This window comes from Mugil cephalus, chromosome 20 (assembly GCF_022458985.1).
Source record: "Mugil cephalus isolate CIBA_MC_2020 chromosome 20, CIBA_Mcephalus_1.1, whole genome shotgun sequence".
Taxonomy (NCBI): domain Eukaryota; kingdom Metazoa; phylum Chordata; class Actinopteri; order Mugiliformes; family Mugilidae; genus Mugil; species Mugil cephalus.
Window position 1 is genome coordinate 9,839,454 of NC_061789.1, and position 72,089 is coordinate 9,911,542.

Sequence of the window (72,089 nt, forward strand, 5' to 3'; positions counted from 1 at the left end):
ATGATATTCAAATATATCTTCATGATATTAAACTGATCTTCCACTCTATCCTTGCATCATATTTTTGGCAACAAACTCTGAATCTCTATCTGTTGGTAGAGTGCAGACATTCCCTGAAAGAAGAGGGGTCATTTTATAAAAACGGAAATTAACTACTCCACTCCGACTCTCAGTGTGCTGTGTTATATCTTAATTACCTTACTTCACTGCCACATGTCCATTGAAGTGAATGACGGTCTCATTACAATGCAACTTTCTTCTGGGACTTTGGTTCTTTGTGGATATTACACAAGCCAACGACCTTAACATTAGTACAGACCAAGCAAACCCCTTCATGCCCTTCACTCCCCAGCAGCAGCACCTCCCATCAGGACAATGTGCCCTGCCACCCCAAGTTGAGGCCCAGCTTCCCAACTTACCAAAGGTCAAATAACCCCCAACCAGTACCCCAGAACCGGAGGTTGCGCACACCACAGGATGTCCCCATAGGTGCTATGCCCATTCACTGACAGGCAGATAATTTGGCCGCACAAGGGGGAGCTGCACAGTATTAGACATGTGCATTTAATGATGGCTGACGGCAGTGAAGAAATGCCAAAAGAAAATGTCCCAGCAATACTTCAAACTTGAGTGCATATTTTTAATCAAACCCCTTTTGGTTTGTAGTTGAACTGGTACTGACACAAAACACACGCAGATATCATTATCCTGAACAAAGACATCCCTACAAATGTGACTTCTTTTAAACTGACAGTCAATAGCCATTTGATAAAAAGGAACACAGTGAATCCATCTTTTCCCCTGGCAGAGAGAACAATCTGTATCCCCTCCACTCACCTCCCTCTTGTTTGTCTCTCACTCAAACTCCCCGTCTCTGCCTTACCGTGGTTTTGATTTCTCTTGTATGTTTTGTTTGACCCATCTCCCTCTCAATCAGGCTTTTCCCCCTCTCTGCAATCCATTCTTCCTACACCCTTCCACCTGCTCGTCCACTTGTGTCTCTCCATCTCACTGAAGGAGTGCATGTGTGCCGCTGATTAAGTTTGGATTAGATAGGCCAGAGAATAGGTGGCTTACATCTGAAGCTTCGGGGAAGGGTGGTGGGAGAATAATGATGAGACTGGAGAGACGGGGGACAAGAGTGGGAGGAAAAGAGGATGAAGTACAGAAATGAGGGGAGCCATCTCGGTTCAGTGCATATTTAAAAAGTACAAAACATCTACGACGCATACCGGGAAGGAGTAGGGAAGTCACATACTTTCAAAATACTGCAAAGAACATACAATAGGGGTACAACACTAGTAACTATACTGAAATGACAGCATTCATAGTATAAACAGTCTGGACAAAATCATTCAAGGCCGGTAAATTTAAGTTTTCTTACAGTATACTGTATGTTATAGACCCCTTCACAGCTTGTAAACAGCGTGACATATTTTGAGGGGCGGGGCTTAGCTGGAAGCAAAACATAGCCTGTTAATGCCGGTTACCATATTTCAACAAACTGTTTTGGCTGGAATGGATGAAGAAACGTTATATTTTAGAGAGTAGACTAATATGCCAACTCCCCGAGACCATGAGTGTTATTTTAAAAAGTTGACTCTGACTGATGGGACTATATTCACCGACCCCTTACACTCTCACTCACCGAATGGACGATTTGACCAAAGGAGGACACAGAAGGGACAAAGTCTGGGCTGTCTTTATCAAATGACGCCTCTTCTACAAAGATATTACAAGTAGTAAGTGGAACCACCAGGGAAGGTAATATAGTAAATGCAACTTCTGTTTGGCCTCCCCTGAAACATACAACTAGCATTGTGTTACCTAGTGGTTAGCATTCGCATGTAATAAGAATTCCCCCAAATAATGATTAATTTAACATTATTTCAGTCACAGTTTTGCCTAACTCATAACGTTATCCAGGCTGAAAATGATATGTATTAGATATTATTCTTACCTGATATGAAGGGGCACTACAGTTAGTGTTTTCGATTTTGGCACATAAAAATACAGCAAGACAACATTTTCATGGTTGACAATGACCGTTATCGCCTCATGCTTCCCTCCGTTTTGCCTCCAGCTAACGTCACAGTGACGTAGACCATGAAGGGATCTATAAAGTACCAGGGTTATGGTTAACTAAACATGGTCAAAGGTGTGGACACACTCAAGTGATTTCCCATTTCCTAGAATGCAGAAAATAACTTGGTTATTAGTGATTTATAGATAACAGACAAGCCTTGTCAAAAGTTAAACTATCCCTCTTAATGTCTGTGAAGTGTCTCAGTCATCCTGGTAATGGTAATTCAAAAGGCGTTTAAAAAAGCAACTGGACTTGTAGAGTTTCTTCAAGAAAGTTTTTGATCATGTGAGTAGCACTGCTTAACTGTGTAAAAATAAACTGACTCAGTTTGGAAAATTTAAAGAGACACTTAAAGTTTGTCAAACATTGATCTCACGAGGATGGTCACAAGAAAGGAACGCAGAGAAGAATGTTTTCACCAGCAACAAAGGGATGGAAACTTGGATCAAAGCTCACTTCAAGTCTTCCTGGAGTTCAAGTAGGTCATATTTCACCATCAACTGGTTCTGAGATGGTTTAGCACAAGCTGGACGGCAGAGTGAAGGGAAAGCATCCAACAAGTGTTCAGCAGTGGTGGGCGTTGAGTTAGTCATCTCACACTTAGTACTTGGACATACTGTATCAGTCATACTGTACCAGTTTGGATGTTCCTAGCCTTTTGAGGACTTTTTCATAATTTTAGAGCATTTTCTACAGTGTGGAACAAAATCTTTTGTATTCATGTAATAAATATTGTATTTGAAATGTTAGCTTCTTAATAGTTGTTTTTTTACTGGCATGAGGTGGCCCCCTCTAGCTATTCTCAGTGCGACACCTGCCACTAGGATGTCGGCATCAGGAGACAGGTTTCAGGCACAATCCAGGCATTTTTAAGATTCTGATCAGGCTTAAGCCAAGCTCAATGTTTTGTAGTTATTGTAAAGGACAACCAAGTCCCTGTAGCGTTAAAACGTCTGCTTCCTCTTCTGGTTAATGGCAGTTGGCTAGCATCAAAGCTGCTAAAAAAAACAAAAAAAACAACAAAGACGAGTACTTTGTCTTCTTTGACTCAGTCAAAGTCCGCATCAGAACACTGAATGCTGTGTTTAATAGAAGAGAAAGGTTTCCTGGAGATGTCGTCAAGGTGAAAGATATTACTTAGAGACTTACAGAGTTTATGGCGTTGGGTGACCAGCTCATTTCTGTAGCAGAGAACATATGTTTTCACCATCTGTTGGAGGTTCTGGAGCCATGGTGTGAGCTACCCTCTTGACATTACATTAACTTTGAAAGCCCTATTTATTGTACTAATGCAGTCACAGGGTGCACACGTGATCTGGGACAATTCAAGGAAGAAAAGACAAGCTTTTATGAATCTCCAAGGGAGGAAACGTTGCCTATTTAAGACCTGACTGGGACTCTGATAGTCCAGTACTTATTATATCATTATTGTTATTATAATACTTAATCTTCATATTAATATGAAGTTTGGTATTGAATCGGGGCAGCAAAAAAAAAAAAAAAAACATACCCAGAACATGCCTACAGGCAACTCCAGTTTTGAGCCACTTCAGTCCAGCTCGAATAACTTCACACGTTCTTTGCATAGCACAGACATACCAAATGTTTGTTCAGGGAACACAAGACAGGAAAATTCTCTCACAGTACTGGCAGTAATGTACTGAAAAAAAAATCAGATTGTATTTGTACCAAATAACATAAGACAGCAAAAGTTAAATAATACATGAAACTGGAGGTAGGCCTTTATGTAAAAAATTACACAACCCTCTTCGACTCAATATAAAGATTGCATAATAATCAACATATTTTATACAGCCCCTTAGTGCTTTGGAATACTTGTTTTTAAAAGGGATGTACTTTACATAGAAATCCTTGACCCTTCACTTTTGCCCCATTCTGCTTCCGCTGACTATTTATATTCTTGTACGACACCTCTGTACTGGCCTCTCCTTTACCTCCCTAGATTTTTCTCTATCTTTTGATGTCTCCTACTCGCTTTCCCTCGTGTTCCAGTCCAATTTGAATATCAAATACGCCGTCATATCTCTCCTCTCTATTATTGTGTCAGGTAGACTGCAAGTGACTCTTGATGTCGCCAACAAACAGCTCTTCGCTTTTGAGTATAAATACCACTGTGGCATCAACGCAGACCACCGGTGGAGACGCCTGTAATTAGAAGGCCTCTGGGGTATTTGGTGACAGTCTGGACGGAAAACCGGGCGATTGTGATGAAAAATGAGATGATGATTTAGGCGACACAAGCATTACTGATCATTACCGTAGACAATTTTTCACAGATGAGATCTCTTTCGAGTACTTCGGTTTTATTGCGGCGCCCAATTTCGCTGCAGAATGACCGTCGTGGTCTTCCCAATTCCTTTCTAATTTGGTCCAAAGGGTGGCAGATTTCGCCTGCCCACGTTGGCAAAGGCAACGCATGAAATAACAACTCCCCACTGTGCTCAGAACACTAACAGGCAGCGTTTTCGTGATCGTGGAGGAGCGACTTATTCCCAAGACTGCACACACTGAACAAATTTTCTGTGTTCTAACAGGGTTAATGCGTGGTTAAAAATAAAATCCATGTTTATTTTTTAATAGCTACAGCATGTGCAGGCTACAAAACATGTCAAAATATTTCTACGGCCTTACGCAAAACCAACGGGTGGTGTAGTTTTCTAAGGTTATTGTTGGCCGAGTCTATACTAGAAGATACTACACAAGGCGTAATTCTTGTCAGAAAATTAAGTTTGAAAAAGTAAGCCCTTATATTTGTGGACTTGCCAATTAAACACGTGCCAGTATCAGATTGTTGTACTGTTTTTAGACCATTTACATTGAGTCTTTCAGAATCAGTGAGCCCTTAAACTGTTGGGTTAGTCCAGTTTAACTTGGAGTCGTTTCTGAAAAAGAAGGAAACTGGGAAAAAATGTGTCAAAAAAACAAAAATTAAGCTCAGACGATGAGCTCAAAAATGCAGTTTTACTTGTAAAATGTGCCCTGTAAGTAGCAGAGCATTAGCAACTTCCAGTTGAGGGATACGCAGACAATAATCACCGGATTAATGTCGACACTGAGGAAAAGATCAGGCAAACCGGCACAAAACTGAATCATCAGTCAGTCAGATCAGTCCCAATTAGACACCGTGTCTATACGACGCCACGTAGGCGAAAACACAGACATGAAATAGCAGCGGCAGCAGACGACTTCTCCTCTAGCCTCGTATCCAGGCGGCTGCTTCATGCTGCAAGAGTTTGTTTGGGAGCGTGTATGCTACCTGGTCATTTCTTCAGATGGGAAACAGCACCCTGCGACTGTGCCCATCTATCAGGCCCAAATGAGATGTCAAGGGTCAACTGCAACGCAGCGCATCGGCCTTTCTCCACAGGCTGCCTATTTGTCACCACAAATGAGGAAAACAACGTTCTCTGGGGGGGTTTGACACACACACTAATTAGGCAGCCCACACGTTGCGGAGTGTCTGCTGTGGAGGCTGAGACACACACACACACACACACACCTAGGTCTTTAGATGGAACGTGTGGAAGACAGGATACACATTACTGTGTTGTTTTATTTGTTTTCAACTCCCAGCTCTCCCTGCTACAAGTGTTACTGTATGAAACTGCCATTAATAAATGTTCACATGCTCATTAGCAAATTTTGTCAATCCACGATGCCGTTACCCGGTCATGCTTCCGGGCTCACACCAGCACGGCGAGGTCTAGCTGTCGCAGCAGTCGTTTATCCACGTTATTCTTTACGCCATGACACTTTGCATCGACCGTCGGGAGCAGTTGTGGTTTCGCCCGTCAATGCACGGGCATTTCGAATAGTTTCTTGGAGATTCTGGGGAAACAAATGAGTTGGCATTCTGTAATCACACATCCGCCTCCCAATAACGAGTGGCGGAAGGATGACCTGGAGAGGTGGCCTCCGATAACAGATGGTACCAGACACGCTGATGAGCGAAAACATTATGAGGAAGCGCACTCAGAGTTAGATGAGAAGATTTACACCTCCAGCAGCCGACTAATAGCTTAGCTCATTGAGTGGAAATGGGGAAAGAGCGAGCGGGGCTCCGCGAATGTGACAGAAATCGGTTAGTCCAGCACACCTGATGTGTATCATTAACTCTCATAGATGCTATTTCTGGGAAAGGGGGGATAACTGCACACTTGGGTGGATCGGTATTGGGCGGATGGATTAAAAAGTGAAACCGTTATAACCGCTTAAAGTGCAGGAGTCTCAAATAAAATTACAAAGGAGAGGTGGACATACCCAGGCTGTAATTGCTCGCTGGTAAATGTAGCAGATTGGACATTTTCAGCTCGGTTAAGCCAGATTCATGTGAATTTTAATGTGAAACAATTGGTGAAATATAATGATGAATGCGCCGCAAAATATTTGCTGACGTCCCATTTCCATAATAACATTTCTACATAACTAACTTTTGTTATGTTATTAACGGCAGCCAATATTTCTTTTCTAACCATGACAGGTTGCTTCTATGAAGAAAGTGGGGGTGAAGACTTGGAGAAGGCTGACATGCAGAGCAATTATCCCCGAACAAAACGTGGCTCTGAAAACGGAACGGGAGCAAAGATTTGGGAGCAGAGATGTGAGAATGTGGGAAGCAGGAGACAGCCAAGCTCGGGGCGACAGATGTGAAAGCTGCTTTTCCTCATTCGACAGTGAAGTGAATGGCTGCGTGCGGCAATAAGCTTCTGGCTCATACTTGGTAAAGATAAACACAAGCAGTCCAGGGCACTAAGTAGTAATAGTAAGCCACCGAGCACGAACGCGCCACATATGAGTGCAGCCGGTGAAAGCTCGCATCGCCACGGTCCAAAATGACTCACAGTTTAGTCACCCAGTTTAGCACCAATTGCTAATTGGTTGCCACAACAGTGATTATGTCAGCGCAGCTCATGTTTGGCCTTTTATGCACAGCAGTCAAGAATGAAAAAAAAAACAAGAAAAAAAAAACAGTCCATTTGCCACACGGACACAGCGGAGATTTCACACAATGCCTCAGTCATGATTTGTGTGCGCCGACTAACCCGCACATTTACGGCAGTAAATATTCCGTTATTAAAGGACTCAGCTAAAACATTTTCGATCAATATTATTTGGCAGCGTGCAGATGTCGATTTGTACAAGCAAAAATTAGATTTGTGAGAGCGGGGACATCTGGACGTGGAAAACAAGTGCTCAGCTCTGTATTATCAGTTATGAATGCCCAAAGTTGACAGTCCATAATTTGCGCTTGGTGACCTACATACATTCCAGATAATTCGCTTCGCATGAAGATGATTGGAAAAGTTTCCTCAGTTCTGCGAGCAGTTTGGGCAGAACTGTGTAAGTCTTGGTTGCTTCGAAAAGGCTGCAGATTGTCAAACTGAAAGCAGTCAGTCAGCAATTTCTTTTGACCACATATTGCAGTATACAGCATCATTAACTCTGGGCCAAATAATTTACTCAAAATCAACCTCTGAGTTACTGCTGAAAGCCGTGAAAGTCTAACACGCTCAATCAAAATCTTTGATTGATTAGACAATTATATATATTTAAATTTCTTTAAATACACATTAACATGACTCCAACATATTTTAGTAAAGGGATAAGAGATGATAACAAAATGATAATGATAATAATAATGTATATATATAAATAGCACTAGGCCAAGTTTAATACAGTCCCTACTTAGTCCATCACTTTGAGGGTCCTTGGCCTGAAAAACACCTGTAGTAAGTTATTGATACTGATACTGAGGACTGTTGGGGATACTTTGCAAAATGCCACAAAGAGAAAAACAAATCTCACTTTCTGCATCCATTTCAGTTCGGCCAGAGGTCTCCAATATGGATTTGTATGGAGCTCAGATTTTACTCACAGAGTCCAGATTTTGAGCCCCATCCAACATTCAACATCTCGTAAACATTCAAGTCCAAGGTGAGATCCGTTGGGATCAGGTTCCTTCTGGACCACTATATACCTGGCATGTAACTCCTGCCATGAGATGACAGAAAAGGGGGAATTTTAGATGTTTTAGGTGAGATTAAGGTCGGATTAAGGAGGCGTAAACAGAGGAGTAAACAGCTGGGGATGGCTGCTGCCAACAAGGAGTACTCTTGCTACGGGGTGGGGGTGCCTGGTCTGGTCTAGGTGGGTGGCTAAGGAACATCCACATGAATGCCAGGTCCAAAAGTTTCCCTGCAGAGCACCTTATCCTCACAAGACTTCTCCTGTCAGTGGTCATAATGTTGTGGTTGATCGGTATATGTGCACCGTGTGGGAAATGCGCATTCCAAAGTTACGTGCGCCCCAACATTACTACAGTGCGTGCCATGACGCAGATGCGGTTAAAACTAAACAATTCAGTGTCAAGCTGCAATTGTTTAATTAAATCCCCCGAAAAATCTGCCGGCGAGAGCACGCCACTCAACAGTTATGCTAAGAATACTCACTAAAAACAGAATAAAAACACTGCAACTCCATAGGGGCTGGGCTAGGCCCATAAAGATGTGTGCATGCAAAATAAAAGAAAGGTGTCCCAGAGGACGCTCTCTCTGCTAAACACTGGCAGTCTTGTAGAAAACCATGATTGGTCGGCTAATTATGCCTGTTCACCACCACAGCTGTGTCATACGCGTCCCGCGTCACGTCGGCAGACCCAGGAGGCAAGAAACAGAAAGAGTGCAGGTGATTAAGGCAAGCTGTACCAAATTGAAGCATTATACTAAAATTAGACACCATCCCGATTTAACCCGTACGCCACATTCTCAAAAATATGTTTAGTGAAATGTAAGTGAAAATAAAGTGCCCCGGGAAAAAAAAAAAAAAAAAAAAAAGGACTTTAAAGCTTTAAAGTGGATTTGCCCACTTTAGTTCAGGTTTATGCCTGGCAAATGTCCAAGTTTCACAACAGCACCGTCATAGCATAAACCCGTATCACACCCAACATGATTCCAACAATAGTTCCCCAACATGACAGAAGGCCCATTTACACGTAAACTCACACATTACACGCAAAAACCGTAAACATGTTTTCATTGTTTTGGTAACTTGAGTGATAAAATGCTTTCTTTTAGCACATTACCCTGCCAAATCGACAAAAATGTTCATTGCGCATTTGTCTCACCAGACAGATGGTCATACAAACACACACACACAAAAAAGTCACAGACACACATCCACACACACCTGAGGTACGGGGACACAATTTGTACAGTAGGAGCAAAGTGTGACACTAAACAAGCTGTGCTCCGGATGTTGGTTAACCAGCTAAATAAAACATAATTAGTTATCACAGTGTTGTGCTGTTAGCTTCCCAACTGGTACACAGTGCGTGGTGTCCCCTGTATATGATCCCCTAGGATGAATTTACCGAGTTCATCTCAAGCCCACGGAGTCGGCCGGTGTGTCAAAATAATTACTACATAGAACATCTACAGCGTCTGCTTGACTTAAAATGCTTCCCAGCATGTTTCGGATGCAGTTGGCCTGCTTCAAAGAGCCCGTTGGATTGTCAGACTAGGTCTGAAAATATTTCTCAACCCCCTTCCAACAGCGGAAATGAGAAACTTCTCTTTGAAGTCATCAGTTTTTATTCTTCAAACAACTAACTGAAGACGTCTTGAGCGCAAGATCACACCGAGGACAACTTGGACAAATTGTAACGGACTGACACTCGGGGAAAATAACGCCGTTGTGAGATTACTGCACCGTGTCTGCCCAATTCTATGCGGTTCTCTAATTTGTGAAAGCCTAACATTGCAAGCACTTGCTCCATATGGCAGCAAGTGTTGAAAAATTACTTGGGCAACATTTATGGAAGTGACTGCGCATTCCTACATCAATAATACATTTTTTTTGCTCAGTTCCCACACTAACTAATCTGCTCAGATCTTTTATCATACGTCACTCTTTCTTATTAGCAAAGTACAAAACATTCTGGAAGCAGCTTCTTATTTTTAGCCAGCGCCGACTGTCACTTTCACCAGATAAATCGACTAAGAGCTCAGTTATGCCCAGTGTCACATCACAAAGCTCTCCGTAAAAGAGAGTGGATTTTGGCTTAAAGTGTGGTATTCATGCATAGCTTTTCCCTTCAGATAAGGCTGGATAACACATTGTGCAAACAACTTTAATTATACAATGGCCCTTGTGATCTGTAAACATCAATTTGAAACACATTTTGGGTAATTAATGTGCAAAACAAACACAAGAGCCTAAACAAAGACCAGAGATAACACACCACACATGAACAGATTCTTGTCGTTGGTGGTTGGAATACAGCTGACCTGAGTAACTCCAAGATGGGCCAATTTGTTTTCTTTAGACGTGTGGTCACAGTGGACCAGAAATTGGAGTATAAGGGGATAAGTCTGAGGCCACGGTGCTCTGTCAGAAAACAGTGTTCCCACTGGGTTGGGGCCCAGTTCCTGCCCCAAGCAATGGAGTTCAAGTATTTCTAATGAGAGAGCGCTGTATTACATTGTCGTGGTGAAGAAGCAGCTTTATCAGTAAGGCAAAACTACAGATTTTCCAGTTGATCTTTATTCCAACTGTGGTCAAATTTTGGGTCGTTGGATTGAGGTTCCTCCATAGGGTGACTGGGCTCAGCCTTAGAGACAGGGAAAGGAGTTTGGACATTCAGAGAGAGCTCTTAGTGGAGCTCCTGCTCTTTTGCGTCAAAAGGGTCCAGCTGACATAGTTTGGGCATCTGAGATGGATGTCTCCTGGGCCTGGCCAGCTGGGAAGAGACCCCTAGGGTAGGACTAAAAATCACTGGAGGGATTACATATCTCGTCTGGCCTCGGATCCCCCGGGAAGAGCTGGAATGTGTTGATGGGGAGAGGGACATCTGGAATTCCTCACATAGCTTGTTCAGTCAACTTGTCAATGGACAATGAGTATATACTGGAAAAAAAATCTCTATGATAGAGGCAACTCCCAAATTGAAGGATCTGCCACTCATGTCTTTGTTACAAGATACCAATGAGTCTATGCCTTGGCAGGTCAAAGCTGTTTTGATGGCACATCAAAACTAACCAACATTGGTAGTTGGTAATGTTTTGTTCAGTTGATGCAGAGGTCATCGATCATTAGCTGCCTATACCCGCAGGATGACAGCTGATGTGTCACCTACATTTCAGAGTACAAATATAGCTCATTTCAGCATGTTTAAGAAAATATTTTTGTCTCTTTTTAGGAATCTCTGCTGAACTTTCCCTAACAAACTTGCATCATTGACCAAAGTGAGTGCCCCAGCTGACTTCCTGCCAACTCCCTGCACACATGAAAGGCAATCAAAGTAATTTACTGCCTTTTCAGTTCATTTCAACCTAAAAGAAACTCTGCAAGTGACAGCTGATGCTTCAGAGTGTGCTGCATGGCCTGCATAACACACCATGTTTGTTTACAAGTCCGTCAGCTCCACTTGCCTCATTTGCAAATGTAGATGCCTGTGATCAGATGTCTGATAGAGCTCACCGTTTAATACCCGCTGGAAATTGGGTCCATTATTCGCGTGAGAGCGAGCTCTCTTCACCACCGCTCTGATGTGTACATGTGTTGTGTCCGACTGGCATTTCAGTTTTCTTTGTATTACGTCTTAATGTGTTTGGACTCAAACACAAATGCTTAAATCCTTGGTGGTTTCCACACTGACTTGTTTCAGTTTTGAAAAGGCATCAAATTCTGGGTTGGCTTTATCATTTAAAATTTGTGATCTGGTACAAGTGTATAACTAAGTGTAGAAAATTCTTCCCCCTCCATGATGCAGTTTTTGTGAGTCCTGCTTGTTCCCATGGTTACTATGAATTCCTCCTCCCTCCTCCGTTTATAAGGCTTTCCTTTACACTACATAAAATCCAGTTCTGATTTCATTTTCATTCCAGGTGTAGGGGTGGTTCCGTACTGGATTATCTTCAAAGTGATTTTTAACCAGAACACATCCGTCTTTATGCAGCATCATTTCCCGTGTCCAGGGTGGCTGCAAGTAAACCCGTCCTCACACAGATCGAAGAATGTGAGTGTGTGTACAGTGCAGTAGCCATCCTTCCGTGGAAATATAGCCGGCACTGACAGCTGTGGCAGTTACAGTTATTGAGTCGATGGGTAATTGGTCTCACAGGAGATAAATGAGGTAGCTTGTGTGTGTGTGTGGGTGTGCACTCGTGTGCCTATGTGTATCTCGCATGTCTACATGAATGTACCGTGCATCTGTCAGCACCAGGAGGAAGACGATGCACCATCCTGAAGATTACCCAAGAGGAGACAATCACAACTGAACACTTGGATGCTTGAGCACAGTTTGTCATCCGTTTAGGAAACACATAATGTGGGCACTCTTCCTTACATGCCATGAAAGATTCTCACTGCTTAGTTATCCTTTTCTGTGAAAAGGTAGAGTCACGTTGAGAGCCAAACCTGACTTGCAATATACTGCAGAAATGACTAAAAACGCAGTGCTTCATGATGAATGTTCAGGGGCATAACACCATGAACCTTTGGAATCAAGTGTCCAAGGTTAGTTCGTGTGTGGCTAATGGGAGCAGGACAATACAGCACTGTTATTTTTAGCCATAGTTAGTAATATCAGGATGGAGCTTTTCATTTTTCAAAGACACCACAACACAGGGGCGGCACAGCGGCTCGGTGGTTTGCGTTGCGAGAATGTCCGGATTCGAGTCCAGCTCAGGCCTTTCTGGGTGGAGTTTGCATGTTCTCCCTGACCCTAAGTGTGAGTGCGAATGGTTGTTTGCCTCGGTTAGCCCTGCGATAGGCGTGCGACCTGTCCAAGGTGTACCCCAGTTGGGATAGGCTCCAGCAAAACTGGGCTAAATGGATTTTTTTGGCACCACAATTACTATGACCAAGAGTTTCTTCAAGATAGGAGTCGACCCAGCGAAGGCCCATTGTGTAGTGCCATCTGTAACCGGACGGAAGATGCTACAATCAACAGGTGGCTGGCATACAGGATTTCTCTTTGTAACAGTAGGGATGATTACCAATACTTGGTACCATAATGGCATCAATGCTGATGCAAATGATAGTAACCAGACCGAAAAGCAACACAGATTTCAGTGCTTCATTTCAGTGCCACAGAATTTTTAATTACGGCTCCCTTTTTCAAACCTAAACGATACCCATCCCTAGGTTGCAGTAGTTAGCATTCCTTATACAAAATGGGAAACGTGAAGAAATGGATTAGATGGGATGCTCGGAAGCTACGTCCAGCTGACCTTTCCTGAAACATGCTGTTTTGTTAGTCTATCTTAGTTTCATTCCAGATGACCATGTACTGGAATCTCCAGATGAGATTTGGATCAAAAATGAGAACAGCCTTCTCTTTGCACTTTGATGTTTTGTTTCATTTAGTCACTTCTCTTCTCGTTTTCCACCAATTAAAGTGAGCTCTCTCACAGCTGCCAATTCAACACGCCCAACTGACAGAAAAGCATACAACAGGGATCCGACTATTGGCCAGTGACACCACAACCTGGGGTGACTCACCAACGGCCGACTGTCGGCTTGGTTTGTTAGAAGCCTTATCAGCTTGGAAGGAAGATTGGGAGAGGCGGCACTTAAAGGCACCCAGAGTTCTGTAGATGTCTCAAGGACTTAGGACTTAGCACCAACCATTCCAAAACTGGATGGAGCATCAAATTCGTACCAGTCAAGTTATTAAAAAATGGTTGTGCAGGGTTGCACCTGAGACTAAAAGTACAATATTCAGTTTTACAGGTGCTGTTTAATTTGATTCTAAATGATCAATCTCTAGACTTCATGAATGCAAATATCCATGCTGGGTAATACAACTGGGTTGACATAGCCAAGCAGGAACAGGTATTCTATTCTTAACTTCCAGACAGAAGCATGGCACTGATACTTAAGGGCTCTGTACATTCCATGCGAGTGTTTAAGCATGCACAGTAGTGTATGAATTCTGGGCGTATCACATGGATGAACTAACTAAACAGTTGTCTGCTTGAAGATGGCTCAGTTATTTACTGGGTGGATTTCAAGGTGTCAGCCTTCAGGCTCACTGAGAAAGAATCTTAGGGAGATCAGGCACTCAAATGCACACATATGCACACACACATACAGAGTCTTGTATTATCAGTGGTCTCTGCTGGCAGAGACACAGAGCTTCTGTTTGTATCACAGCCGAGCCTTTTTGATGTGCAGGACCATTTTGCATGCTGCTGTTACTTTTCCCCTTTCTCCCTTCTCTCCTCGCATACACAGTGCCAGTTTAGGGAAACGTCCAAGTTATCTAATGTGTTCAGTGCATGTTGTGCTGCCAGACTCCATCTGGACAGAACCAATCCCTATCCGGGGACCAGCCAGGATGCAACATCAAACGGCATATAAAACCCTCTTACTGGATGCCTGGGAGTGTGTGTGTGTGTGTATGTGCACATGCAGAGATTCAAGTCATGTTGGGCAGTTATTTCCAGAAAGCATTTATATTGTCTGCATCGCTATGACAGCTCATCGGCCTCCACTGTATTTTGAGGTCGTAAAAATCACCTTGTATTAATTTAACTGGCAGTGCCCCCTGAATAGTGTGTTAAATTAAAGCCAAAAAGACTAAAGACCTGCTGGCAGGTGTACTGGGATTTTGGGAACGAAATCAGACATTGATGTGTAATGAACACTTTTTTAACCAACAGACCTTAAGACGAATTGACTGGATGATAGTTTCATATGGTTTATTAGCCAAACAAGAGAGCCTTCAGCTTGGTTATGGAAAAAGCTGATCCACTCAGGATCCAGTCCAACAACAGTGGAGTAGCGTCTGATTGTCCTTCAGTCATAAAGACTGAGGAGTCCTGCAGCAGATGGTCTGGCCACAGAGACCATCTGCCCTGAGCCGTCCACTGATAATTGGAATAATGGCCCAAACAGAACAGAAACTGACCCAATCCGACTTAATACGAAGCATTTTTTTCTGCACATCCTTGTTCAACATTGGGCAAGCGTTGGGCCATGGGACAAGATGTAGTTCAAAGAAACGTTTGAAAGAATGGGCAAAGCCAGAAACACCATTGACAGAACTGTGGAAAAGTCTGTTGTCCTTTTCTTGTCAATACATTCAGTGTTGTCTTCTTTTTCTGTTATCTTCTGTTCCAGTAGATTTAATACTCCATCACAGGTAGAACCATTTTGCGCAACACTGAGGAAATTCTTGTTTGGGTGTTTGGAACAACCTACCTGCTGAATACCTTTAATAAAAATTTAAAAAAATGACTGGCAATGGACGCATTAAAGGCACGGTTTTAATTTTCTTGTCTTTACTTCAATGCTTGCCTACTGATGAATACCCACCCATGAACTCACCCCCTGGAGACCTCTTTTTCACTCTTCCCATGTGTCAATAAAGGCTAATAGGACTACAAATGTGATGTGTCCTCAACATCAATCACACCTCTTTTTTTTAAAAAAAAAACAACCGGGACGGTTTGGCTCCAAACAAAGAGGCCGAGGTGCTAACGCCTGCCCATTTCTCCGACATCCAACAGCTTGACTATGAAAAATGACTGTTCATTTACTTTCTAATATACACCGATTAGTCTTAATATTATGACCACTGACAGGAGAAGTAAATAACACTGACCATCTTGTGACAATTCAATGTTCTGCTGGGACCTGGCATTCATGTGGATGTTACTGTTCCACCCACCTAGACCCACCATGCACCCCCACCACATATGTGTATTCAATACGTGCTGTATGCACAATAATCAGCATTCCACTCATGAATCGTCTTAATGGTTGGTTGAATCAAAAGGTCAACTGATTGTCAGCTACTGTCATTCAGTTAGATGTTCACTATCTTACCACTGTAGGACATTAAACTTGGCCTACAAATCACTTTTTGCAGAGTACACATCCCTTCCTGCAAAGTCCACTGCATTCCAAAAATGCATCCACCTACTCACGTTTCGTTGCTGGTGTGCTTTTACATTTCCCCCCTCTTAAAGCTCTTACTTTAAGATGGAACTATTGAGGGTGCCGTGCAATATTCACTCAGCTCCAGTGCGCCCCCCCACCTCCAACAACAGCGCATGCATCAGAATGAAGGATGCACCAAAGCTGCACCTGAGCATCTGGTAATCCTGCCGGGGGAGACGGTGCCACTTTTACGTGATGAAACAGGCGGATGTTTAAAAATGCACTTTTTTTTTTTCTCCCCAAGCCTCCTTTACTCAGGAAGACTAATGTTTCCTTTCAAATGCATTAGCATTTTGATAAGCCCAGCTGAAGACCTCTCGCCGTCTTCCCTCTCCTGCCAGAGCGATAAGGAGATGCGGTCCGGCTTTATGACAGTGTGAAGTAATTGGAACGCAGCGTGGAAGAAGTCAGCTTTTAGAGGGAAGGAGGGAGGGTGGGCCTCTTTCAGGTGGATAAAGTTTGCTGATTCAGTAAGTGAGGAAATTAAGAGACTGAATGAAAAGAGTCAGACAGTTTCTGTATGAAACTGTAGGCAAAAGAGTGGCAGGATGAGAGGTGTATAAGTAAAGGTGGTGATTCAGTCACCGGCTGATGTAGAGAGTTCACTGAAGGTAGCATTCGAGCCCTCGGGCTACGTTTGTCTGCAGAGAGCTTTCCGCCCATTGGAGGTGGCTCTGCACTAATTATGCAAAGATGCGTGAAAGGTGAGCAGCAGCTCATCTTTTTTTTTTCCCTCCACCCCTCTGGTGTTAGGTCTTGATACCTGCAATCCCCCACACACCTAACCTCTGTTTTACCCTCAAGCTTGTGTTTATGCAGCGTGAGAGCGTGTAACACAAGGTGCACCTGCCCAGACTGCACGGCTCAGTGACCTAGATGGAAAAATGGAAAATGAAATACGGATGCGTCATTCCTCAAATGTCACTGATAGATTATTAACTTTTCTACAGAGCTCACATGGCTAAATGCTATTGATCATTTTGCACGTTCTTTCATTTTGGTACCCCCCAACATCTGACAAAAATGTCCATCACAAATGGCAATGTTCTTAATTTAAATCAGGGGTCTTCAAAGTTTTTCAGATAAAGGACCCCCAAACTGATGAGGGACCCCCTACCTACTATGTGTGTTGTATATTAAATGTGGCCTAATGCCATTTATATATACATCATTATTATCATCATTGCATTAAATTTTAAGCTATTCCATAAAAACACAGGCTAAACATTTTTTTTTTTTCATTTCAAACATGTGCAACAGTAGGGTGGCCAACTGCCGTAAATCCAAACATACCTGACATAAACGTTGCAGCTGCGTCTGGGATTTCACCTGGGGACTGAATAGGATCTCGGCCAATTGCGGGGAAGCTGGCAGAGTCAACGTGTTATATGGGAAATTTTGATTTGTGGGGGAAAATTAAATAAATAAATAAATAAATAAATGTCTAATCAATCAAGATTTTGCGACCCCCTTGCAGTACCCCACAGACCCCCTAGGGGTCATGAACCCCCTGTTGAGGCCCCGTGATTTAAATGGCCATCAAAGAATATCTTTTAGTGTTTTGGATGGTCAACATTCAAGTCAACATTTATTGCAGAGATGTTGCATACATAATCTATGCCAAATTTTCCATAGATTGTACACACAACCAAATTAGAAAATGTTTAAAAATGACTTTAGTGGTCCTATGGTGTCACACTGATGTCGCTATTTGACAATGAATCCACCCTAAATGTAATTTATGATTAGTTCACTTGATTGACGCAATTCATTCAACAAATTAAACAGCCATGGATTGTTTGCAGCAGGGGCGTCACTAGATTTTAAGGGCAGGGGAGGCTTAGCCCCCAGGACATCCACAGGATGTGAGCAAACATAGTGCATGAGCACAAAATTTCACAAACAGCTAACAAAGACTGAGAATTTATTCACTGTTATTATCTCAGTCTGTTTTTTTAAACACATTGCAGCAACAAACACAAGTTCCAACAGTAACTATTATTAACTGATCAACATAGAGGCATGAGGCGCAAAGATTACATATGTGAATAAAATGGTTCCAATTTCAAGCCCTGAAAAATGTTACTTAACAACACCAGTGGTTTGCAGAGTGTAGAGATTTCCAGAATTTAATCAACACATTTAATCCTCCATTACTGTTGTAACTTGATGAGATTTCTTGACACCTTTCAAACCCTTCTCTGGCTTTTAAGGAAACAGCGATCCACATTTTAATCCTATTAGACAACTGCCCCAACCACCTGCTTCAACACAGAGAAAAACTAAAATAACAAATGGTTCATGAATATTTACATGCACTAAGAAAATGACCCCAAAATGACAAAAAAAAAAAAAAAAAAAAAATCATTGTCAGCCACGGAGATAGACTATGGTGATGGCTGCACGCTGCATTCATCATAAGGTGATGGCTGCGTTAGATGCTGCTTTTTCCAGTGCTGTGAAACCCATGAAGATTAGTCTAATGCCTGTTTATCAATGCAAACCTTGTCTGGATTCAAAAGCCCAGATCTGAGAGCAAATCCATCATCACATGAAAGGTTGCTACACCTCTGCTGGAGATACTGATACCAGCGCACAGCTCTCTCTCACTCACGCTCACTCACACATTCTTGTTAGCATTCTCTTCTGTTTCCCACCTACTGACATTGCTATTGATTACAGTGGGGGACCTTAATGACCCTGCACAATGAGAAACCACCATAAATGCACAATTTCTTCTTCCCTAACCACGGGGTAGACTATCTGGCCCTGTGGGAGAGTGTCAGAGGCTTATCGAGCTGGAGAATGCAATTTTTCAAGGTTTGACACGCAGATATTTTGCATTTCTCTTCCTGCAGGGTTTACGCGACATGGGAACTATACAAGAGCAGAAATAAAGATAAATGCAAAGCAGGCTTGTATCGATCGGTGATCGGATCGGACTATTGGTGACTGAAGATGAGACGAACAATAGTTTTTTCCTGGCAAGTGTTGAGGAATGGGGACGATGATTAGCTTAAAAAAAAAAAAAAAAAAAACAGCTCTGCTCTCGATGTCTTCACACTCGAGCTGATTCGGGACCCGACACAGGACCCAAGTTGGACGACGTCCCAATTTTTCCTCAGGCTACTCCGCTCCAATAGGATCTTGTTTTACAGTCCCTGGTCTATGTGTCAATACATCCAATACTTGAGAGAGATCCGAACGGACCGGGATGCTATGATCCTCCTGTAATACGACACAATCGCTTCAGGAAGGAACGGCGTGTATCGAGTCGAAACAGGACGTGTCTTTGAAGCACACAGACAAATTGTTTCAATGACTCGTCTTATATTGCTGCTCTTTGCCACCGCAGCTGCTTGTTAACTTAAGAAATTACCTGATTTGCATCACGCTGCCGGCTTCACGTTCACTCTCTTTTTAATCCGGATGAATCCTATTTGGTTTTGTCTATTGTGTTCAGGACCATGCTCAGTTTCCCCTCTTACAGGGTCCCCAAAATTGCAAGATGTCTGCAGTCCCTGTTGCTGTACACCTGCTCATCATGACAAATGCATTGTGAATACTTTCCATGTACCTGTTCTCATGTGGATGTTACTTAGACATGTAGCACCCACCTAGACCAGACTAGGTACCCCCACCCCATAGCAATGACACTCCTTGAAGGTAGCAATCATGCCCCGGAGGATGCAGCCTTACCTGGCCTCCAAATTCACTAGATCCCAAACTGATCAAGTATCTGTGGGATGATCCACAGAGGCATCTCCCCTCAACCCATAGGACCTAAAGCCCCACCCCACTAACAACATTCTGTTGCCAGACACCACAGGACCACCTCAGAAGACCCATGTCCATTCTCTGATGAGAACCGTTTTGGAAGCACAAGGGAGACCTACACAACATTAGGAAGATGGTCATAGTGTTATCCCAGGATGATGTATTTGTGGAATTCATTGTTTCTCGTCACCGTGCTTTAGGTTCGTTTGCACAAAATACGCACAGCCACTTTCAAAATTTGACCTTCCTTTCTAGCGCACCAAGCTCTTCACAGCCAAGCAGACAGATTTCTTCAGCATTGTTCTCCTGAAAAGACGCCTGTCTCTGGCAAATAGAAAGTTACTTAACTAAATGTTTATGCAGGCTGACCCTTCTCTACACGCAATGGTTTGCTGAAAAGGGAAGTACAACATGGTTACCTAGAGTTTCCAACGTTTTTAATCCATATTCAGCTCATCAGCATGTAACAAAGGTCTTCATCTTCTGGGCTCAGCTGCTGCCGTCTCTGCCAGTGGGTTCCTCTGTGGCAGCGGCAGGCACATTTTAATCACTTGCTGGCAGACAAAAAAAAAAAAAAAAAGAAGAAGAGGGGTGGGGTGCGGTGGAGGTGCAGGGGGGGGATTAGGTGGGAAAGAAGATGAGAAATATCTGCGGCTTCCTGAGAGAGTGACAAAGAGGGGAGAAAGCCCCTTTAGGCTGAGTGGAGAGAGGAGAGCGGACCGAGTGTGTGCTCTTGTTGACTCTCCAGCAACAAATATTGAGATGAAAGATATTATTCACCCTGTCGAGCGAGGAGTGGGGGCCACTGGACATTTATTGCCTCTGCCAAACATAGTGGCATGTGAGAGAGGCTTCGTGTTGAGGCGACACCTTTGACTCCACGTTGCAGAGGCTTATTCAAAATATTAACGGACCTTCGAACGACTCGCAATTTAACAGTTGCAAACAATATGGATGCAATATTTCTGAACCACAAATTACAATAAACAGGATTAATCAGGCTCTGCATCAGCATGCAGCCTTGTCTGGAACTGTAACAACACGCTAGCGTAGGTGTAAATGCTCTCGGTTCGGAGAAGCCAGATTAAATTTAAAGGTCTGGGTCAGGCTTGCGCAGTGGTCGGATCTCAGTCAGGTGTGAAAAAACAATTTGAGCCTCATTCTCGAAGAAAAAGTAAGAATTCCAGCAACGTGACACTGACCAAAATGTGCTTGGCTCTAACTCTGTAGAGCAGTAGAGGGTACCGGAAGACAGCTTAACAACATCATTGTAGTACAAGTTCAGCAGTTTACATGTCTTGGCTAAACAATTTAAGATACAGAAGGTTCCCAGTTCAGTTCAGTAGATAGTCTTTCTACATGCGGCTTAGCCAGCTCGTATCATTTATGAGTCCAACAGCAAGGCGGCCAGCTTGGCAATAGATCTCGCAACAAGTTATTTTGCAAATAACTAACTAAAAGATGTACTTGTCCTTGCTCACTCCATCTTTTACTAATTTCAGCTTCCTTCATAAATGTCCTAGTCCGTCCTTCTGCCTCTGATTATGATGTCCAAACAGAGAATACTCGCTCAGCTTCATCTTACAGCTAACTGAAAGGCAGTATTTGGTGCTGTGGCAGTGTACTTTATTACCGGGTCGCTGTATCTGCTCAGACAAAGAATGGGGCTGGGATATGGAGGCGTGGCCGGAACAAACGAGGTACCGCTGCATCATAAGTCAGCATCCCGTCAAAACGATATGAAAGAAGCAATCTTGAAGACATCATCATACTGAAGCAGGAGAAAAAATATTATAGAGGGGGTTACAGAGTTTATGGCTTCGGGTGACCATTCCATTTTTGACGCTACAGAGGCATGATTTGGTTTACACCAGACCTAAAAGAAATGACAAACACAAATAAGCCTTTTCGAACATTTTAAAAATGCCTGAATTGGCACAGATACCGATCGGGACATCCCTAGGTTTTCACCATCTGTTGGAGCTACTACCAGCTTTGACAGCCCTATTTATTGCACTTAATAGAGTCACGCAGTGCAGACATGATGCAGGAGAATATAAGTCGGATAAGAAAGGCCTCTAGAAATCTCCAGGGGAGGACATTTTGGATGGGGACTTGGATCGGATCAGGGAGCAAAAACTTTATTAGGACATTGCTACTTGGTATTATTATTCAGCTGCCATGACTCCAGCTTATTGTCCAGGAGGTGGAGAGGATACGTCACTGCCTCAATATACCCAACCTAAGTGGAATTGTCATGTAAGACATCAGTCTGGACACCTTTCTTATTCAGCAAGGATGGGGGATGCAATGTTCATTCTTGTATCAATGATTATAAATTATATCTTCTAGAATCTGTGTGGATAGCCTACCCTCAGTTATGTATGCAGAGAACATAGCCTGGATTCTTCAAACACTCCTCCACATACATAAAAATGCAAAGACACTGATTTTGAACTTTTTATGTGTCAAGTGTGGCGGAATGTTTCAACGCAGCCTCAATAAGGACCTCCCTGCTGACAGATTTCCGCTGATTTCCACATTGATTACCATCAATGGATCAAGTGTTTCATTGTCAGCAGGTGGACATGTTTTGCTTCAGCTCCTCCAATATTAACTCAAACCTTGTAAACAGTTTCGGTAGCTTGTAAATCCTCTCCCCGGGACTCACCGCGTACTGCTCAATTATAGCCCGCGCAGCCTGTCAGCATGTGATAGTTCTTTCGACAGCAATACAATTTCACGAGGCAATCAATACATGGTCCCGGTCTACATGACAGCCAGCTTGTTGCGAGCCAAACAGCAGATGCTTCTCTGCCTCGTTTTGCATATTCACCGCATGAAAGATCGCTGCAAAGTAAAGCATTCTCTCCGCAAGGTTCAAATAACTTGGGGCGCAGCGGTTAGTTGCTTTAAATCGTTGAATTCATCCACAGTTGCTCAACATGATCATTCTCACAAAAGTTGTAAAGTGCATGCTTTATAACGTCATCTTTTGGAGCACAACACCACATCTTTGCAACAGATTTTGAATCACACAGGGATGGACATGCGCGGAGCATACTCACGGTTTGCCAAGGATGATTCCTAATTATTAGGTGACCTTTAATGTAGCGCCACAATAAGACCAAAATTTCCACAAGCCGAAATGTCACATCTTAAAATAATAGGCATTGAATTTGCTGTGCAGATAAATGATAGAACCCTTCTGATCTTAATGACCCCATTATCTTTTGTCCCCTAGCTTCTTTGTCAACGCCAAACAAACAACATAAATGTGAGTAGGTTGTGTGTTCAATAACAAACCATCTCTGCAAAGAATACTACTGCCTCTAGTGGGGATTTGGTCTTCTGCACTAAATTTCAAGGCAAAATAAGAACACGTGAAGAAATGAATAAATAAACCGGTTCCCTGGTATATCAAGGGTGTTCCCAGCGAGAACTATCCCTTATTTTTTTGTATGCAAAACTTCACAACAGCTATACTGAGCCTGATTTGTATGCACAACAGAGAAATGGTATATTAAACCACACCGCAATTGTGCATAATACAGCACAGCGTATAATGCAAGTCTCAACAAATGATTTAGTCAGCTCACATACAGTACAGTAACTGATTGTACAAACGATGGCCAGCCATTTTAGATTAACTACTTTCAATGCAAACACACACACGCATCTTGAACAGAAATCGAGTAAGCCTAAAGTTTCTAAAGTCTCTTTTGCAACTACTGAGTAATGGTGTGCAGGTGCATTCATGAAGGAAGATATACATAGTAAATCCTAAGCTCCAGAACATAAACTCCAGCTGTGTGGCCTGCGAGCACATGTTAAAATATTCATCCATTCTATGTAATCAAATGCTCTCTAACAGGAGCTCAGTAGACATGACGATTATTCTTTACATACAATGATAGAGACAACACACAATAAAAGACCTTAAACTATGAATCTGTATTTTAATTACTGCCAAAATAAATTCCTACAAAAAAAAGACCAAACCCAACAATCCGTCGGTCTGTCTCTTGATTCCTGACTTCTCTACAATCTCTGTTGCAAGCCCATGGTTTTCTTGCTAAAATGCTAAAGCTAATGGTACACAACTGATGCATTGCTGCAAAAAATATTAAGGTGGAGACATTTTGTTCCGAGAGTGCAGGAACGTGTACATGAATAGATTTCTGGATGGCAGATACGTCACACCGAACATTGCGTACCATGCGCTCTCTAGACAAATTCAAAGGCTTTAGAATCATGTCCCAGTCAATATAAAATCACTGCCTCTACGACAGGTATTTGTATTAACAAGTTTCAGTAAATCAGTTTGTCAAGCTTTAGCACTAGCAAAGGGTCAGATGTTGTCTGGCTTTTAATACTTTCTGACTTTTCCCAAGGCCGTTGGTTTGAAGGAGTACATAAATCAGAAGTCTGGGATCATCACTTGACAAAATTGGCTTGGCATTAACATTCACTGCGAGGGCCGGATGAAAAGTGTCCGATCATATATAACGGCAAAACTCAGCTGTTGTTTGAGTCAACAGAGAAATCGCAGCATCTGCCGAGATGCAAAAGCTAACCCTGCTAGATAATGGACTGGTGAACTAAATGCTGAGGGTCAAGCATGCAGTGTGGACTCTTTTGTACCTGGAGTGCAAATATATATTTTACATATTTTACACAACAGAAAGTGGCACTTGAACACATCGCAAGAACTACAGCCTATGGCTAAAAGCAACCAGAAGAGATAGTATTAGCAGGGAGGCTATAGGACTGGGGCTCAAAGTTAGCTTTTGTATTTTGGGACAAATATGTTATACATCACGCTTCAAGTACACTAGCTGTCACACGCATTTGATTTCAAATTCGAATTTCAACCTTTTGCATCTTTTGAAAGAGCCACATGTTGATGTCTGTCTCTTAATACTTTAGACTTTCTACACTCCTCAGTTCCATGCATTGGTTCAACTGATGACAAATCAACATGCCTTACACATACACGTATTAATTTTTAACGATCGTTTTTGATATTTTCATCAACTCATAATACTTTGTAGGAAATGTAGCCGTGGGACTACTTCCACCGGCTGAATAATGCCATGTTGATGCTCTCTTGAGTATGGCAAGCAGACAAGTGTGGGACTCAAACAAATGTGCTTGTGATAAAGAGAGTAGGCCGCATGTCAGCCGGTGCAACAGTGAGGCCCAAATGATAGATCTTCTCTGTGGTGCAGTAAACACTTCCACAGTTATTTTTCCCTTACAGGAGGCAGACAGCGACCTGAAGACATCCGTACAACAAATTCTGCATTTAATCATGTTTTTAAGGAGATACTCATGGATTATATTTGATATATATTTATATATTATTAATTCTTAAAGCCAAAAAACACACTTCTATGCAAAATACATTAACATGTGGGGATTGTTTATGAATATGGTGCCACCATGTGCCAATCCCTGAAGATCTGCTCCACCACACTGAAAACTCAGCAGCCTCATCTCCAGTAACTGTGCAAAAAAAATGAGTCAGTGTGAGATGACTGACAGGGATCAGCGTATCCCCTTCAAGCTGATGGAATTAAAAAAAAAAAAAAAAAAAAAAAAAAAAAACAACTTCACCACAAATCTTGCACCACACGTGAAGCCTTCCTTCACCGCCGCCGCCTGCTCCCTGAACCAGGATACGACTCGGGGCAACTTCATCTAAAACAATGCATCATGGTGGAGACGCAGTGGCCACGGCCAACGCGCTGCAGCGGACAAAGTAACATCTGATCTCCCTCCGGTGGCGGCGACCAGACAGTTGGACAGGTAGGAAGCGACCTGCGCCTATCAGACACCTCACCTTCTTAGTTCATCGTCAAGCCCCAAGATCGCAAAGTAGTGAATGAACTGGAGACCAGCGCTAGAACCGGGAGAGGAGGTGGGGGACGCCGCAGGTTTCGTCCCCGACTTTTCGCACCGCGATCGCCGCTTCACTCACCTGGCTGCGTGCTTGTGGTGGCTCCGCGGTGAAGACAGCTTCTGAGAGCCGCGCTCTCTTTCTCTCCTCTTATCCTTTCTCAGTGAATCTCGCAGCACCAGCCGAGGCAGTGAAGCTTATCGCACTGAGCCCCGCGCACAGGAAGCTGAGAGGTTTTTCTTCGAAATAAAAGCGGGATTTGAAGAAAAAAAAAGATGATTTGAAAAATGAAAAATGGGAGGTTTTACCTTTCAGGCATAACATTATGACCAATGACGAGTAAAGTTTTCCATCAAGGTACCTCTTAGTGTGCGGGATATAACAGGCAGAAAACTGATTTACAGGCAGGTGTTACTACCTGCAAGGCATTTCTGCTTGAAGCAGTTCCAGTGCCTGAGTAGTAGCTGCAGGGTCTTCAGCTGGGAGCCATCCGTCACTGATGTTTCGCCCTTTTAGTCACCAGAACATCTCAGATTGGCGGGGCATCGGCCAGGAATGTCTCCCTGCCGCTCCCTGCAGCTGGGTTATTGATGGTAAGGTCAACACATGGCCTCTCTTTCCCCAACTTCTAACATTTCTTCTCAGCCAGAGCCAGAAGATTCCCTTCTCTGCTTCTTCTGAGAGGTCCTTTAGGGCCCTCTTGATCTTTGTCGAAACCAACATCTCTTGGGAAGTGGTGGGGTGAGAGACTTGCAAGCCAGCTTCAACTGGTTAAGTTGGTTAAGCCACCAGGTCAGCATACCATGATTTCTTGAGGTACCCATGCCCACCACTGAATGCAGCAACAGTGGGGACGTGAGCATCAGGAGTGGACCTCATAGCAATGAAGAAGGGGGTCTGGTCTGATGAGTCACGTTTGTTTTACATCACATGGATGGCTGAGTGTGTGTGCATCACTTACCCCGGAACACATGACAACAGGATGCACTTTGGGAAGGAGGCAAGCCAGAGGACGCTGGGAAACCTTAGGTGCTGCCGTCCATGTAGATATTATTTGGCACATACCACCTACGTAAGCATTGTTGCAGACCACGTACCCTTGTACATGTAAATGGTATTCCCTGATGGCTGTGGCCTCTTTCAGCAGAAAGGTGGTTTCAGGAATGGTTTGAGGAGCAAATTTAATAAGTTTGAGGTCTTGACTTGGCTCTAAATTTCCCAGATCTCAATCCAATCGATCATCTGTGGAATGCACGCATGCGTACCAAACAAGGCAGTGCAGTTTAAATTATTTTCATTGTTTGCAGAACTTAATTCAAAAGTTTCCTCTGAGCAACTTTTGCAGAGGGTCTGATGTTGTCCTCCTCACAAGGCTTGCACAGCTAATTATGCCAGACACAGATAAACCAGCACTTTGGGAGCATTACAGTTCCTCAGTTAACTACAACGACAATGGAAAAAGACAGGATAATCAAGATGAAAGCTATACTGCCTCCCTCAGTCATGCAAGATGGTATCACCTGCATGAGAACAACACTCCTGCAAGGAAGGAAAAAAAAAAGACTGGCTCCCAAAAGACATTTAAGCAAATTGGCAAAGGAGTTAATTGAGGTCGTTACACACCTAAAAATTTACAGAACATTTAGTGGTGACACCACATCATGAGTTTCCATGATCCTGTATCTAAAATATTATATATTATATATAGATATAAGTCTAACTGTCAAAGCTGGTGTCAAAGGGAACCTGATGGACAGATATCCTGACCCTGCGCTTAAGGAATTCCCTCATGTTTACTCTTACGTGTCGGTGGACAGAATTTCTTTGAATTCTGAGCAACTTGCATGGTGAAGTAGAATAACCCTAAATATCCTCAGGTCGTCATGTTGGCAAAGCTCTTCCTGGCTGTATCAGCTGCATTTGTCCCGAGGGGGACATGTCCATACATCAAATACATCGGTTCTGAATCCAAAACCTGGGAATAATACATATTCTACACTAGTCTACTCACAAATGATGCAGCCCTGGCTGAGATTAAATCGATACTATACAGAATACATATTTGCAAGTCCCTATGCTTTTTATAAGAAATCCAAAACATTGGGGAGTAGCAGGGTCAAAAACAGCCGCAAGGCACAAACAAATGAGTGCTCTATCTAATTCTGTGGGCTATCTAATTCAGGCATCGTGAGCTTCTTTGTGAGGACATGTTGATACCTGTATAATATATTATCTTTAATATCGTAAAGGCAGTTTCTTCGGAGAAGGCAAGGTGCATGAGATTTGCATTTCATTTACGTTTCTATTTAAATATTTGCTTGTAATCCTCTGGATCAGTTCTCTGATGGTGTGAGTATAGAATGAGATTATGCTTACAACAGGTTCATTGGCCTACATGCTTTGCCTGTGAGCTTCGCATAGTTAAAGGTAGGAATGAGGAAGTGCGCATATATCCCAACAATTTGACAAAATTTGGGATTCTTGAAATTGTAAGCCTTCTGTTTGGTATATGGGACCAACTTCAGGAATAATGTACCTGTGGGAATCAATAAAGTCATGTATCCCAGTAACTTGCACTAGATACAAAGAATATTCCATATATTAACCAAAGTTCTGAATAGTTTTAGGTAGGGCTAAGGGCACGTTATTATTTTCATTGGAATCCTCAAATAGAACAGGTGTAAAACATTGAACATTGTGCACAATGTCGCATTCGGCCGTCAGTTGCTTTATCATTTATCTGTCTGTTTAAATTTGAGATTGTTATCACAATGCTTCGAAGTAATCTGCTCGACTGAGAACACATAACCAGCAATTTTCAGGAATAGTGTGCTGCTTTCAGCCATTGTTTTTCACTGTGCCACACGTAGATAAATGGCGCTTTGCGTTGTGACAAGGCCCTTGAGTTATATTTTTTTCTTCCTCCGAACGTAACTGAACCGAAACCGACACATCTGCTGCTAATGACATGTTTACTGGCACTGGTACCGGGATGTGGTCGCAGCTATTTCTACTCCTTCTTTAATCCGCTGGAGATGTGACGAGACGCAGCTCTCGTTCCCATGGAAGTCAAATGCGAGGCGCTTTGAACAAAAGTGCCCGCAATGTGACAATGATGAAATTTATTTGTGAGCTGGCATTTGCTGCCTGTTTCTTATAATGATGTTAAAGGCCAGGAGGTGTTGAGGGCTAGGTGGGAAACCCTTTCCAAATATAGTTCCTTATAGAGGGAGCTTTATTGGCGTGCTGCCTGATAACTCTGTAGGCTGTCTCGAAGCAATTTAATGCTTGGATGATTATTGACTGCTGTAGGCCCTAAAGACTACACTCGCATTAGGATTCCCACGAATATAAATTAGAAAACGATGGGAGTACATATAAGATTAACTCATGTGACTTCACATTCGCCTCCGTTGTATTGTTTTAAGAGAAAGAAAGGTGCGAAAAGCAGTCTTTTATACACATAAATCAGTCCTGTTGTGGGAATCCTCCTCCCAGGGAGCGACTTGTGTGTGATAGGTAATCTGTATGAAGCAGCGAGTACTGTTACATAAGAGCAGCAGTGCCCTTGAATTGTCTCCCTTAACCACCTTGAAGGCTTTACTGCATAGGTCTTCAACAGGGGGTCCGCGGAGGCACTAAAGGATCTTTGGTTGATTAGACATTTTTATATATATATTTTTTAAATTTGCCCCTACAAATTTAAATTTATTTAAATGCACGTTAACATGAATCAAACATATTTAGTAAAGGGATAAGGGATACCTTAATATTGCATGAAAATGTATAAAATAATATTAATGTATATTGATAAATAGCATGAGCCAGAGTTTAATATAGAGCACATATAGTATAGCTCTCCATCAGTCAAGGGTCATTGGCCTGAAAAATGTTGAAGACCCCTGCTTTATTTCATCCCTGGGCATTCAACAGAAATACAGTTTATTTTGAACTTTTTGTCTAGAAATAATACAGCTACTTTTTAAGGCACAGAAAACAATCACATTTTATGTATCATCCAGTCCATTTACCACCATGTTTGAAGCCTAATTATTCGGCCCCCTGTTGCTTCCTTCAACATTTTCATTTGTACAGTCAATTAACTTTACATCTACTACATGTATCACCGCAGATTTCAGTACATGTTTCCCGTGGGATGAATTGTAACAAGTTTATCTAGCTTTACAACTCTGTGATCATTAATACGGGACTGCAGAACAACTGAATCTCCCTTCGCCTCTGGCTACATCCATGCCAATACATTTTAAAATAGCATGTTAAATTGAAATTGGCCTTCAAACCGTATTAGTTTTTTTGTTTGTTTGTTTTTGTTTTGTTTTTTCATCATCATACTATGTAAAACATAGTCTCCGGAGGAACCTGATGAAGGCCAGGAGCCAAAAAAAAAAAAAAAACAACGGGTGAAACCATCAAAAGAATGAGCAGGCGTTCACGCAGGCGGGAAGCAAACATGAACAGCAGGAAAAACTAAACATGACAAACCACAGGAAAGTGGTTCAATCTAAATAAAAAGAGCTTAGCAACTACAACCAAAGAACTTGACAAGAACTTGACATTTGACTAATTAAATGACGTTTTAAAGAAACAAACCTCACATAATAGCATGTTAGAGTATTTTACTTACTAAAACTTACTGTGACTTTTAATTACTGGTGAAAATGGTATTTAATTCAATCCCAAAGCATACTTAAATCTTACAGTCGCCTTCACTTGTGGTTTTGGGTTGACTGTGGTACAATTCTTGATTTAAGAACAGAAGAAAGTGACTAATTATATTAGAAACAAATATTTCAGAGTCACATAGATGTTAATGTTAAGTAATTTTTTGAACATAAAGGTGAGGCACAATAACCAGTGTCACTGATTGTGACAGTGTTTATTTTGCACATGTATGCTATATATATATATATATATTTAACTTAATGCACTGCCTCCACTGACCCAGTGCCAATAAAGTTAAAGATGCATTGGATTGGATTGTTATTCTTTACGTTTTTGTTGATATCATGATAATATCATCATTGTGAGGCGGTCCAGCTCTCTGTGGTTGGCACTGATGCCTCCCAGCGAGAAGGTCTGGGTTCGAGTCTGGCTCAGGCCTTTCTGGTGAATGTTCTTCATGTGTCTGCATGGGTTTTCTCCGGGTACTCAGGTTTCCTCCCACCTCAAAAGACAAGCTCGCTAGATTGATTGGTTATTCTAAATTGACCCTAGGTGTGATAGACTGCCACCCTATCCACGGTGTGTACTCCAGCAACCCCTGCCACACTGGTGAGGATAAGCGGCGATTATCATTAAGTGAAAATCTGATATCATTAGAAGATAGGAAATGTCTGAAATTCGCACAATGCTAAAAACTGATCCTCGAAAAGAATCCTTTCGCTGCGAGCAGGGTTCGAACCTGCGCGGGGAAACCCCATTGGATTTCAAGTCCAACGCCTTAACCACTCGGCCATCACAGCAGCTGGCGGTGTGCGTCACCCATGTCTGTAGACAGTGGCGGGACTTCCATGGTGGCACGGGGGGGCACGGGTCCCCTATGCGATCTGATTGGCCACCCCGTGTGCCCCCCCAATGGTCATTGACTCATGGTGATGTCAATCACTGTGTAAAGCGCTTTACCGCCACTGCATGTTAAAACGGAAGCGAAGCTGAAACCTTGTGTGACTAGACTGTGTTAAGAGCACGTAAAGGCTTTTATTTTGGAAAAAAAAGACACAGGAAGTGGCTTCGCGCCCTTCGCTAATGAACTCGTGTAACTTCACCAGTCACGGACTTTTTTTTGCCATCTTCTGATCCATTTGGGCCAGATTTGGAAAACTGTTAAACAACACTGCAGGTGTGTTTTATTTTAGTTAGCCCCACAACAGGATAAACGTAATCTCTCCACTATTTCAGTAACATCTGTCTTGTGTTTAGCAAAAGATTAGCAGGGAGAGTGCAGGTGACAAGCAGGAGTGTGACAGTCAGGGTGAGTCAGAATATTGTTATTTTATTGTATTTTCCTGAACTTTTACCTCCATAATTTAACCCCTGCACACAATTTGACAGTAGAAAGTCTGTGTGTAGTAAGAAAAACTATAAATAAGTAAATAAGAGTATTTCTTAATCAGGCTGCAGGATAAAGTAGAAACATAGTTTTTGCCTAAAGTGACTCTGGGAAAATCCTGCAGAGTGAGTTGAAGACACATCTCTTCTTTTGTATTTTTCTAGATTTTTACCTCCTTCACATCATCTAAGAACAAATAATCACCTATTAATAAGTTATGTCACCATTTCTATTTTATTATTATAGAATATTTTTGTTACATTGTAAGAATTTAAGTGGTGCTTAAAACTGATTACTGCACAGAACACTGCTATGTTCACTGTAGAAGCACTAACGTCTGACTAACTCTGCAAACATCCTAGTGTTCTGTGTGTTACTACTTGGTAAGAAGAAAAGCAAGATGACAACACTGAGTACCTGTACAATATAAATATTGAAGTGCGTGATCAGTGGCAGCCTTCATTTTTGTTACTTTTGGGCCCCCCCAGGTGAATTGTCGTTACCCCACCAGAAAATCCTCTGGATCCGCCCCTGCAACTAAATAAATATTAGCTTATGCACATGTGCGCCTGATAAAAGCTGAAACATTCGCCGTGACCAGCCGTACAACATGAAGTAGAGACCAAAGGAGGGTGAGGTGAGAGTGCTGAAATGAATGATCCTGTGTCAGGTTTCATTTGCTTTAATGTACGTAGGTGCAGCACGTGTGTGTCTTGTTAAGTGGATGGCAGTCCATTAGTTATATTGTGTGCAAAGGTGACATAAATCACAGCGGACAGGCCAAACGAGGTGTGTCAGTCTAAAACCTTCACCATGCAACCACATGGCTAAGCCACAGTACCCTAATTTATTTGCTTCCCATGGCAATCCCTCATATGTGCTACATGTTGTTCCTATTTTGGTTCTTTTTACAAAGGTAGATGGAAATTGGCGACAGAAGGTGGTTGAGGGGTGACCTGTTTGTCCACTTAAGTGGACAAGGAGTGAGACTTTTATGGCGTACGGTTCTATCTTTATTTGTACGGTGTATTTAAAAGCAAAAGCCCGCGTGCAAACGTTGTTACGAGGCTGCCGCCCTAGCACACGGAGAGAGCGAGGGAGAAATGATGCTTGGGATGCGCGCGGGGTGCACGAGTAATGGGATGCATTTGGTGAAGCAGTGTCATCATCGGCTTGACAGCAGGGGATGAGTGAGGGACATTTACCTCCCAGCCGTACGTGCCGTCGTATCCCACGCACACACACACGCACACACACAGTTTACGATTCCAAAAACTTCATTTTTTCCGCGTTCATCCGAGGAAACTCGTCCGGTTTCGCTCCGCTGCCTACAGGTTATATACGGTCCATGCGTGAAATGAATACTGAAATGTCTACCTTCATTTTGACAGGAGAGGCTTTCATGAGTTTTCAGTGGGGTTCAGGAAATCCTTGGCGCACAGAAAGGCGGCACTGAGCATGAAGAATAGTGGCTCGTGCATGCACATTTAATAAGCAGTGCAGGGAGTGAGTATGTTGTGTTTTATTCTGGTAATTGCAAAACATATAAAAGGTTTCTAATATGTTGTTTACTGTTGCTAACATTCAAACCTCAAACTTGACCCTTGTGACTCCTGAAACGCATGCCCCATCCCTTTCACAACAGAAATGCCAATCTCAATTAAAAGTAACTGAACTTTCCTAGCTTCTGAACTACAGTCCAAACTTGCTGGCGTATATAGTGATAAAAGTTGTTCAATAAACAGACAGTGTGTCTTAAAACAGGGTCAGCGATCATATGTGTAGCCTACTGTGTGCTCTCATACAAACATTTTAGCTGTGGTGCCAAGTGCCTTAAAAAAAAACAAAACAAAAAAAAAAAACAGATTGATCCATTTTTTTGTTTTTTTTAAATAATTCATAATTTTATGTGGTAACAGTCTTGGAAACATGAATATTTTTCCATACAGTAGTTTTCATTTTCCAGACTTGGAAATTTATACAATCAAATTCCATAGTTTTGCATATTTGGGTAGGAACCACGTTAAAAATGTTTGCACTCCTCAGAATTTTTTGCATTTCTGCGTAAAAATGACTCAAAACATCCGAGGAAGTCCGTAAGTCAGAGAAAGAGGCAATGAAATACTGATATTATACTATATTACACTAATTAATTATAAGTATGCATATACATATATTGTGCTAATTAATTATTATCATGCATATATGTAAGCTGCTAATGTAAGTGAACCCTTGTTCTCTTTTGTGCAGCAATAACAGCAACAAAACATTTTCGGTAACTGCTGAACAGTCGTCTGCAGTGGCTGAGTCTGTTCCTCAGTACAGAACCGCTTCAGTTCTAAGATGTTTGTGGGTTTCCTCACATGAACTGCTTCAATGTTGATGGATGAAGTGGATTCGGAGGCCAGGTCAACACCTTGTGTTTTTTTGAGTTGTTTCTAAACCTTTTTTGTGCAAATCAGTTTATAAATAGCACAGTATATTATCAGATTATATGTCAATTATCTGCCTCTAAGAGAAGGGAGACAAGTCAGAGCGGCTAAAGAGCAGGAACTGGCCTCACTTTGCTGTTGCTGCTGCTGCTAGTGCCCCATGTCAGTAGCTAATGCAGACTGCTGCCAATTGATTTACAATTAAAAACTCAAATCTAACATTCACAATCCAGTACTTTGTGGATTTGTGGCAGCAACTGCAACTCAATGTCTCCCTGGCAAGTCTCTAGAAGCTTTGGATACCTGGATTTGGGCAGTTCATCCCGTTCTTTCTCTCAAATCCTCTCAAACTGTGTCAGATTGGAAAGGAAATATCTGTTAACTGCCATCTTCTACTCTCCAAAGTCTGGGCCATGGAGAGATCTCCCTCGCTCCCTCTCTCTTTCTGCTTGTTCCGCTCTGCTGGTATTTCTGGCTCCCGAGCTGCCCGTTTTCTGACCTCTATTTACTGACCCCACCAACCTGCTCAGCGTTTATTGTTTTTCAGCGCTCATCTTTTCTCTCACCGCTCTCCTCTCGCCTCAACGGATCGAGGCAGACGGCCGCCCACCCCGGGTCTTCTTCTCTCAGAGGTTTCTCGCTTGTTTTTCATTGATTGCTGAAGGGAGAATTGTTGGATTTCTCTCAGTAATATTTACGATTACCAACCTTACTGCAGTCTGTTTTCTCTCTTGCTGATTAAAAATTGTTTAAATCTGTGTTGAAACTGAGAGATTGTGTCATTTTTAATATATGCATAATTTAAAAATGAAGCCAGATTAAACTTCTGGTCAAAATGTTATTTAACAAATGAATAGTTTTATCTGTAAACTGTCACAAATAATAATAATAAAAGAAAAGTGTTACACAAAGCATTTGTAAAGCAGATGTCCTTGTGTAAGAACAGCGTTCCTGATTCATTTGCTTGTAATGACACTAATGGGACACTAGAGGTCTCTCTTTGACCACATTATTTCTAAGTTGTTTCTAGAATGGGCCTTACCTTTCAGATAACAAGGTCTGAACCAGGGACCTGGTCTTCTTCTAAGGTGTAAAGAACTGGATTATGAATAATTTCTGAAATTGCAATCAGTTTTTGTAAATGCACAAGCAAGAATGTACTTAGCTGCTGACCACTCCCAGGACTTGTAAAAGTATGGATTAGGTAAAAGACCTCTTGGTGTGCAGATTTCATTTGACCTTTTAATCTTCTTTACTATAATCTGAATAAACACTCTTATGTGGGATTATGCTGTTAAGAATCTTAAATAGTTTTCAGTGTTATTATTATTATTATTTATTATTATTGTATATGGTTTGTTATGGGCCCCTGTGCTACTATTTACTATGGCCACATCCCAAAAAAGAAATCCCTCAGCTTCAAATGTCCAGGTTCCCTTAACCTCCTGAGACCTGGACTTCTGTTTGGTGTACATTTTTAATTTCTCCAAGGTATTTGAGATTAGTAGGACCTTAGAAGTGCACATCATCTTTGAACAAGAATAAGTATTATTTTCTGAGGCGAAAAAAAAACGTCCTCATATGTGGACACAGGGATTATTTTGCTGTATAATACAAAAAAAATCACCAGTGGGTAACAATTCCTGGACACTGCTGTGCAAAAGCAGGATTGTACACAATGAAATCCCAACATCCTCAAATGAATGTTTACTAATAAGTGACGCTGTAGCTTGTGATAATTGATAGAATGTGTTAAATTTGAGCGTAATATCAAACTACAGAAGCTAATAAGCATAAATAAACAGGTTACAGGTGTAAACTTGGTGAGGTTTTGTCCCGTTTTCTGAAAAGCCCACTCTCATATTTTTGCACTGATTAGTGTATTTACCCTTTGCTGCCACTAGATGGCAGACTCCACAGTCCACTTACGAGACCAACAGGTTTCAGTGAAGCAGAATGAGAAGCTGCCACATACCTAAAACCTAATGTCACCAGATGAGGACATAGGAGGTTAAAGTCTTGTGCAACCAGGCCTCCTGTGCTGAGGCAGTACTTTAGTTTGAGGACATTTCATTCAAAGAAATGATTGTTAACTAGCGACTGATTAATGATTAAACGGCACAATGTGACACATTGCATCAGAAAATGCTTGCTGATATCGTGTAGTAAAATGTGCATGTCACTTATGTGCTGTTGAATAAAAACTGAATGAATAGGCAGTAAAACCAACTAAATTAAACTAGTGAGTGAGACGTAGCGCTACATGCTGCTTTCTTTAATTGTCTGACAGCGGGAAAGTTCAACCATTTCCTCCCAGATGATGTAATGCAAAGCAAAGTGTCCAGGAAGTGAATGTTAAGTAGATGTCCTCTGAAGGGGTGAAAACACGACGGTGTGTGCATGACATCAGTGCATTCTTGTTAATGACTATGGATGCATGAGTGTGATCCTCTCAGAAACTCAAAGGTCACTTATTGATCCCGGCTGATTTGCTATTCACAGTTGATTGGTTGATGACTTATTGACTATGGAGAAAATAATGACGATGATTCCTGCTACCGACGCCAGTTGAAAAGACGTAACGGATTGCTCACAATCTCCTGGAAACAGATGCAGACGGGATTCATTTTTCAGGGGAACGACTGAGTGTGGGGTTGATGGTGGCCAGTGATAAGAGGCGCATTTTTTTTTCCAAACTGTCTCGTCCTCGATGCTATCCCGTCGACTTATCTTATGCTACTGCGTGATAGCGGCACGGTCCGTGTCACGTGGTGCACACGCCCTAAAAATCCCAAGAAGTTTAAAAAAAAAAAAGTACTTATTACTCTTAGAAAATAATCCCTTTGTAAGGGAGGAGTAAAACCGTCACCAAGAAAAACATTACATTTAGAAAAAACAACACAAGACCCAAAGAACAATAAAATATGAACAGTTATTCAGCCAAAAAATGGTCTAAATAAAGATGTTTCCAGGTGTTTTGTATACACATAACAGGAATCTATGGATCTCATAGATGGAGAATGGGACTAATGGCTCCTCTCGTTTTTATTCTTTTTTTATTTTTATTTTTTTTTATTTTTGGTCCGAGGTCATTAGGAGATCCTGATATAATGATGGAAAGCAGGTCAGCAGAGACCCACCCACCCACCACCCCCCCACGCCCCTGCTGCGAGACAATCACTATCTCCCGAGAGACGGCAACGGCCGTTTATTATGGATGGATATCTCCCCGGCTCTCTCCGCCAGTGTCAGATTTGTTCTCCTTCTCTCGGCCGCTCGGATTAAAAAAAAAAAAAGAAAAAGAAAAAAGCCCAGATAATATCTGATGCTAATGTGGCATAAATGCTGCACACTGAGTCAAGGAAGAGGCTAGGGATGAGTCAAACGTTCTGATGACTCATGCGGGCCATATCTCACACAACTGCATTTGATCCTAAATGCTATCCCAGACAGTATCACGATATGTGTTAAGCCCTGAACTCCCTGGTAGCTTGAGGTATTCTGGATAAAACTTCCCATTCGCTCTCCCTCCTTCACTGCTGCTTGAGATTGACTAGCCCTGGAGTGAAAAAAAAGAAAAAAAAAAAGTAATTTCCTGTTTTCCCTATAGGAGGCGATATCAGTAGCCCTCTCAGACACGAAGCGGGTCCCTGCAGTGTCCTCTGTACGCATCACTTAGTCAACTGGACCACAGGCTGTGTTTGGTGTGTGTGGAGAGAGATGTTACGCATGTCCTTACATAACTGACCAATGAGCAGTGTCACAGAAAGTCAGTGGAAAATTTGGGAACGTCGCACGCATCCGCACAATCTAGCAAAACGGCATATCAGGGGAAGCTTTCCAAATGAACTGGACGTGTCACACAAATCATTTTCAACTGCCTGCCTCCCGGGTAAACAGAAACATCAGAGGGACGCATTAGCTGCCTCTTCACCCGCGCACGATTGTTTGGGTACGGTTCAAGATGTTTCTCGTCGCGTGCAAAGCGAAAACAGCAAGAGCTTACACCTGAAATAAATTTAAAACCCGCAGACAAAAAAAAAAAAAAAACAAGGTGCAGGAGGCATCAGTTAGATGAAAGACTTAAAAGCCGAGTTTGAGAAAGCGCAGTGTGCCTTGTGCTACAGATCCCGTCAGTGTTGCAAAGAGTGTTCAGGACTCGGGTGGCCTTAGGGTAGAGTCTGTTTGTGAGTCTCGTTGTCCTTGATTTCCCCTCCTGTAGCGTCTCTCTGGCGGCAGGAGTGTGAAGAGGTTGTGTTGTGGGTGTGTATTGTCCCCGGCGGTGTGGTGGGCTCTACTGATAACCCTGCTGTCTGCAAATGTCCCGTAGTGATGGGAAAGCTGCTTACGAAGCTGTACTCTTCTATAAAATATTGCAAGGATTATTTACATGCTCATTAATGCATTTTCCCCATTTAAATGGGGGGTATTCAGGTACACTTGTTTTGGCATGTAATAAATCACATTATTTATGTAGAGATGGACAAACCTCTGTGCCAAGCCTCCCAGGACTTTTTCCGAAGAGCACTTTGGAACCTCATAGTGGCAGCTGTCATGGTTCCATCAGACAGGCATAGAAAACAAGACTAAAGTAATTAAACTGCTGGAGGGACATATGTTTTTTCTTGAGAATTATACAACTTGGTAATGCAATGTCTGAACACATTTTATTTGAGATTACTCCGAATGAATGGCGAGATGAATTCTATTCTACACCATGTCGGTAGCGTTCACTGGCCCGTGGCGTGCCTCCGTGTGTCTCATCTCCCTCTCTTAGTTCTTTCCCTCCCCTCTCCTCCATCACACTGCATTCATCTCTGCCCCGCCAAGCCTCATTACCATCACCGGACAGATGAACTGGTTGAATGTGGGGATGGATGAAGGCGCGTAAACGCGATCGATAAAGGAATGGGAAGAGGCAGCTGACCTGCTTCCTCAGAGCAATTAAAGAAAACTCTGAAGAAAGAGGAACATTTCCGGCGCTCCATTAATCACCTCTCTCCCTCGACCACTTTCTCATTGTTAACTCCTCGTCTCTTCCTCTCTTCATTTCCTGCCCCTCGGTGAATCCGCTCATACGTGAAAAGACACGAGTGTCCTGGATTGCAGACACGCTCGCAGGTCTGTCATTCATTCATTCATTCATTCAAACAGCATCACTGGAATTACATAAGCAATGCCCTGAGCTTGGTCTAGTTCTATGGTGCCCCCTCTCAGTGTTTTTCCCTCTTTCTTTATATAGCATCTTTCAGTGTGACTTTCGGTTGTTCCTCCTCTGTGATTCAGGCTGAAATATCTCAAGAAGCACTGCATGGATTGCTCATGATCCCGAGAGGTCACTTGCAATGTAATTGACCCTTTCACTTGAGCACTGTCATTAAGTTAAAATTGTAAACTGCCCAATAATTCTACAGCTGGAGTACATCTTCAGATTAGTAATGTAATTACTTTTTAGTGAATAACCACAAATTGAAGCAATTAAAATCTCTCAAGACCAGCTCTTTGTCACAAAGTTACCATTAGTGGGATCAAGGCTAAAAAAAAAAAAAAAAAAAGAGGAAGTCTACTTAATATTTTTCTTGTTGGATCTGAACAGGCTACTTCAAATTATGGACCTTATCATACTGTGATGACATCCAGCACATAATATACACATACAGATGATACACACGATGTTCTGATGGGCCAGTCCTAACAAGTGACAAAAAAAAATAAATAAATGAACCACATAAGTGGTTCCGCAAATTTTATTGACCCACACATTTTTCAGAACGTTGCTTGGTGCTGTCATGCCATGTACGTGGCTGAGTCACTGCTATGCTGATGACACACAGCTATTCCTGTTATTGGCCCACGGGACTCTTAATCTTAATTAAGATCATAGGGTGTAGCTCCGGCATAACTCCTACATCAGACCTACACCAGGGGTATTCGTTTTTTCATTTTTATTTCAAACATGTGCCCTGTTCACACTAGGGTGGCCGTGCAACTGCCATAAACATACCTACATACATGGGATTCTACCTGGAGACTGAATAGGCTTTCTTTAAATTTGTGGGGAAAATTTAAAAAATGTATAAAAAAATGTTTAATCAACCAAAGTATTTGCGACCCCCACCTGCAGTGCCTGTAGCCCTTAGTATAACCTGATGTCTTCCTCTCCAGAAATGTAAGTACAGATAACGGCAATGTGTACGGCAATAGCTGAGATTACTATCTTATTCAGGTGTCCCTAACGGCTGTACGAGAATAGCATAACATTCTCCAATGTTCAGCTTCCTACACACCATCTACTCAGATGTGTTTTCTAGGTTCAGTGCTGCAGTGATTTTAGTAACTGTTGATCCACATTTATTTACTTCAGCTCCAACATGAGCTACTCAGTTTCACTCACCACTGTCCGAAGTGCAGAGCGAAAATTTTTTGGTTGATTAGACATTTTTTTATACATATATTTGTTTAATTTTTCCCCACAAATTTAAATTTCTTCAGATAAACATTAACATGAATCCAGTATATTTTAGTAAAGGGATAAATGGAGACAGAAGATGTTATATTTCAGTTGCCACTTCACTTATTCTGCGATACAGGAGCTGTCTCAGCAGCGCACCATTTCGCACAGAGCGCCACACTAGACCTGTCAATCTAAGCCTCCAGGAACACAGTAGGCCCCGCCCCTGTCGCTGCTGAGCCATTCACAAGGCCTCATATTACACGCTGACTCTGTCAGGTTCCCCTGCAATTAGCATAAGAGGAGCTAACAGTGCAGCTATATACAGTGACAATAGCATAGCAGTGTGTACTTTGGATATGGGGAACGTTCAACCATTTCTCGCCAGGAAGGCTGCTCTGGTGCTCTTCCAAGTATTTGTCTCCTGCCTGGAGTGTTTCAATCCGGAGTCAGCTGTAGCCTTTGAATCTGCTGACTGACCCTTGGAGCTAATCCAGGCTGCTGGAGGTCACCTGTTATGCAACACTCCAAAGGGTTACTTTGAAAGTCCTCTCATCCATTTGAGAAAAAAATGTGTTTTGGACCACATTTTTGAAGATAACCAATAAACAAAACAAGAATGGGCAACACATGTATTTGGTTTAGTGGGTGCAACAAAAAATATTTATCTCCTGCACACATGGCATGTCCTGATGGAACTTCAAACCGACCATGTCATCAGATGCGAAGGACTGCAATTCATAAACATGAAATCAGTGCAGAAACCCACCCACTGCCCTCAGCTCAGCCACAGCATCCATCAGTCCCCGCGTGAGGCACTCAGTGCATGTGCACGGAAAGGAGACAGAGCGCACGTGACTTTGGAGGGGGTGCATGTTTGTATCAGTGTGGGTGGAGGTCAGAGAAAAACACAGCACTTGAAATCTAAATTTGTCTTGAAAGTGAAACTCAAAGGAGTGCTCCTTTCAGCGCTTACCAAGTTCAAGGCTGCGGTTAACTCTCTTCAAGGGCTTCGTGTCCTCAACCAAACCAAGTCAGTTTTGAGGGCTGGGTAACTGCAGGCAACACAAAAGTGACAACAGTAGGCACTCTTGATCTTCTGGCGCACATTTCAGTGCGTTAAAAAACCACACTGTCGCGTGGATTCTTTTGGGACACTTAGTTTTGTCTGAAGTAGTTTACAACGATAATCGTTCTTAATTTGCAGTGGTGGTAAAATATTTGATTTTTTTTCTAGATAAATGATAATGCATTGATTATATTCTGGCAGGCATAGTGACAAAAATATAAGAGAGAAAGGCTTTGTAATGTGAAGCTGCATTGGCGAGTTATTTTATATCCAAAAATCAAGACTGATGGCTGGAACATTAGGCAGTGGTCCTTATTAAGATTCTAAAAGAGAAAACATTCTCATGTTATCCTTGGACTCCCTTTTCTTACCTAAAAGTTCGGTAGTGTGGCCGAGTGGTCTAAGGCGCTGGATTAAGGCTCCAGTCTCTGTCGAGGCGTGGGTTCAAAGCCCACCGCTGCCAGTGATGCTTTTTTGCCAGGTAGCAATGACCGAGGGGACAACTTGTGACTGGACTTAAGAATTCACTGTCCAGTGCCACTGGGAAAAAAAACCCAAAACTCCTTAGAGCGTCCTCACTAGCGTTTGTGTCCCATCCATTAAATGCGGCGGCGACAATTTTCTAATGTGCAGAAACATGTGGACCCGAGGAGATAAAAATTCTTTCCTTAACTGCAGAAATGACGCTCAAATGGCCAAGAATTACAGCGCCACAGATGATGACCTCAGAAAGACCAGCTGAAACATGCTGTCCGTGACTGATAATGTGGATTTGCAGTCCACTTTCAGCAAAACCTTCTGCTTTGCACTCATCTGAATGGAGGGGATCGTCATCACCTCTGGGCCAGGGCTGTTTCAAGGCAGTCTGGAGGCCCCAGGCAAGGGGCACCTTGGAGGCCTCCCCCACCGACGCTCAGAAAACATGAAGCATTCAGAAGAAACATTTTATTTTAAGAAAAGAGCAAAATTGGCTTACATTATTTAAATAACAAGCACTAAAATGCAAAAATAAAACAACAAATATAATATATTCAGTTTTTACACTTTAGTCTTAATTACACATTTGCTTCTTTTAAAACAACTTAGAATAAAAATATAAATATAAACCTTGTTTTTTTTCTTTCTTTTCTTTTTGCGTGTCCTGAGAGGTAGGTTCATTTCATTTTGCCTGGTGTAGTCGGGAAGCCACCTCTAGCCACTAGCAACCGTCAGAAGGGGCTGTTGCAGCGTCTGTAGGGGTTCCATAATCGTCACTGATATGGACCAATATCAGCAGTCTGTGGGGGGCCCCCCTTCCGGCTCAGGGCCCTAGGCAATTGCCTAGTTTGCTTGTCTGCTTGTGACGACCTGCTCTGGAGTATATTCATTACAGCATTAATCACGTAACTTTAAGCGTGTTATTAATAATGGATGCTTCTGTTTACAGTCCATGCAAAAGTTAGGTAATGAAATGAATGCTAGTGTAATATAATACTGTTATTAATCACGTATAAATGAGGTGTAAGGATCATTGTTCCTCCTTCCTTTATTGCCTGACTTTACATCGTTTCTTCTCCTTACATATGAAGTGCAATATGTCTCTTTTCATGTGCTCGGGTCACCTTTGGTATCAGATAGCATGTATCAAGCCTCCTAGGCTCCGTGCCAGAGTACACTAATTAGAATCCCAATTTGCATAAATGTTTCTGCCTCTGGGATTCGATCTTCCACTGTTCTTTATCTTCGTGTTCTCTAGTGTCCTAACATGATGTACGATATGTTGTTAACCAAGCATGCGCGGTTTTCTCTTCAACACTCCGAGTATTCCCCCTTTTTCCACATTTTCTTGCTTGTCCATGTAGGGCTTCTTTAATCTCTTATAAATATGCAAAATCTTTGGTATTGGAAAGAATCTTGCATCCTCCTTTTGTTGAAGTGTCTCCAGGGGTAGTGTCAGACAATCCGGTTTGAGCAGTTATGTGAAGAGCAGTGTTTTGGCACGCATATATATCTTTAAGTCATTGTGGTGGCTTTGAATTGTTGCCTGAAAGGGTCCGACATAGGTTTAGGAAGGCGCGCATCTGTTCACACTGCATGTTATGGCACAAAACCAAGCCACCGAGCCCAACAACAAACAATTGTGACAATGCATGGTTTAGGGAAAACCGTTTCTCTAAAGATTTTGGTGTTCCCAGAAGCCTAGTGGCCTCAGTAATTGTGGCTTGAAAGAAGCTTTTAATCACTAGTACTCGTCACAGAGCCAGCCATCTGGTTAAACTGAGCAAGCATGCAGGATCTCAGCAAGAGAGGTGACCAACAGCCCGGCAGTGACCAAAAACCCAACGGCCTCTTCCAGAAGGTCGGCCATCTCAGCAACACTCCATCAGTCAGACCTTTGTGGTCACTCTGAGTAAAAGGCGCGTCAGCCTCTTGGAGTTCGGCAAAAAGCTTTTAAAGGAGCATGAGGTCCATTACCAGACACTGCTCAGCAACACGCCAAGACCCTTAAATGTAATACCGATTAATGGTAAACACAGCAATACATATGTAGAACCATAATTATTACCACATTGCTGGGTTGAACACAGTCAAACTAATTCTGCTTCACATATAACACGACTGTAAAGAAAAATCCCAACTGTAACGATGCAGACTTCACTGTCTTCGAACTTTGTAGGCCGATACTCATGTTTCTGTGAATGCACCAGTGCATTGATGGGAATTTTGGTCATTAATCACGTTATTGAAAAGATGCGGTTCCAGTAGCGAAAGCAGTCATTCCGCGGAAACAAACGTCATTAATTATTTTTAATTACAGCCCACAATGTTTGTGGACATGCTTCAGTGGCCAGTTTCAGTGCAGCTGGGATATTTTTCAGTCCGAGGTTCCTGGATTACAGAGTGGTGTTTAAGTGGCTGCTGGAGTTCGAGGCCACCTTCCAAGCCACAAAGCAGCAGTCCAGCACTGAACTGCACGTACGCCTCTGAAAATGATTAAGAAGCTGAAACAGGACGATGGTTTACGTGGATAAATCCTGTTCTGGTTTGTGCTTCATTTCCGTGTTTTCCGTGTGTTTCCGATTAATTTCTGTGTTAACTTATGTGATAGGCAGCACATGCCAATCGGGCAAAACATTATGACCACCTTATTAATATTGTGTGGGTCTTCCTTGTGCCTCCAGAACAGTTCTGACTCATCAGACATGGGCCTTCTGGGTCTGAGGATGTCCTGTGGTGTCTGGCAACACAATATTGTAGGGGCCTTTGGGCTCTGGAAGGGCCTCCAGGATCAGGTTTGTTCCAATAGATAGATAAATTACTTTATTCATCCTTGAAGGGAAATTAGGCAAAAGAGAACTCTCCTTCGAGCCGGATTCGAACCAGCGACCTAAGGATATCAGTATTATACCTCTACAGTCCTCCGCTCTACCAACTGAGCTATCGAAGGGAGCGACCCAGCCCCCGATACTTGATCAATTTCCGATCTATCCACACAAAATTCATATTCATAAGTATCCCAGCAGAAAATTGTATGGTTGGAACATGGTCAATGTTATTTGCTTCTCCTGTCAGTGGTCGTAATGTTGTGGTTGATGGGTGTATACTGTACATTAAACACAAGAGATTTTCTTCAAAAAAAAAAAAAAAAAAAGGAGTTCAGCTTTGGTTTTGGATCGTTTCAGATTTCAAGGGCAATCAATGCGAAGGCCAAACCTAAAGGGCCGTGATATAGCTCATAAAAACCCATTCAGCTGGAGAAACTGTTTCCCCTTGGTTTTTACAACCAGTGTGTTAGGTACAGAAATGTATCTCCATTATTTTTTATATTTATCGTTATTTTCACAGGAATGCATCTCAAGAAAACCAAGACAAAAGAAGAAATGCATGTTTGGTTAATTATGGTAATTACCAGAATGATTTGAACTTAATTTTTGAAATCTTAGACTTTTATTTTCTGTGCATCTAACACTCTTTTGTATTTTTTTCATATTTTTTTCTCATGTAGATAATATAAAAGGAGGATTTTATTTGACTATTTAACACATACACACAGTGCACAGATGACATGTCTATGTCCACAGCCATCCCAGAGGATGTATATCCATCTCACAGCCCATAAGCCACAGCTCATTAGCAATTCTTGAGCAGATGAATAATCCTTTCAGCTTCCTGTGCAGAGGGGCACATGGATGAGCATGATGTATATTTAATCCTGTTTTCCAGAAGCAGGTTTTGTGGGTCTCTGAATCAAAGCTAATTATCTAACGCCAGACCCGAATCTGGCGTTAAATTTGATGGATGCGTCCAAAATTTAAAGATGATAAACAACTTCTGTTGCGTTTTGCAGAGCACTGTTGGCCTACTGTAGTGTAATATGTTATGGTCAGAACAATTCAGGTAAGTACTAAGAACCAACAGTGCATCGTTACTTCAAGACACAGAGGTCAGTCCAGATGGCTCTGTCAAGGAATGAGGAAGGCCAGCAGCTGTGTCTTTGAGAGAGGCAAAGGTGAAGGTTAAGGGACGGTAACAGTGGGTACCACCAGGATGGATGGGAGGGTAGCTGTGATGAAGCAAACACTGTTTGACATCATGAACCAACCTGCACAAAGAATCAGACCATTCTGTTTTTGGCTGCGGTAAAAAGCTCAACGGAAAAACGGAGGCAAGATTTTGAATGTGAAATGTTCAACACATCTCCAGTGACCATACCAAAAAAAAAAAAAAAAAAGAAAAGGACAAAAGCAAGGAATGTGAACAGAATTTACACTATGAAATGTTCTTGTAATATATTGCATATTTCACATATATGTTACTATGATTCTACAAAGATGCATGTTAATATCAGCTTTCCATGAGAAAAGAGTCAAGGAGATGACCGAATGGGTGGACAGATAAATGAAAGAATGAGTTCCTGATCTACTAAAATGGGTCAGACTCCCACTACTGAGGGATCTAATTGCTTTACTCTCATTCTCCTCATGTGACGTCCTCCAATCCCCCTGATATCACTTTGGGGGAGAGACATCGGAAGAAAGCATAAATTACCAGAGCGGAAAGCACCAACAGACTGAATCCCCAAAGGATGACGTGAAGTACCACCAGTGTTGCTGGATGGGACGGCTTATCAACCAGAACTGCTGTGGCATTGGTCAGTACTTCAAATTTCTTTTAAGGTAAGAACAAAAAAGAAGAGAGAACATCGAAGACACAAGCATTTATTTACTTTCAAAGACCCTTCACTTCTTTGAGAGTGTCCTTTATTTGCGAATAAGCAGATGAAACCTGCTGAGGAGTCTCTAATTTCTTGATTTACGACTGACTCGGATGATGAAAAAAAAAATGCCATGTTGGTTAATTTGAATAAGGAATCACATGCTGCGGACTGATTTATTACAATTCATTTTAAATTTGAATATTTAAAAATGCTGCTGGGATGTTCCTGCGTGCCGCCCGGACATGTACTCATCCATGTCTTAGTTCAACTGTTTCCTGGTCTCATCCTGCAAATGCAGTGGTTTTATTATTGTAACAATTGGCATTGGCCTCCATTTACTAGATTTTAGGACAAATGAATGCAGGTGCAGATAGTTTTCATGCCACCGCATGAGAAGTGAGTAAGCTAGCAAAGATGGAATTTGATTGAATGGAGATGAAGTAAGACAGCTTCTCCCTGGAGAAAATGAAGTAAACCAGATTATCCATCCATCCCTGTGCATGTTAACGATGACATCAGAGGGAGAGAGGGATGAGGAGGAATAATTGTATGACTGTGTGAGTGATTAAATAGGTTAGTGAGTAATGCAGGTGACACAAGGCAACGCAGATTTATCAATCACAGATTTGACAAATCACATTTACATTAAAAAAAAACAACAAACAAGTCTTTGTGACATTAAGATCTTGACTGCAAAACAAAACGTGTCAGGATGGTCAGGATCTTGTGGATCTTACCGAATTTGTAGCAAAAAAGAATGCGCAGTTCCTCAAATGACCACTAGAGGCCGACGCTAGAAGCAAGTCAATCCCTGTAGAGCTCCATTTGGATTAATTAGTTGAGTGGCTTCTGCACATTTACCTTCAACCACGCTCCGTCTCTTTGCCCTTTTTTTTGAATTAGCCAGGAGTTGGGCGTTGTGTGTTCATACCAGCAGCGAGAAAACGACAAGCTACAACACATTTTTAATGGAAGCCGACTACACAAAGCAACAGGCTGACATGCACGGTCGAAGCACGGCCTGAAGGTTTAACTGGATTCATATCTGGCTGGTGTGTTTCCTTCACCCAGTGTCGTGTTATACCACTTTCATATCGAAAATACCAGGTTGACATGGTATTTTCAGACCCGGGTTGACCCGCATTTGGTGTGCTTTCACACTGCCAGCAGTCCCGGGTCTGACCTCCCACTGTGAGAGCTGCATACCACTTTTTTTTCCCTCTCATATGTCACTGAGTAGACAACATCATCATTACATATTTCTGTTGACGCTTTCAGTTTGTGGATGACCTGCCGAATGGGCCTGTGAAACCCCCACTCCTTCGAAAGGCTGGTGATATTTGAATAAATCACTGTGTCCTCCAGGGTTTTCTGTTCTCCTTCCTTCTCCTCCCTTGTCCTTCTTCTCCTTCTCCTCTCTGAATCTTCTCTTCTCCTCAAATGCAGAGCTGCATTCAGAGATCGGTCTCGGAGAGACCAACAGGAAGACTGATCTCATGGGAGTAGACCAAAACTTTCCTCTAGTTTGAGCTGCTCGCAACCCTGGAGCTACTGACATTGACAAAATCAAAATGCAACAGGTAGGTACATCAACGTCATTGTGTAAACTAACGGCACAACGCGGGATGCCTTTTCACACTGCAGCTGAGCCTATAAAATCTGGGGTCGATTGCTGAGTCATTTGATCCGGGTTATAATGCTGGGTCGACCCTTTCGCCCTGCTGAAAAACCCGGGTCGACATATGTCAACCCATGTTTTTTGTGCAGTGTGAAAGGGGCTTTATATAAACAGTCAATTCCTGCTGCAACCACTTATGTCGACAACGTTATCAATGTCCCTGGCAGCACTGACCGAGTTGTACATTTTGCCGCTGGCACAGAAACCACAGTGACATTCACACCCTCACTCTCACTCTTAAGGAATCCCAGAGAAGGTTCTTCAATCTTTGTAGACACTTGGATTTTCTCCTCTAGTGCCCCCATTGTCAGGATGACAGCATCTGGCCAAGGATGATTCTCTCATTATTGATTCTTACTGATGTGTCATCCAAACTCAGCCTAACTTTAGACCTGGATTTATTCATTTAATTCATTTATTTATTTTTTCTCTCAGAAGCAGTCAACCCTAATGCAACATCCCCCAACAAAGACTGCACTGATTAATCAAATACATAAACGGGCAGATTCCAGGTAGATTATTTTGTCACACATGTGTCATATTTTTAAGCGCCTACCCTGTGATAATAACCTGGATTTGACTCCTCACCGCTGTCTTCTTCCTGCAGTGGCCCAGGGTTTTGACCCCTTGGACTCTCTCTATAACATTTTCCTGACAGGACTTTCAACTTTGCTTTGCAGCTCTTCCGCTTTAAGGTTCTTCAACTGACCTCCTTCTGACAACACAGTGTGAACGAGGACATGAAGGAGGGATGGCGTTTCCATCCATCTCCATTCCATCTCTTTCCCACTAAATTTAGCTGACTCCAAGGAGGTTAAAGTAAAGTGCAATGGCTGCAGCAACGCAGTGGATTCAAAGAAAAGGCTAGGGTTACTTCTTTTTTATATTGTCCACAAATCCCATGAAAAGGCCAAAACCAACAATGCTGGTTCTAGTCTGTGGCTCGCATCTAGTGGGTCCTCGGTTCCCAGCGAAGACATAAATACATCTCACAGATGTATTTGTAATTTATGATTTTGTGTTATTTTAACAATCAAATTTAATGAAACAGCTGGGCCTTTTGATGTTTAGCAAATGTCACTTGAACAAAAGGAAATTGGACCCTTTCTGGAGACTACATTCTCGTGCTCCCTCACCGCATGTGCATGTGTCATCCGTCGGGCATCTTCCAAACTGATCTAAAAACAAGAAAAAACATCTGTTTATTGAAATGTGAACCTCATTTATGACCCTTTATGAATCATTATTGAACAGCAGAGGCTGTAGACAGCCTGCAGACTGATATCCATGCTGCTCTAGTGGAGACAAAAATATCTTGCAGTGCAGGAAAAATTTGAATAAAGGGAGTATGTCCTTCAGGGCTTGAGTTTTTAAAATGTGGTTTGGGGATCATAATGGGGTTGCTGCCCTAATTGTGGTTTGCTCTCGTATATATATGAGTCTGAGCCTCGAGGAAAGATTCTTCCTGTTTTTGTTAGCCCCGTTTAGGGCTTGCAGTCTCCGGTTCATAACCAAAATTACGTCATTAAAACTGTAGTAAACTTTAATGTGCTCTTAATGGTTAATTCTGGATTTAAACCAAAAGAAGGGAAGAAAAAGAAGATGAAGAATGCCTGGCTGTAGAAAATGCAGTAATGTATCCCATATACTTTGTGGAAAGAGCATATCTAGTCTGTATAATAATAATAATGATGATAATAATATGCTGTTTTTAATTCTGCAGTGTGCAATGGCTGACCGAGTTGCCATTTCTCTTGGATCTTGCCTTCTGGATGAATATTTAGTATAACTGTTTTACTGTGAGGGCTTTGCTTTCATTTTAAGTGGGGTGGATTTCACCCACTCACTGTATAGGCACCTCTGTTCCTGCAAGACAGGCTGTGGTGGGGAGGAAACTTCCCAGTCCCTGGCATCTCTTCCATAACGTGTCTACTTTTTTTAAAATTCTTAAATTGTCTTAACCAGTCCATGTGTTGTTTCAAAACTGTGTGTGTGTATGTTGTTGTTAATCACAGTTGACCATGATGGCATTGATTGGGCCCAGTGTCTCACACACTTATTCAGGAAAACGTACCATGCCTATACTCACAGAACCGGCGTTACAACATGTAACCAATGCCAATAAACAGCATCAGACAGTTAGCTAGGTGGTGCTGAATTACATACAGTATATATATTTTTTATTCTAAAGCTCTTGTATTTCTTACTTCTAGATTTTTTATGCACTTAACATATGAACTCACCAAATGGACATTACTGAACTACCAGCAAAGAAGGCCGACCGTGGTGTCATCTGATGTTGTCTATGTCTGAACAAAAAAGTTGCACTTGAACACAACTTAATGATTACAGCCAACACCAAGTACCACATACTGTATGTTCTTGCACCTGGGTGAGAGGAATTAAGTCTTTGTACCAGCAGGAAAACCATAGAACAGACTTCTTGGCTTTCCTGGATCATGGTGACAGTATATTCACTGTAGATGGTCATGTGATGTGAAAATATAATAACATATGGAAAATATACATGCAAAAATTGCAGCTGGATAAGAGGTGATATCTTATGAAGTGACAATTAGGTCACTGTGTTACATTATATTTTTAGCAACCAAAAACCCAAATGTTCCTTGTTGTTACCTATAAGCGAACACAACAACACAAAGTGAGCTAAAAGTAGAACAGTTCCAGTGGAGCAATGGAACGATGATATCAAATGAACTAGGAAATGATTAAAGGGAGAAAATGATAAACACAGCACATCCACTGCTATCTGTGCTTTTCCAGTCTCCACACAGTCTCTTCCTGGAAGGAAACTTCTGCTTTCCCACTTTTCATACAAGGTTATTTGCATTTGTGAAGTAATAACAGCTGTGGGAAAGTGTTAAATGCAAAGTAGCTGGTTATGGCTATACTGGATGATTTACATACCTACACTGGCTGCGTCCGCAGCTAATATTTATGCTCACCAGTTAACAAGCTTCTCTGTTAGCTCTGGGTATCAGCTGGGAAGGTGGAAACCAGTTAGCAGTGGCGATCATAGGTTCTGGAGGGAAAAGATGTAGAAAAAGAGTAGACATAAAGGAACCCCAACAGGGGGTTCTGGAGTATTGACAATACACAATACCTGACATTGCAAAATATGCCAAAAGGTATGGAAGCTCATTTTTTTTCATGGGGCCCCAGACAGTTGCGTGGTTTGCCCTTTTTGTCTGTTACAACTGCACAGTTGGGACATGGGCAACTCAACCCAAACTGTATTAATATTTATTCATCCATTAGCATTAGCATTTTAACTCCTCATAAATGAAGTGATTAATGTTGATTATCTTGTAAGCACATGTCAAGATGTCGGTGAAATAAATCCCTTTTAAATGTCTCCTTCAGTCTGTTTTCTCAAGCAGACAAAAAACACAGTCTTGTTGCCAAATAGCACAGAAGACGTTTGGAGGCCTTTAGGAGTCCAGGCCCCAGCGGCGGTGTTTTGGCTCATTAATGGACAGTAGTTATTTCTGGTTTTGATATACGAAGACATTTTACAACAGCTTGTGTGCAACAAGCATACACACTAGTGTGTATATTATGAGTAAATCCCTAAACAAAAACAGAATCTAATTGGAAGGACTGAGCTCAAAAACTGCATCTGATTAACTTCTTAATTATTTAGTGATACTTTTAAACATTTAAGCAAGACATAAAGATAAAGATCATCAAAATTCTCACACTTATTTACCTATTAATCTAAAAAGAAGGAAAATGTATTTTTTTTTAAATTTGTGAATGATATCATTCCTATTTCCACTTACATGCTCCTCCTAAATGTATGTAAAGCCGATCTCTCACATAAATACTTAATACATGTCTAAACCCCAAGTTAATGATCATGTTAAATCTAATCTAACGCTGTGTTTCTGGTATAGCTGCCCAGGCAGGGGGAGACATAGATCAGCTTGGCATGAATTACACTGAGCAGTGGAGCGCAGCCAGAAGAGATGCCAAACAAGACTGATTCACTCCTACTAACTCCCATGCACTCACTCACATGGACGGTATGGATTTCCAAAAAGTGAACAGTAATGACTCATCATTAAGCAGCTGACTTGTAAATGGTGTCGGTTCCCCCAACAAAGCAATTAGGGCAGCGATTCTAACAAAGATCATCAACAAGAAAAAAGCGCTGCTGGCACCTGCGTAGCTTAGCATTTTTTCTTGTTGACACAGTGAGGTCGTATCCAGGGTGTGAGTTCTAACATATAAAAAACATTATAAAAAGAAAGACTATAGAAAGAAGCAACCTTAAGGCAGAAGAAAATCTTGCACCGCCAAGGTATGCTCTAGCCCAGGGCACCAAGGGGTTTAAAGGGCCTTGGGCCACTGCATGTTGGGCCTGTTCCATGTTACGGGAATTCATTTATTTACTTCATTATGGAAAGAACTTCCAGAGAATATTGCGTCAATGACATTGAAATTTTTCAATTTATACGCTGTGTTTTTGATTTCAGTTTCACAGTGACTGTTCGTCTCTTACAGTTGGTGTCACAAACACAGTGTAGTGACACCTATTTCTCACGAAAAGAATAATTTAAGATGAATAAAATACAGGTTAAAGGTACACTTGATTGCTACAGCCAAAACCAGGATGGAAAGCTGGCAGAAAATTGCAAACTGTGCAAATGTTAATAGGCTTATTAATATCACTGCCACCTCATTAAGGCCCAAGACGATCAGGCTATATTACAATTACGTATTCCATTAAATTAATGTGTTGTTGAGATGTATTCTTGTGGCGTGTATAACAATTTTAGGCTCGCCCTTTCAGCTGGAACCCTGGCAGTGTTAGACAGACTTGGCAGCAGGAAGAGAACAAATAGGCTGTGGGAACATCATTCAAAGCGGTAAGTAGGTTTACATGCAAATCTTACAGGGTCAACAAGTACACGGCTTTAATGCTTTAATCAGTCACTCTTTTAGGATTATAACAAAGGCCTATAAAACAATGAAATGGCTTTGATGTGGACTGAAGCCGAGGGATTTTTTTTTTTTAATAAAGAAGTCATGAGGGGGGCCTCCTCCTCCGCAGGACAATATTTTTGCTAAGGCGCTGGAATCTCTGGACTCACGATAGTCTGTGTTAACTCTTTTCTTCTTGAAACAGAACACCACTTTAAAATGTTGTCACTAAATTTTTTTGTAACTTTGTCATTTGTTACCATTTCTCATTTTTTCATCTGCTGTTTGTGGACAATGAGAAAGTATCCGCAGCCACACAATATTAGGGATGATTTCATAATGTTATGCCTTATCGGTGTATCTCATTATGTAATGAATATGAGCTTGAAGTAGAGACCATCTGCCATTAAAAACATTATATCCTACTTTCAACACACAGGTACACCCATTCACACACGCCCTTTTAATTTTTACCTTCAGTGCCGTCTATCTAGAAGTCTATTTTTACAGTGAAATCTAACTATAGCAGGACCCAACCTGCTGTACTTCATGTTTTTGTAGAGGATAAAGATCGAGATAAAGGTGAACCATGACAAGTTAGAGGTCCTGATGTTGTTTTTGTATGCATGTGCAGGTGGGATACTATGGGTTCAGCTAGGTACACGTGACTAAACCAAACAAAGACAAGGCAAGACGGGGCACGATGAGAGGCTGTCGGTGCTGAAACCTGTTTTGGGTGGATTTGGGATTGTGCCTTTGACATAAATACACCAAGATAAATTTTCCTTTTTTGCACCATGTTAAAAAAAACAAACAAACAAAAAAAAAAAAACTTTTGCATGATGTGTAGGGAATAGTGAGACAGTAGGTCAAAATAGCTGTATGGTTTGTAGTTTCCCACAAACTACCTCCTCAACAAAAAACAGCAATATATGCAACCTACTAACACGTATTAGGTGTGTTGAAGCATGATATATCTTATATATATTATATCTATGTATCATGCTTGTTGTCCAAAAATGATTACAAGTACACTGGCTGTCTCTTTTTGTTTTCATTTACTGACCGATTTACATTACCAACTCCAATAATAATAATAGAAATATGCTCATACAAAACAGAGGCCAGGGAAGGCACTCTACCAGTCTAGACCAGTCTACAATGGGCAATAGGATCTGGTGATTACCCTTTAACCTAAAACATTCAACTATAAATGTTGGATCCTTGTCGACTTGTTAACGTCAATGTGTTTTTGACCCACCTGTCTTATTGAGGATCCATTAGGAGGTGACTTGTGTTTAGCCTAGAAGCCTAGAATCCCAGAAGGCATTTTCCAGACATCATCATGTCTGCCAATTGCATAATAACTGTACTGCGTCTTCCCATCATCCGGATTCTGAATTCATTTGAGTCATTTGTTTTCCAATTGGTAGTATTTTTAACCTCTGTCATGCATTTTAAAAGTTAATCCGATCTGGTTGTAGCCTGTGAAATAATCCAGAGAATATATATTTCTTTGTTTACATAGACATGAATTTCCTTTTTTTGTGACACTGATGACAACTTGCATGAAGGTTCATTTCTGACAGAAACGTCCAAATTCCACCTTTTTGGTGACTGAAAAGGAGGAAGTGGTTCCGGTCATTGAAGCATTCTTACATTGAAGAGGCTAGGGTTTGGGTTTTGTGTGGCAGTACAAGGGTGATTATTCCACCCAACTCTCATGTGACTGGGTTAGACAGGAAGCCAACCACCCCTTACCTGTATGACCCTTTCTACTTGTAATTATATCGTCTGCCCCTAACAACTGAGCACAGTTCCCGTCACACAATCCACTTTTCTGTACTAGAGTCAAACTCTCAGAGGTGTACTAACAGTGCGCACATTGTTATTGTCAGCCAAAGGAATGTGACTGTCTCCACCACAAATCAAACGTGTGCAACTCACACAGTGGCAAATAGCAGTTATTATTGCTGTTGTTGCAGACAGAGGAGAGAGGATCTGTGGTCAGGAGGTGGATGGTGGCAAGAAGAGAGCACAAACACAACACACATGCACTGGTTCGCACATACGCATGCATGCACAAACAGGAAAAAATAAATACAATGAATCACAAAGACATGTTTTTTCAGCCTGTCTCTAGAGGCAGACGGCAGCCAGAAAACCAAACCATGCAACACACACATACAAGGATCTAAACAAGGACTGGCATGTTTAAGGAAGTGTGTATGTGTTTAGCATATTCCTATTGTTTATGGTGGATGTTTTGTGTGTCTGCTTCTGCACACGTGTACACTGGTACGGGTTTTGTGTTTGTATTGTCTTCCTATTGTTTCAGTGGTCGTTATTTTTAGCCATAATGATTGTATCTGTGTGGTTTGGGCATGCAAACATACCAGCCAAACTACAATCTTACTGTAGTCTAGTAGGCCGATATTTCTGAATAGTTTTTCTGGTCATCAAAACAGTTAGGAGGAGGGTGTTTTCCCTGCATCTAACCCTACCCTAACCCTAACCCTACCCTAAACCTATTATTTTCCAAACTGTCAAAAAAAGTAATACGTTCTAACCCACTCCTAGTTCTTTTTGACCTTTTCCTTAGTGTCCTTACCAAGAGCTCTGGTAAGCTTTGTCTGATACTAGGGATACCCTTTGATAAGATTTAGTACATTTCGCATGATTTCACATAAGCAGTACAACTCCCCAATACCTGGAAACACAATGTAATATGCTCACCAGCTACTAACCACATATCAGATTGGTCAAGGAGCTACAAAAACTTCACTGCATTCCACACAGCTTTCTGTAATGGGAGTTGGAGTTTCCGGGAACTTTTTTTAAAACCAACAATTTGCTCCCACTCCCACAAGCTGAACGTGAATTTCTATCTCCATGCACATTTTCCTTTTTTTTTCATATAGGTTAGCTGCAAGCATTCTTAGAAATGAAACAGGAAGTTCATTTATATTTTACTTGTTTGTGCGTGCGTGTGTATTTTCCATTTTTACGTTTATGATGTCAAACACATTGTCAACCACTCATTTCCAGTCACTGAAAGGCAAACTACACGTCGGATGCACATGATTTCCTTCTGTCTTAGTGTTACGTAAAGCAAAATATTTGCTACACCATAATACAAAGTGATAGATGTTGAAAGTTGACTATTCCTCTGCTGCTAAACAACTGTTGACCAGCATTTGTTTATCATGTGCATAATCCACCTCCTCTGTTTTATTTCCAGTAGCAGAAATGTTGAGTTGGTCCCTTTTGAAGTTGGTACTGAGAATAATTAGACTGTAAAGGAGGTTCCAGACCCCCTTTTCCAAGTCAGTGTACCGTCAAAAAGATTTTGAAGCTGTTATTTGTTTAGGTATTCCTTTGATACCTTTACATGCAATTCAGCTAAAATAAAAACTTGCTCTTTGTCCTTTAACAGAGTTGTGACAAAGGTTCTCCAGGAGTTAGCTAGTATCAGACAAGCACTTTGGGGCCTTCACATTCCCAAGGGTTACACTATGTTCCTGCATGTGTCTGCATGGAAAGGCAAACGTGAGGCATTCTGGTCATATACCTGCAGAATGTCTTCCATTGCAGGGACATCCAAGTGGGAAAAATCACTGTCTGGCCTGGAATACATTACCCATGAAAATGTACATACCATCTGGCAGGCGGACGCCTCAGGGTCCCTGGGTAGCTTGGGAGAGGAACTTGTTGGCTTCTTTAATCAGCCTGCTAACACCAACACCTAGATCTAGATGAGTGGAAGGTGGAGACAAGTGCAGTGCAAGCATACTGGTGCGCTTGGCCTCTTAATATGGAAGTAGGCCAGTGTGATTGGCAGCGAAGTTTACCGAGCAATGAAGGTGTATTCAAATGAATGTACAAAAGAGGGTTAGGGTTATTTAGTGCACGTAAGTTGAGAAAGGAATGTGTATTTTTTTGTTGTTTTTTTTACTTATTGGACTTTGTTGTAGCAATGTTCCTAACAGTTAGGCGAGGCAGTAGAGTGGTGGTCCATATTTGTGTTTTAGGCACATGTGGATTTAAAGGGACTTCCTCTGCTTGCCTGCTGGCTTCAAACAGCATAATCCCACAAAGGCAACTTTTATTCGTAAGAACTTAATGAAGGTTTAGTGCATCCCGCACACCGGGAGAGGAATAGAGGGAGAGGCAACAGGAAGAGGCTGGCATATGGGAATAGAAATCCAAGGGGACTCCTGAGAGGAAAGGACAGAGTGATGGGGTGGGGGTTGGGGGGTTTAGAGATGCACTTAGCATGTGGGGCAGAGGTCAGAGGCCGCAACTGCAATGAGGGGGAACAGAAGGTTTGAGGGTAAGGGAGCTATTGTGTGGGTATCTGTGTGAAGTGTGTGTGTGTAAAAGGAGTCAAACTGCATCTTGCATTAATTAGCCACTTAAAAAAACAACAAAGGATAGATGGTCACCTTGAGCTTCAGAATCGTATGTGTGTTTGTGTGGGTTTTGCGTCTGTGTGGTGTGTTGTAACACCCTTTAACCCCTGTGTCTCTGTGTGTCACTCATAATTAGTCCAACAGTGCTTAGCATTTAGGCTCAGCTGGTGTCCGCTAAACAGAAAGACATCAAAGACCACTTGTGTCTGTCTGTCTGTCCATCTGTCCACTGTACGTACATCCAGCCATGTTGTGAGACATTTTGGGCCTCTTTTAGTTTCGCTTAGTTTAGTTTAGTCTTGGATGAAACTATGGTAAAAAAAAAAAAAAAAAAAAAAGAAAGAAAGAAAGAAAAAAGGACGTATTATACTAACAGTCCATCCACAACATGAAATTGGTCTACATTTTGTACTGATCTTTGCAAAAGGTCAGAGAAAGGGTTGCATAGAGGCATGGTTCCAATGTCAGAAGGGTTTGGTGCAAGTTCTCTACAGCTTTACCAAAAAAAGTTTAATTTGTACATGAATCTTTTTGCACGCTTGTCCTCTGGCTGAAATAAACACCAAAATTAACTACCCGGAACAGCCATTTTACTAACTGCATTAGGGATTGTGATCCAGCTGTAGTTGGCAGTCCAACCTAATCACCTACCATATTCATTCACACATAATTTGTTTACTTATTGCCCCATTAAATTCGGTTTTGCACAACCCATTGTTTCCCTGAATTGGAAACAGAGCAGGAAATGGGTAAAGCAGCAGTGTGTGTGTGTGTGTGTGTGAGAGAGAGGGCTTCGCCAATAAAACCAGAAAGATGCCATTAATGGAAAATACATGAGGGTGAAATGAAGCAGAATTATCCTTCAACCATAAACCCAACCTAACTGTCCGAATCGCTATAAATGTCACATTAAAAACTCCGCTTTCCTTGGTTGCTTGAGTGCCTCATCCCTTCACAAAATACCACAATGTATAGAAGAGAAAAACAGACACTACTTAGCTACAACTATGACATCATGATCCAATTGCAAAACCGCCAATTTGTGTGTTTCCCATGGGGCCCTCTGAGTGTCTTCTTCCTGCATCCGTCCCCGCTAACTATGTCCAGGGATTTACGTTGGAGACCACACAAAATGACAGACTGCAACCGTGGCAAACTGTTTTCTTGGGGCTCCTCTTTGCTGACGTTTATTTAGATTCGGAATCAGAGAAAAGGGAAGCAAATGGTTGTAACCGCACTGAGATTGTGTGCAACGAAACTGCTGGGCCTTTTTTCTAGTGGAATCGTCATTCTTCTACTGGGAACAGGTTGCATGAAAAAAATCATTTCTTCTAGCAGAACTGTTTTTGATGCAGTGGTTCTTTAACCAATGGATAAAAAAAGAAAGAAAAAAGGGAAGTTTGCGGTATTTAAATTACCGTAACTCTCAAATGGACAAAGTGTGGCTGAACACTTGTAAGTTGCGCTTCCTGGAAAAAAGAAAAATGCTGACGCGCGCATTTCTGTTGGCTGCAGGTTGGGTGACAATGCACGACTGGGGTAGACCCAGGAATTTGTTGGTAAAATGATGAGATGTCACATAGGTCTTCCAGACAAAAGCACAACTTCCCAGGGTTTAGCCAGACTTTGAATGTAGTCAATAGCACAAACCACCATGAGTTTACAGTAATTCAAAAACCACAAGCTTTAACAGATCGCTGCCGATCCATTAAGTTTTAAAGGGTTAAGAGGTCTTTAAGAGCAGTCATCAAGCAAGTACCTCATAAATATGTCAATGCATAGGTCTTCAACAGGGGTTCTGCAGGGTGGACGCAAAATCTTTGGTTGATTGGCGCCATAGCTACAGCATCAACCCAGTCCATTTGCAGACCCTAGTGTCGTAGCCCTGACACGTACATCCCCAGAAATGTAACTACACATCACAGCAACACAGACCACAAAAGCTGTGCTTGGTCCACTTGGGAGTAGATTTCCGGTAGCTTCTCCATCTCCACAATTTTCAAATTTCTTGTTTTGGATCAATGAAGATGGAATACATTGAGGAAAGGTGAATATCTGGGTGAATGTTACAGTTGAAAGTGAAGCAGGAAGTAGACACAAAAATGAACCCAACTGACAAAAAAGATACAGCTGGATGGTTGCACAAGTATATATGGTTCGCACTGGCGTATGATACAAGTGTAGGTTACGCCGCCAACCTCTCTCTGATCATCATAATCTCTGCCTTTTTGTTATATGTAGGCTGTATATACCTGAGCTCCCTTGTTTCTCTTTCCCTCTGGCTAGCTCTAATGTGATCTGCCACAAGGTCTCACAGCAAGGGGGCCTGAAACCTCACACACACACACACAAACACTGCAGTAACACCCAGCCATTAGTTGCTGCAGTGGAGCCTCAGCGTGGTCTAAACATGGGTGACTTCCCCGCCCTGGCCTAAGCACTGAAGCGAAACGACAGATATTTTTGGAATGTGTGTCAGAGTTGAAGGTAGGGACAATCTCATAGTCCATGCCACACGCACAAACACACCACTTAAGAGGTATTTTTTTGCTCGCTATGCAAAGGTTCACTAGTAAGGATTATGCACTGACTGTTACTTCAAGTCAAGGTTGTTGGTGGTACTGAAGCGACTTTGTTGTGAGTCTTGTGGCAAGGCTATCCCTGTACTCGTTTGGTGAATACTGGCAATAAACCTGTCATTCCTGGTTAAATGTCCTTGACCTTATTACCCGTATGCTGATCCACTGATCAGGCATAACATTATGACCACCTTCCTAATATTCCTAATTTTCTTAATAAACCTGTCATTCCTGGTTGAATGTCCTTGACCTGACTACCTGTATGCTAGCTTGGTAAGTGCTAAGAAGAGCGTCGACAAGAGCTATGACCAGCACATCTATAGCAATAACTATTGCCCCATGGTTTAGTACCAATGAACATATTATATACACTGATCAGGCAGAACATTATGACCACCTTCCTAATATTCTTATTATTCTTTATAAACCTGTCATTCCTGGTTGACCTGACTACCTGTATGCTAGCTTGGTTAGTGCTAAGAAGAGCCTCGACAACAGGTATGACCAGCACATCTACCACAATAAATGGTGTCTGGCAACTCTCTTGCACCAGGCTTGTTCCAGTACATCCAACAGATGCTTGATCAGTTTGGGAATTTGGGGATTTGAAAGCCAGGTCAACACCTTGTGCTATTTTTCATGTTTTTTGAGTTGTTCCTGAACCCTTTTTGTGTGTGTGTCTGTGTCTGGCTGGGGATGGCTGCTGTCATCGGGGAGTGTCATTGATATGCGGTAGGGGTGCCCGGTCTGGTGGTCTAGTCTAGGTCGGTGGTACATGTCATCCACCCAAATGCTGGTAAACATCTAAATGTTTCCCAGCAGAATATTGTATCGTCATGAGATGGTCAAAGCCATCCACCTCGTCTGTCAGTGGTTTTAATGATGTGTTGAAAACTCTAGCTCTTGGAAAAATACTATGAACCTGTTTTATAACTTGTAATGGCTCACTTAGTATTTGACATTTGGAAATGTACAAAAATGTTCCTGGCTTCAGATGTTTCCTTGGTACCTGGAAGAATTTGGCTAAACTGAGGTTTAGAAAACTCAACTTCAGAGTGAACTCTTTTATTTTTTCTCTATTTTTTTCATAGTGTAACCCTCAGTCCCCTCGGCTATGTTCAACTGAGGCTCAACTCTCTACAACATCCTGGATATCAGTCCCATCTCAGCCATCTGCCTGGCCTGTTCTCACAGGTCATATCAGCGAAATCCCCCCCCCCACCCCATGTTCCACTGCTTTTATCACCTCCATAAATAGACTCCCAGATCCCTCCGCACCACCCTCGTTACGTCCCCCCCGCCTTCCCCTTCTCCCTGAGCGCGACTCGCCATGCTTTATCTCATCTCACCTCCCTCTCTGCGCTACGCCGTTTTCCTTCCCTCACTCTCTGTATTTGGCTCCCCCCTCCTCTCCGCGCCCTCCTTTCTCTTATCACTCTATCTATCAACTGTATATTTTTCTCTCCTCCTCCCTCTCCTTTCTTCTCTCTTTCGCTCTCCTTCTACTTTCCGCTCTTGTCGCTTCCTCCTTCCTAATTGCTGTATTAGCTATTCTTGGCATCTTGCTCTCCTCCTAATTACCCCCACCTCTCTCATATTCCTGCACAGAAAGAAGAACATGCTGAAAATATGTGCATAAGTGCCACTGCCTGGAGCTAAACAACCTAAGCATCTTCTCTCTTAGATTTATGATTTATCTCTGCATGGCTTTTCCATTCTATGCAGCTGCCCCGCCACACTGAAATGTGGATGTCTGCACAAGCTAAAATCACAAACCTTTGATAAGCTGCAACAGGCTGCATGACTGCCTTTGTGCACATGCCCGTGCCATGTCAATGCCAAGCCAACATAAGCAACAGTGTAAAAAAAAAAATCCAACACATCCAGATATACTTCCACGCATGTCGTCCATCTCATTTGCTCCCGGGTTGAGTTTGAGATTTCCTGTGAAAGGATCCGTATGCTATGCAACAGCATCTTGTCTTTGTAACCACTGCTGTCTAAACTTCGATTTATAACACAGCCTGCTTGAGTCTTGAGCGAAAAGAGGCGGAAAAAAGTTGCAAATCAAACAGAAAACATACGCCACAGGTTTTCAACAGGGGGTCAGGAGGGCTGCATAGTCTCTGGTTGATGAGACATTTTTTATATGTTTTTTTTTTTTTTATTCAGTTTTAAATTTCTATAAATGCACAATAACATGAATCCAGCATTTTTATGCTATAGCTGGTGATAAGCCAGGTAAGCGAAAACGGGCGAAGACCTGACAATACTAAAAATAGATAATTATAATATCTGTTTGTATTCACTGTATAAGTTTGGATTCACTTATAAGGAGACACATGGTATTGATAAGTTGCACACTTCCCATCAGGGTCAGACATCTCACTTATTTGGCAGTATGTGTGCCATCATGTAGCTTGGTGTCTCTAACCAAAGAAGCACAAACTCAAACTGCAAAAACACACAACCTCAAAGAATTCAGACCCCATTTGACGGAGTTCAGAGTTAAAGTAATGTCACTCACATTGTGCTTTTACAAGGAAATGTCGATACCATCGACATAAAACAGGGGCTTTTCATGTCATTTAGTTCTTCACACTCTCTGATTTGTACGATTTTTCCTTCGCCTAGATATCAATCTGCACCGAACAGAACCCTCTTTGTTTTGACACACCTGTAGCAGATGTATTAACCGTCAACTCTCGGTTCTGCAGACATACGCTCCATTGTCCTCCAGTGTAGCATGTCAAAGTTTCGGGGCCAATTATGTTTCAAAATGACCTTCCCTGTAATCACATCATTATTGTGCGCTGTTCCTTGAAGCCTTTGGAGCTTTTATTGTGGCTTTCCACTCACTGAGACGCCAGTGTGCTGAAGAAGAAGAGTGTGGCATCAGCACACCTGTTTGTCTAACATGAATAGTTTCTGTGTTTCAGAGCTGGGGTAGATGAGAGGTGAAAAGCATTTGCACCACTCAGAATGTTTAAAGAACAAAATACATGTTTAGAAATGGCCAAGCCAAAGTCCTGTCCTTAAGCCAATAGATATGTTGTGGAAGCACAACATATCTGAAATGGTTTCAGATATGTCAGCAGATCTAGACCCGTAGAATGTGTGAATGGAGGTACAAATGTACAGCTGACCAAATGAATGACTTAGTAGTATTGAGGTTGTTTGTGACAACCCATTTTCTAATGAAGGAAGCGTGTATTTGAATGTAGTTTAGACTTACGTCTCTTTCTTGTAGTTGAAAACAGAAATCAGAGAAACTGGACAAAACTTTCTGGGCCTGATCTTAACATGACCTGTAAGAATATTCTGCTAGGTGTTACTGAAAACATTATTTATTTTGTAAAACTTGGATTTCAAACTTGTTTTCATGCACAAAGGATTGAAATCTCAAGGATGAGGCTTGAAGTGCAATGTCACACTTATCAGGAACTTTCAGTGAATCTCTACTGAACTTATTTTGTCACTTGTTATGAACTCATGTGGGCTAAAAGGTCAAATACAGACAGCATATATGCGATAAATAAAAGTAAAAATCTAAATGAGTTTGGCTTTCTGACGTGAGAATTAGGATGACAGTAGAATCATATAAACTGACGTGCATTTTTATTGATTTCATTTATCAGAATGCAATAGTACTTTGATTCACTCTCACCATGGCAACACATCAGCTCCAGTATGTGTTCTCCATTGAACTGAAAGCCATTGTGAAGGGACTCTTACAAACTGCCTTTTTCTTTCACTGACTAGCAGGTATTTGTTCCATAATGGGAGTAAACTGATCCTGTCCAATGTTGCTTTTCACGTTTGACTCTGTATCATATGACCAAAGCTCAAAGCCAAACACAGGCCAGGGGATGAGCGATAACGCTACACCAGATCCTGCAAGTCACGCGGGCCTGCTTGTCTTTTTTGTTTGTTTTTTTTGGCAAAGCACAAACTCTATTTGTTCTTGTCACAGAGAGGAAATACAGGTGCAAAGGTGTGCACGCACAAAGTCGCGAGTTGCTGGAGATGCTGCAGTCGCGTTGGCTTCCTCTGTGTGGAAATATGTTTTTTTAATCTTCGCGTGTGTGCTCATCTGCCAGTTAAATCGAGGGTAAATACATCAGCGACAGTCTAGACTGCTTTGGACAACCGGGGCTCATTTTCCACTCTACTGATGTACAAACCAGACTGGGACTGAGCCGACAGGAAAAAGACGTTCATCTGCGTCAGAGGCGTCGCGCCTTAGCATCCGCGGCTCCGCTTTCTTATTTTTTTTTTGTTTTTTTTTTTACGTCTGGAGTCGACGTGCCACATTAGGTCATTTTAGCGAAATGAAGATCCCATACGACGAAACTCCAAGGCTCACTGGGCATCTGGTGGAGAAATGGCTTTAGCACTGCAGAATAACTATTCTTGGAAGAGCTACGTTACTGATGAGCCAAATAATTATCCCCTGCTTAGTATGCAGTTTGTCCTTTGTGTGCCTGCAACACGACTGGCCAAGAAACATTCAGGAGTGCACCATTTAATTATTTATGAACCCTCACAATTTGCGCACCAAATTACCCAAATTAAAGATGGGTCTTGACGCTTTAAGCCATGATTTGGTCTGTGAACATTCGCAGGCGTCCAGGTCATTGTATATCTAAAAGGGCACTTTCTTTTCGGACATATGCATGATTTTAGTTTTGAGGAAAAACTAGTGCAATTGTCCTGCAATGGGCCTGTTTATGCACCAGATGTCAAGCAGCTGGCTTGACTTTCGTGTTGCAAACATTTTAAAGCAAACACGCAAAACGGCACTCTTAACTCGGATGATTGCAACGTGCAAAATCATTGCGAATGATCACATGCAGCGAGCTGTACTTCCCTCGTGCGGCTGTTGCCGAGCAGATTCCACCGCGTACTATTCTGGTGCTCACATACCAATCATGAATGATTGATAAACAAAGCCATCACGTCTCGCTGCGTTACAGAAGACGGAAAATCATGCATGCCCGGGATCAGCTAAAAAAAAACTCTTGTTATCTGATTATGTGCAGCCAAGGCTGCTTTTGGACAGGTATCTTCAGGTTCTCATGAGTAGAAGCTAAGATAAGCATACCAGACAGTAACACACCTACAACTACAAAAAAAGAAAAGAAAAAGTGCACTGATAGTGCATGAGTGTTGCTCATATGTTGTTAGATGATACCAGGCTAACCAGTCCAACATGAGGGATAGTTTACATTTTTTGTTATTATGCATATCAGTGTTTTTCTTCTCCTAACTAGGGTTAGGGTTAGTGTTAGGGTTACCTGCTTTCCTTTTTCATTCCATGTGCACAAATTCACAATATTCTGAACTGCCTCGGTGTGCGCACGTACCTGCTCTTGTTATTTATTTTATTTTTTTTTCATGCGAGCGCTCGTGATTTATCACACCTCTGATCCCTGCGTTCTCTCCAGCGCTGAGTGGAGCCGGAGCACGTGGGAGCCGGATTCCCCGTGACTGCTTACACCCGTGGCATCCTTTTCAGCAAAACACAGCCATTTACACAGCGGCTCGAAATACCGTGGGCGTACGTGTTTGTGTGTTTGTGTGTGTGTGTGTGTGGGCGCGCTAAAAAGGCCGCGTTATATCGATGCGGCAGAGACGTCGCCCCATCTGAGAGGTGTTGCAGATAATTGTGCGTGCTGTGTGAGGTCGTTCGACACTCGTGTTAAGTGCGTACACGTGCTCCCGCTGTGGAGGACAAAAAAGAAACTTTACGGCGAGAAATGTTCAGGCGCAGATGTAGCGCTGTGCTTACGGTGTCGCCTGAGAAAATCTAGCGACCTGTGGTAGTTGCAGAGTTCCCTAGTGATCTCATAGACGTGCAAATCTTGCATGGTTCTCCTAAATTGTCTCCTGTGAAGACAGAAGCCACCTGATTACATCATGGCACCATCTTCATAAACTTTCATTATTCACTTTATTGCATTTCAACCATTAAATTCTGCTTTAGAGGATGAAGCGGGGCTGTTGTTTCGTCTGAATGCAGTATTTAACATCCTCAATGACAAACAGAAAAGTGCCGGGAAAGTTTTGATGCAAGTTACATACCTTTAGAAAATTCCCAGCCAGACTACAAAACCTTTCAGGATGAACTTGCCAGTGTTTTAACTGGCAAAACCTCAGCTGTCTCCGTGAAGAGCCACCAGACAACAAACGTATTGTTGCACTGACTCATACTGAGTCTGACGATTTTCAGTGATTCATGACATTCAATGTTCTTCTCAGTTTACCACTTGCTGTATCTTGTTTTTGCATCTGAAGTGGAAAGGGTTTTGATGTGACGCGTTTCTGTTGTTCTGTGTTCTGGAGAGGGGAAGCACAGGTTGAAAGTAGCATTGGGATTTACTTTGAGCCTTTAAAATCTGTTTTCAAGCCGTGCATTACCTGTGAAGATAGCGTGAAAACCAAACAGCAACTTACATAGCAGAAGCCCGTGCAAAAATGCCAAAAAAAATGTGCAGTTCATCAGATGACCACTTGAGGCAAGCCAAGAACCCCCAAACTGCATTCATTTTTAAATTAGCCAAGATGGCGACAGCCAGCGGAACCCACACTGAGCTTCAGGAACGCCCACATCTAGGGATGACGTGGTTTCTTCCATCTTTATACGCAGTCAGTTAATGGGTTTTAATCCGAAAAGCTTTTTGTTCACGAGAAGTGATTTGTAAATTGTGTTTTATTCCAACAGTTTCCTGGCTAACTATCTTGTAAATCGTTTCACAAGTGTTTTAAGCAATAGAAAAAAAATATTACCAGTGTGTGGGCAGAGAAGGGCAGAACAACAGTCTAGAACAGTTTATTTATTTATTTATTTTCATTTTAGTCTTATATTAAGTGTCTCCAAGAACCACTCTTTGCTTGAGAAAGACCTTGTCCAGCGCTCCCAGCCTGCTATAAGCATGTTGCATTTGTTTAAGTATTGACTAAACGATTAGGGAAGCCACATCCTGTATGTGCAGCACTTAATCCCGCTCCAGTAAACAGATCACTGCTGGAAATGTCAAATGAATGTGTACGTAGAGTAGTTGGTTTACGTACCAATGCTTCAGTCCTTCAACCAAATGCCAAGTTACACAAGAAAGTTGACATACTAACACAGTTGTGTGCAGTTGTACTTCACACTTACTACTAGCACATAATTACGTTCCCTTGACTCGTTGTGCTGCTTTTTCCTGGTACTGATGATTTTCCTCCGGCGCTGAATGACGAAACATACCTTCATTAGATGAACGGTGCTTTTGTTCGTTCTCTGGCCTTTTCTGCAGGTATCTGTGTAGGCCGCAGACGCTCCTTCTGTCTGGTTTTGCTGAAAGTTTTTTCCTGTTAAAAAGGAGTTTTTAGCACTCAATGCCGCCATGTCTGCAAAACCTGTTTGGTTGTGTTTGTTTCTTTGGCTGGTCATGAAGGGTTAAGCAGCTTCACAGGTGTAACAGGAGCCTCTTAGTAACACTCTGCCCTCAGACAACTCATTTAGACAATACTACGCTTTGTGCTGCGAAGTCGCACAATGCAGCCATGCCATGCAGCACGCTAGCATGGCGATGCTGCGGGGAAAGATATCTGCTTTTGGATGGCGTTTACAGCTTTAGGCTTTCCCCCTAAACCCCACTCTACACAGCATGGGAAAGAAAATATCCTAAACTGTTACAGCTGCAGAGTTCCTACTGGAATCAGGCCAAAGTGTGACTATGCGCCGATGTGTCACCCTGTTCCACTCTATCATTTTCTAGACAACCAGTTGTTACGTGTTGACATACGACGACACGAGAAATCACAAAGCACAATAGAGTCATAAAAGTTTTTTTTTTTTTCATCTTTTTGTGGACTGCTACAATATAAACGCTGACTTAACTTTTCGTTGTAAGCTATTAGCACGAATGGCTGATCAGAGCGATACATCTGAGAATTGTTAAGATCTTTCATCCTGGTCTTGAAATGTTGGCTCTGTAAATGTTTCCAGACCAGTCAATTTTGTTTTTGTTAAATTATTTATGTGTCCCCAAACTGAACATTTGAGATTTGAGCATGGAAACTGTCAAACTCTGCATTCACTGTACGGTACGTAAACTTGCTAGTGGAGGCCAAATGAAGCAAAGGAGGTTGAAAAGAGGTTGTTTCCAAATGCTGCAGTGGCAAGCTTTTACTGTAAGTAATTAATGAGCCTTGAAGGGATTGGAGCTGACAGCTGTAGAAGATCTAGAAGACACCTCCTGATTTTGCACATTTCTTCTCACAAGACAAAATGAATATTTTCTCATTAAATGTTTGCTGTTGTTAATAGTGGGTACACAATGATGTCACTGTCGGCTGGGGCCACGCCCGCCTTAGTGGCAAAAACATGATGAAATGTAGCGATAAATACAGCGGACCGGAGAAAATGTGGATTATCAAATCAAATTAAGGACAACAGGAATCGACAATGATCCATACAAACTAGTATGGATTTGGAAAAGTGGATTAGCCACAGTTTCAGTTAGTTTAAGTTACTTTTAGTTAATTTCAGTTATGATAAACGTAACGAAATAAAAAAAAAATGCTAACGCTAAGAGCTTTACTGAGAAGTAACCTTAGCCATACAATACTGTAGCATCTGACTGGATGTTTAAAGGCTAATCTCCATGTTCAGCTGACACTTTTTTCCACAGACTTTGCTTGCTGCTTGTCACAGCATAGGGCTTCAACAGGGGGTCCGTGACCCCTAGGGGGTCTGCAGAGGCACTGCACAGTGGTCACAAAATCTCTAGCTGATTATACATTTTTTATTTTATTTTATTTTATTTATTTTCCCCCACAAATTAAAATTTCTTTCAGTACACGTGATAATTATACTGTATACTTAAAAATAGTACTAGACCAAGTTTATTATAGAACACAAATAGTAGGTAGGGGGTCCCTACTTAATCTCTCCGTCAGTTTGGGATCCTTGGCCTGAAAAACGCTGAAGACTCCTGCTCTATAGTACACATATAGTGTACAGTTGTTGTTTTTTAATCTCAATGGTGTAAACACATACAACCATGTTCTCCCTGATAACATTTTGTTCATTTTACTGCACTTGTTTCTGTTTTGTTTCCTTTGTCTTTTTCTCTCCGCCCTTGCTGTGCCGCAGAGTCAAAGCTGTCAGCCCTTGTTTTGGCTGGACCGCATCTCGACTGCAGTCTCTTGACAGCCTGTTTCTAAATCTGACACAAAGTCTATTGTGCTGGGAAGGATACACAGGAAAGAAGTCACGTGAATTCGCGCTTCTGGTGTACAGTTTGATTAAATTAGTTTTAGTGCATTTAAATGTAGCTCGTATGCTTGAGATGCAGAGCTCATGTTGACTGGATATGAACATACAATTCAAAGTAAATAACAAAATAACTTAAAGAAAAGTCCTAAAACTCCTTGAACTCGGGGGTTCTTCAAGATGCAGCACTGCAGTCTTGAGTCGTCGTGTTGAGATTCACTCACCCACCCGAGTACTTTTACTGAAGCTCTGGAAATGTTGCACACTGCCTTCATACTCGGCTCCTCTCGTCATCTAGTGGCTTCTCTTTTCTCCTCTTAATCCCCTCTCTCCCCTCCCCCCACGTGCCACACAGGCTGGCTACCTCTTGCTGAGACGGCAATTGCTGCAGGAAATTAATTAAGATACGGGGAAGGAGAGGGCACTGAAGTGTATGAAACACACACAAACAGAAAGGGCAAACATCTGTGAAATATTGTTCTCCACATAGAAAACACACCCGTTTCAGGCCTCTCGAAGCTCTTCAGCCCCTCCCTACAAGCATTTCCCAGACTAAATAGCGACTAAACTAACGCTGTAAAAATTCTGCTCCCTTCTGCACAATGCAGGTGGAAGTGTTTATGAGCGGGGCCTTTTAAATGTCAGGCCTCTAATTGCAACACCAACACAGGGGCAAGACAAAGAACAGTGAGCGGCAGAGGAGAATAGGAGGTGTTAGCTCTCAGTGAGTGGCCATAAAAGTGCGGCATCGGGGTCCCTCACTTTACGACCAGTGGGATTTGAAGGATTTGTGTGCGCGTCTGTCACAGGAGAATGACTGATGTCACGTTTTCACCTTTCTGGGTTTATCAGAGGTCACGGGGACCTCTAAAGAGGACGAAGCCGGCAAGCGAACCTTTTGTGCACGATGTCGTTAGTGGGCCTTGTTGTCTGTACGGAAACCACACTAATTACTTCCACAGGAGACAGGATGTCTCGGTGAACAGCGGCAACAGAGTCTGTTGGAGGGTAGAAACAACTCGGCTATGAGTGGGATTTTGGCTCGTGTGGGGAATCCCCATTGGATTTCACAGCCGACATCTGAAGGACTCATCGCAGCCTTGAAGCAGAAACTGAGCTTGATGTTGTGCTGTTCAGATCCTGCTCCTAGTGGGGGTAACTATGTTGACATAGATTTTATGGTGTTCTCTAGATTAATTCTGAGATCCCTGCTCAATTATCTTCTCTGCATGTGACCTGTTACTATCTGTAATATAGGAAGCAAAAAGCTTTGCTGCTTTGACAAATGATAAGTCCAGAACTCGCCCCCTTTTGCGTACAGTGTTCATTTCCTCAGTCTCTTCAACAAGAAAAGACCATGTGATGCTAACGCCCTTATGGCTCTTATTCATTTTCCCTGACTCTCAGAGTGGGTGAATTCATAGAAACGTAGTTACGTTAGTAACTTTGCTATCTACATCGTAAGCGTAATTTAGGCTTCTGCGCTAAAGTGTTGCAGAGGCTCCGGCGTTAACGCACACCCTGGAAATGGAACAATACTTGCTCCGGCGACGCAGAGCGCAAGAGCTGTGATTGGTCCGCTTGGTAGCCACTCCTTTCTGCTTCGGTATGTCCGGCTGAGGAGGCCTGGAGATACAGACACTCGGTATTCAGCAAAATTGCGGCAAAGGTTTCAGGTGCCATTGTTGAAACTGAAGCAGTAAGTGGAAAGTAGAGCAGGAAGCACAAGCAACAATCAACCCAACTGGCAAAAAATACACAGCACCGACTATTGTTTGGGTAGGCTATTGGCTATTACACCGGCGTAGGGTCCGTTCGACATGGTACTATGCCAGTGCAAATATACAGCCTAAAGTGCAATTTATGCCTCTGTGGGACTGGTCGCCTTAACCTACGCACGTAGCCTATGCATGAAGCCTACGGCTGATGTAAGCCATGCATACTTGGCTTATCAGTCTGGCTAGATCTGTAAAAACTCCATCCAAATGCTAGTCTGTCTTTTTTGGCAGATAGGTAAAAAAAAATTCTGCTTTACTTTTAACAAAGGTGACTAAAACATTTGCCATTTGAGTATTTTTCAATTGCCGCCCTAGCGGTCTGTATTGCCGTGACGCATAATTACATTTCCGGGGAGGTGCGTGCTAGGCTACAGCATTAGCGTCAGAGTAGGATCTGTGTAGGGTTTGGCATCAAATTAATATAGAAGCATCAACCAGGTGCACTGACTTAGTCATAATTAACTTGCATACTTTCTCC

At 42.2% G+C, this 72,089-nt stretch overlaps 1 long non-coding RNA gene and 3 other non-coding genes across 4 annotated transcripts; 1 reads left to right on the forward strand and 3 right to left on the reverse strand.

The window, feature by feature from the left end:
• Nucleotides 1-25,181: 25,181 nt before the first annotated feature.
• On the reverse strand, nucleotides 25,182-25,893 carry LOC124998401. Its single transcript, XR_007111054.1, has 3 exons — nucleotides 25,815-25,893; nucleotides 25,451-25,660; nucleotides 25,182-25,339 (listed from the first exon to the last, which is right to left on the reverse strand). It is a non-coding gene; the product is annotated as an uncharacterized LOC124998401 (long non-coding RNA).
• A 5,241-nt stretch (nucleotides 25,894-31,134) lies between these two features.
• Nucleotides 31,135-31,216, reverse strand: trnas-uga. The gene has a single exon. It is a non-coding gene; the product is annotated as a tRNA-Ser (tRNA).
• A 10,920-nt stretch (nucleotides 31,217-42,136) lies between these two features.
• On the forward strand, nucleotides 42,137-42,218 carry trnal-aag. Its single transcript has one exon. It is a non-coding gene; the product is annotated as a tRNA-Leu (tRNA).
• A 2,876-nt stretch (nucleotides 42,219-45,094) lies between these two features.
• trnay-gua lies at nucleotides 45,095-45,182 on the reverse strand. The gene is given in 2 exon segments: nucleotides 45,095-45,130; nucleotides 45,146-45,182. It is a non-coding gene; the product is annotated as a tRNA-Tyr (tRNA).
• Nucleotides 45,183-72,089: the final 26,907 nt, after the last annotated feature.